The following is a 72089-nucleotide window of genomic DNA, read 5'->3' as shown; positions in this document are numbered from 1 at the left end:
CCTGGTATAGAAGACTTAAGTTAGCCACAATCCTTAAAGCAGTCCTATGAGAACATATAAAATACACTTCTATGTTAGAAATGTCCTAGCATTTTTGGAATTAGGTACTTTTGAGTGTTTTTATTCCATAGACATCACGGATGCCATATCTCAATTGCATTTCAATTACTGACTTATACTTCCGCAGTATAAACTTTGTAACTTCTTGACCACGAACTAGGCTGAGCACTGAGCTTGCTTCCTTTCTTTCCCTCCCTCCCTCCCCCTTTCCCCTTCCTTCTTCACTCCCTCCCTCCTCTCCTTCCTCCTTCCTTCCTTCCTCCCTCCCTCCATCTCCCTCCTTCTCCTTCCTTCTCTCTCTCTCTCTCTCTCTCTCTTTCCCTCTCTGGCTTGGGTGATTGTTGATGCCATTCAGAAACAGAGAAGATGATCTGTTCAGTTTCTAATATGTCAAATTTGAATTATCTAAACAGGTAGAGATATCCTCTACCCAGTTATGTCATACATAGTAGAAACTTTATAAACACCTGTGATTAAATGTATTTGGGGTCCAGTTCTGGAGCTCAGCAGAGAGGGTAGCCTGAAGATGTAAGTAGGGGTCTTCAACATACAGGGTGGACGACATGGGCGTCTTGGGTTTAGAAGATGTCCCTTGGGGAATCTGCACAATGGGAGAGTGAAGGACAAAGCTCTGGGGAAACAGACCAGGGGCCGGCAGAGGACCTGAGAAAGAGCAGTTAGAGAAAAGTGAAGATAACCAGGAAAGAGAGAGGTAATGGAAACTGAGGGAAGAGAAGATGCAAGAGAGGCTGTGTGACAAAGAAGAAAAGGCCTGCAGTGCCCTGAATCCTGCAGCCCCCAACCCTGGCACCTGGGGGCAGGGAGCATTCACTATATAGTCACAAAGTTTGTTGCTTTTTATAGAGAGGAAGGACTCATTCAGAACCAGAATGAGCAACATTGCCCCCTTTAAACATTATTTTTCATTAATAAACCTCCACAGAATTAACAGTATTTTATTTTTTAAAAATTTGTCTCTTCTTTTTTTTTTAACCATTATTCATCATCTCTTTGATTACTTGCTCAAACCCAGTACACGTGTATAGGGGTATCAGAATTGAGAAGTGAGGGAAACCACTTTATTAACAAGAGAAGAGTGCTTATTCATATAGTTCCTTTAGTCCTCAGTCTTATAATGTCTACTCATTTTCAGATAAATTTCCCCCCTTTCCTTTAATGAAGTTATGTCATAGACCTGTAACACAGATTCTTTGCTTAAATGTAAAAACATTTAAAAATAAATGTGTACTCCCTTCACTCATTTCTCCTACCACCCCACCCCCTGCCTCTGGCAATCACTAATCTGTTTCCTGTATCTGAGCTTGTTTTGTGGTTTGTTTGTTTGTTTTAGGGTCCACATATAAGAGAGGTCAAATGGTATTTGTCATTCTCTTTCTGACTTATTTCACTTAGCATCATGCTGCCCACCCATGTTGTTGCAAATGGCAAGATTTTTTTTTTTTTTTTTTTTTTTGTGGTACAGGGGCCTCTCACCATTGTGGCCTCTCCCGTTGCAGACCACAGGCTCCGGATGCACAGGCCCAGCAGCCGTGGCCCACGGGCCCAGCCGCTCTGCGGCATGTGGGATCTTCCCGGACCGGGGCACGAACCCATGTCCCCTGCATCGGCAGGCAGACTCTCAACCACTTCACCACCAGGGAAGCCCAAGATTTCATTCTTTTTATGGCTGAGTAATATTCCATCGTGTGTGTATGTATGTGTGTGTGTATATATAATGTATATAAAATTCTTCATTCATTCATCCATTGATAGACACTTCTGTTGTTTCCATATCTTGGCTATTGTAAAATAATGCTGTAGTGAATATGGGGGTGCATATGTATTTTTGAGTTAGTGTTTTTGTTTTCTTTGGATAAATACCCAGAAGTAGAATTACTGGGTCATATGGTAGTTATAGTTTTCATTTTTTGCAGAACCTCCATAATGTTTTCCACAGTGGCTGCACCAGTCTATATTCTTACCAACAGTGCACAAGGGTTCCCTTTTCTCCACATCCTCACCAATACTTGTTATTTCTTGGCTTGTTGATAATAGCCACCCTAACAGGTGTGAAGTGATATCACATTGTGGTTTTGATTTGCGTTTCCCTGACGACTCATGATGTTGACCTCCTTTTAGATTACTGATTCAGTCTTCTTACTAGTAATTGGTCTGTTCCTATTTTCTACTTAATCATGATTCTCTCTTCATAGTTGTATATTTCTGGGAATTTTTATTTCTTCTAGGTTGTCCAATTTCTTGGTGTATAATTTTTCATAGTAGTCTCTTATGATCCTTTGTATTTATGTTGTACCATTTGTGATATTTCCTCTTCTACTTCTGTTTTATTTATTTGAGTCCTCCCTTTTTTTCTTGTTAACTCTAACTAAAGATTTGTCAATTTTGTTTATCGTTTCAAAGAACCAGCTCTAAGTTTCACTGAACTTCTGTATTGTCTTTTTGGTCTCTGTTTCTGCTGTAATCTTTGTGATTTCCTTACTTCTACTAACTTTGAGCTTCATTTGTTCTTCTTTTTCTACTTCCTTGAAGTGTAAAGTTTCTTGAGGTAGGTATTTATTGTTATGAACTTCTCTCTTACAACTGCTTTTACTGCATCCCCCAAATTTTGGCATATTCCCATTTTTGTTTGTCTCAAGGTATTTTTAAATTTCTCTCTTGATTTCTTCTTTGACCCATTGGTTGTTTTGTTCTTTTTTTCCCATGTTCACTCTTGTTTTAATTATATACAGCAGAGACCCTGACATTCAGAGTACCAAAAAAATCCCGTAACTACTGTTCCTACCCAATAGATATTTAACATATGATGCTTATTGAGAACCTACTGTGTACATGGGGCTCTGCTGAGTACGGGAGGGGGTGGTTACAAAGAAGTATAAGGCTTGCTCTCTGCCCTCAAAGAACTTACAACAAAAGGCTGATGAACTAAGGGACACGTGGGCAGGCAATATACAAGGTGTGATACATGTACAGGAAGGTGAGGCCGCTGTGATGTGATGGAGTTTGAAATCCAGACTTTGCTGCTTATTAGCTGTGTCAGCTTGAAAAGTTACTGAACCCCTCTGAGCTTCACTTTCCTCATTTGTAAAACGGACTACGAAGCCTACCTCGAAAGCTTATCATGATGTAAGGAGCTAAGGCACATGGAAATCTTAAGGTGTCGTTATTATGGTTTCTCTGTGCTAGATACTCAAGAACGGCTCTTGGATCTGTGGGATTTGGGTTTGGCTTTGAAGAATGGATAGGACTGAGAAAGCAGAGAGTTAGGGAAGGAAGCCATTCACCCAGAGCTCTCCGTAGGCAACAGCGTGACCTAAGTCGTGTTTGTCTTCCCGCTCTAGTATTTCATTACCACATCCTTACCCGAAAACCCCCTTTTCAGGATCCTGTTTTGCAGAGACACGTTGCTGCCACGACCTGAAACTTTCCTATGCGCCCCCCTCAGAGTCAGTCCCTCTGTGCTTTCCAAGGAAGCTGCTGTCTCGTCCAATAAGCCAGACAAAGTGGCAGTATGTCTCAATTTACTGATGTGTAAAGTGGGGGTAACATTACCTCCCTTCCCTTCCTTAAGGTTTACTGTGAGAAGCAAACGATATCACTGATGTGGAAGCACTTTGTATTTGTGAGCTTCTAACTCCACAGGATGTTGTTAGGATGACAAACTCGGCTGCTGATTGAATCCAATTCGACGCTACGTGGAAAGATAGGCCTGACACAATATCTGGTCTGTAGGCTCTTTCTTGAGAAATGTCAAAAGGTATATATGATTAAATCAAAAGAGTGAAAAGAGATCATCTTTAAGGTCTGTTGTTCTCTCTTAGGGGAAAGTTTTTAACGTTTAAAAATCTAGAATCCATGACGTGTGCTTTGTAATCAACCCCCCAAAATGACCGTTGAGAGAAACGGGGTTCAGTCAGGCCAAGCAGGAGGGAGGAGAAGCACCTTGCCTGCTGCGGGTATTGGGGGAGAGACCTGTGGACTGATGGAGTCTGGTAGCACTTGCCTGACATCTCAGCTGGTGGCCTCCTCTCTCACTAGCACTAGGCTAGTTTTCGCAACTCTAAAAAGAGCCGATTTTTACAAGCGTTTCCCAGTAGGTGGATTTTTTAGTTGTCCTTCTCTTTTCTGTCTGTAATGCTGTCTCCTTTGGGCAGTTTCCCCAGCACCTCCACTGGGTTTTATGACTGGATGGACATTGAGACTTTTATTCCTGTGGGTGTTGGGTTTCATTTTTATTCCTAAACCTTTATGGTCTTCTGGTCCCTTGCAGGCTGAAGCATAAGGAGGGGCTGATTTTCCTAAAGCAGAGGCCGGTGGAGGCTCTTTGGGCTGAGCAGGAGCTGGAGCTGAAGCGGGAGGCGGAGCCGGAGCCCCGACCCATTGGTGCTTTAGTAGCATGTTGTTTAATCGCCACATAGTTTTGAATTTTCCAGCTTCCTTCATGTAATTAATTTTGGTTTCATACCATTGTACCTGGAAAAAAGGTACTTGATATGATTCCAGTCCTCTTAAATTTATTAAGGCTTGTTTTTGGGGGGCTTCCCTGGTGGCACAGTGGTTGAGAATCTGCCTGCCAATGCAGGGGACACGGGTTCGAGCCCTGCTCTGGGAAGATCCCACATGCCGCGGAGCAACTAGGCCCGTGAGCCACAACTACGGAGCCTGCGTGTCTGGAGCCTGTGCTCCGCAACAAGAGGGGCCGCGACAGTGAGAGGCCTGTGCACCGCGATGAAGAGTGGGCCCTGCTCGCCGCAACTAGAGAAAGCCCTCGCACAGAAACGAAGACCCAACACAGCCAAAAATAAATAAATAAATAAATAAAATATAATAAATAAATTAAAAAAGACTTGTTTTTTGGCCTAACATATTCTCTATCCTGGAAAATGTTTCATGTGTACTTGAGAAGAGTGTGTATTTGTGTTGCTTTTGTATGGAATTTTCTATATATACCTGTTAAGTTCATTTGGTCTAATGTGTCATTTAAGGCTGATGTTCCCTTATCGATTTTCTGTGTGAATGATCTATCCATTGATGTAAGTGGGGTTTTAAAATTCCCTACTATGGTATTGCTGTCTGTTTCTCTCTTTAGGTCTGTTAATGTTTGCTTTATATATTTAAGTGCTTCTGTGTTGGGTGCATATATATTTACATATGTTATATCCTCTTGTTGGAGTGACTCCTTTATCGTTATAAAACTCCCCTCCACTCCGCCTTATGACACACCTGGCTCTCCTTTGTGGAAGCCAGAGAGCCCCCAGGAAAGCAGACCAGATGATACCTCAAGCTGGTCTCAAAGAAGTAGAAGTTTGATCGGGGTTTTTCATTGTCCCAGGATCCTCCCTTATAATCCTGTCCCAGGTCCAGTTCTCTCCCAGGACATTGACTACCCACATTCCAGATGGGGATAAAGAGGAAATTGTCAGGAAGGATGGTTCTTATCAGCTGGCCACTGTCACTTTCACCCCTTATTTGGAGATGCTTATCCTGTTGTTCTTCTCCTATTACCTCCATTTCATTAAGGCTTTTTTTTTTCCTGAGGTTTTATCTTGTTCTTTCATTTGGAACATACGCCTCTGTTTCTTCATTTTCTTGACCCTCTGTTTTGGTTTCTGTACAGTAGATGAAACAATCCCCTCTCTCAGCCTTGAAGGAGTGGCCTTGTGTAGGAGATGAAGCTTGTTGTTCAACCCTGCCCCAATGCTTTTTTGTCTCTCAAACCTTTGTGCTTATGCAAGCAGCCCATTACATTTTTAATAACTCCCAGTAATTGAGAATGTGCTAAGACCTGTCAGCATCCCTAATGGGAGGATCTCAGCCCCTAGATTCAGGCTGTTTAGAAGCCAGACCCTCAGGCAGTGGCTTTTTAAAGTATGAAAACGTACACAGATACATGTTTTGTAGGACCATAAGTGTAAGCTCTGCTGGCCAGGTGACCTGGCAGTCACAAAAATCAGGGCTCCAAACAAGTATATAAGCTCTTTCTGGGAGATACTGGTGAACTGGAACGAGGCAGAGGGAGAGTGCCAAGATGGCATCCACAGCCTGCATTCCTCATTCCGTAATTACGGAGAGCAGCTCCGTAATCCACTACATGTGTGCTGAACCTGAAGCCTGCCCCTCAGGCTGGAGCTCCAGGATAAGCCAAGCAGCCTCCTTCACAGATGACTGGGGTATGTGCATCAGTCTGCCTCCGGCTCAGTCCCTGGGCTGGCAGCCTGCCAAGAACCATCTCTCTGATTTGCTACAATCCCGTAGGATCCACAAAGGCAAGTCCCCCTGTCCACCAGAGCCAGGCAATCAAGGGGCATCCCCTAGGCAGCAACTGCAAAAACTGGGGCGCCAGATACAAAAACCAAGGCAGTAGCCAAGTGTAAAGCTTCCTTCCAGGAGACACCGGCTCTCTGGAGGGCAGCAGAGGGAGAGCATGAAGACAGTGCCTGCCCTCCAAGGCCTCTGAACAGGATTACAGTCAACCCCTAGATGTGTGTTTAATTAGAAGCTTGCCCCTCAGGCCACAGCCATGATGATAAGCTAATAGGTCTTCTTCACAGAAAGATAGGCTTCTGGGTCTGTTGCCTCTTGCTGTGCCCCGGGGGTGGTAGCTGCTGAAGAATTCTTTCTCCTTTGGTTGTGTGAGACCCACAAGTGTAAGCGCCACTGCCTGCCAGAGCCAGGTGATGGAGATGTGTACTCTGGCATCAGCTGCAAAAATTGGGGTATGAGCTCCTTTCTGGGTGACACTGATTTTTACAGTCCCAGGGGACCAGGAATGCAAGCTCCACTTGCCTCCAGAGCCAGGTGGTCAAGAGGTATGCCCCGCCCCAGGTGGCAGCCACAGAGATCTGGGCACCAGGCACATGGAAAGAGCTCCTTCTGGGAGAAGATACTGGTGCTCTGGAGCACAGCAAAGGGAGAGTGCGAAGATGGCCCCACCAGTCTCCATCCCTGGAGACTGTTCCAGCAGGCTTCTAGAGGTGTGTGTTAAATTAAGATGCCTGCCCCTCAGGTCAACACTAATATAAGCAGGTGAGCCTCCTTCACGTTAAATCAGGGCTTGATTGGCTGCCTCTGAGCTGGGCCCGGGGGCGGGTACATCTGAGCACAGGGCCGCTTTAAGAGCTGGCTCTCAGATAGCTACAGCTCTGCGTCTGAAGATGTGAGCCCTGTTGGTTTTCCAAGTTAGGGCTTTTGGGGGCTCGTGTCTCAGGTGCAGGACCTAAAAGGTGAGGTGTCCAATGTGGGGTTCAAACTCTTTCCTTCTTGGGGAGAAGCTCCGGGTTTTGAGTTTTCTCCTGGTTGTGGCTCACTGGGGTGAGCTGGGGGTGGCGTTTATATCGAGATTGTATGCCCGTTTCCATGTGGTTTCCTTCTTGTTTGCCAGATGTGTAGTGGTCATTCAGCCGGACTTGGACTTTAGGTTTTCTTTCTTTCTTTTTTTTTTTTTTTTTTTTTGCGGTACACAGGCCTCTCACTGTTGTGGCCTCTCCCGTTGCGGAGCACAGGCTCCGGACGCGCAGGCTCAGCGGCCATGGCTCATGGGCCCAGCCGCTCCGCGGCATGTGGGATCCTCCCGGACCGGGGCACAAACCCACGTCCTCTGCATCGGCAGGCGAACTCCCAACCACTGCGCCACCAGGGAAGCCCATGAAAGGAACTTTTTAAGTAGTATCAATGCTAAAAGAATTATCCTGGCGGCGTAAAACATTGTGAAGGTTTTCCAAAGTGCTCCTTGACACAGTAGGGCCTCCATGATTGAGATTTGAACTCCTGTGATCTGCTTAATACTGACAAGGTTATTCTAAGGGCTTTGTGCTCTCAAACATGAGCAGCATGTTATTACCCTCGATTTCAACGGAACTTCTGAAATGCCAAGAGTTTGCCTGCTGTTCCTAAGCTCGGAGAAATATAATCTGGTCCAGCAGGTCGGAGGACCTTACGTTTGGATGTGGCCCACCGTGAATGTGAAATGCTAAGTCTTCATAGCCAGATCATTTGAAATGGCCTTTCAGTTCTTAATTAGTAGATGCTTTCTCTACCACTGACTACCTGGGAGTGACGTGAAGGAGAATTTGCCTAGTTTGCAGGGGGGCGCCTGGGAGAGCCATTATCACTCACAGTGTGTTAGAAATGAAAGATTGAAGAAAAGCTGATTAAAGCCCCAGCAGCTGCCTTCACAAATGAACTTCAGGAGAAAAAGCAGTTCAGTGTAAACGTGGCAAGTCTTCATATTGGAGCCTGATGAAATTAAAGGCAATGCCAGGTAATATAAACCACTGTTGAATCTTTCTTTTATTAAAACTGGGTTAAAACAAGGAGTAGAAATTTGTCAGGTGCAGTAATTACTTTGGTACTTTACTGATGAAAGCTCTCTTGGGCAAAGCCCTCCTCATCTCTTTTCCATTTCCTCCTAAGTTAGACTTTCAGCTGCTAGAAGAGAATAAATATGAGCTAAGAAGAGGGTAACTTCAAAGCCTATCCATTTATGCATTAAATATTTCTAAGGGTAATACTGGTGATGTTTTCCCTCACTCCGTTGCCCTGAATTACTACCTTGAGAAAATTTCTAGATTATTTGGTCAATTATATTCTTAGGGGAACAGAGAAACATACATGTTGGTGACCATAGAAACAGGAAAAAAAAAACTCTGATGAGACAACATCTGTTGCATGTGAAAATACTATAACCCAGCTGTTGCAGCTAAAGCAGGAGATGGAAGAAGGATACTGGGGCAGTAATAGTGGGATAAAAGAAACTGATAAAGAAGAGAAAAGTCTGTGAGGTCCTTGCTTGTAGTGTGGTCTTTGAAGCAGCATAAATGTCACCTGGAAGAAATCACCTGTTAGAAATGCAGAATCTCAGGCCTTACCCCAGAATACTGAGTCAGAGTCTGCCTTTTAATGTGATCTGCAGGTGATTCATATGAACTTTCCAGTTTAAAAAACTCTTGATCTATGGGCAGCCCTATAGATGCCCATCTAAGTGCTATCAAAGCCAGGGAGACCTATACAATTCAGAGGATATCCACAGCTTCTCAGAAGGCATTTGCAGAGGGCATGCCAGTGGAAGGAATTACACATTCAGTGCTGGTGAAGATAGCAACAAATAGCTAGAGAAATAGAAATTCACAGGAAATCTTTAATTTTTAAAATTATATTTAAGTGTAGTTGACTTACAATGTTGTGTTAATTTCTGCTGTACAGCAGTGACTCAGTTATACATATATCTATTCTTTTCCATTATGGTTTATCACAGGATTTTTTAAAATAAATTTTATTTTATTTAGGTTTTTTTTAATTTTTGGCTGCATTGAGTCTTCGTTGCTGTGTGCGGGCTTTCTCTAGTTGTGGTGAGCAGGGGCTACTCTTTGTTGCGGTGCATGGGCTTCTCATTGTGGTGGCTTGTTGTGGAGCACAGGCTCTAGGCACACAGGCTCAGTAGTTCTGGCTCGCGGGCTGTAGAGCACAGGCTCAGAAGTTGTGGTGCACGGGCTTAGTTGCCCCGCGGCATGTGGGATCTTCCTGGACCAGGGCTCGAACCCATGTCCCCTGCATTGAATCCCCCAGGCGGATTCTTAACCACTGTGCCACCGGGGAAGTCCCTATCACAGGATATAGAATATAGTTCCCTGTGCAATACAGTAGGACCTTGTTGTTTATCCATTCTGTATATACTAGTTTGTACCTGCTAATCCTAAACTCTCAATACTTCCCTCCCCTACCTCCACTCCCCTTTGGCAACCACAAGTCTGTTCTCTGTCTGTGAGTCTCTGTTTCGTAGATATGTTCATTTGTGTCATGGACAAGAAATTTTTAGAGTTAAGGCAAGAAAGCTCTCTGATTTAAGGACTGAAATGGTGCAGTAGTAGAAAGGAGTTAAAACTCTTTGCAGTATATTTACTTGCTATGAAAAAAGGCACCGAATGATCCAAACAAGGGCAGCAAGGCTGAGTGTGAGACGTGGAGCTACTGGAAGCAGAAGGGACACTCAGTACCAGGCAGCAAGACAGGGGTGTGGTCCAGGATAAAGATCTGCTTCTAATCAATTTTTGCTCATAGCTTTTGTAGTGAGGTGGAGTTAACAATAAACCCAGACCATGGTCATCCACGTTAATTCTTAGTAATTTACTGCATATCCTTATCTATTCCCATGTGCACTTAAATTAACTCTTGAATAAACTCTACATAATTTGTTCGTAAATAGGTTTTGTTTCTTCACAAGCGTGGGTTCATTTCCCAGCTTTTATATGCCATGTGACTTTGACCACCTGTATCTTAGCCTCACTTGCCTGTTTCTTCAGCTTTAAAATGGGGATAACAGTAGTACTCACCTCAGAGGTTTGTTTGAGAGTTAAATGAATTAGTACATGTTATTTGCTTAAAAGAGCACCTGACATCTAGTTAGGGCTTAATAATTATTAGTTGTGATTATTATAAAGTCTTGAAATAAAAGTATCCATTCAGATACTTAAGGAGAGGCAGCTGAACCAGGAGGATTTAACCAGCCCTGGCAATCACTCTGCTAGGACAGATCACCTCAGTTAGACATACTATTTTTAGATGCTCCAGACCTTAAATATGGATAATAACATAAAAATCAGATAGGATTTTGAGTAGTCATAACTTAAATGTATTCTTATATACCTAAGGAATGAACTCCCTGGAAATGGAAAATCCATTACTTACCTTTGCTTCCAGAAATCTCTTTCATTTTCTTGGGTCCTTTCTATCCTTACTCATAGAAAGTACATGGGGCTAAACGGGAGAAGCACTGGTTTGAGAAAAGCATGGGTCGCAAGTACACATTGGGACCCTGCCATTAATGGAGGGGAAAAGCGGGGAGACGCCAGCAGATTCCATCCTGTAAGCTGGTAGGAAGCCTGAAGGCTTGATGGGATTCCAGTGTGATAGGAGGCAAGGACATGCTTCAGGACCCCGGAGGAAGATGGCGGAAGAGTAAGACGCGGAGATCACCTTCCTCCCCACAGATACATCAGAAATTCATCTACACGTGGAACAACTCCTACAGAACACCTACTGAACGCTGACAGAAGACCTCAGACCCCCCAAAAGGCAAGAAGCTCCCCACATACCTGGGTAGGGCAAAAGAAAAAAAGAATAAACAGAGACAATAGGATAGGGACGGGACCTGCACCAGTGGGAGGGAGCCGTGAAGGGGGGAAGGTTTCTACACACTACAAGCCCCTTCGCGGGCGGAGACTGTAGGTGGCGGAGGGGGAAAGCTTCGGAGTAGCGGAGGAGAGCACAGCAACAGGGGTGCGGAGGGCAAAGCGGAGAGATTCTGGCACAGAGGACCGGTGCCCTCAGGCACACACCAGCCCGAGAGGCTTGTCTGCTCGGCCGCCGTGGCGGGCGGGGCTGGGAGCTGAGGCTCGGGTATCGGCTTTCAGTCGGAGCGCAGGGAGAGGACTGGGGCTGGCGGCAGGAAGAGAGCCTGAAGGGGTTAGTGCACCACGGCTAGCCCGGAGGGAGTCCGGGGAAAGGGTCTGGAGCTGCTGAAGAGGCAAGAGACTTTTTTCCCTTTTGTTTCCTGGTGCGCGAGGAGAGGGCATTAAGAGGGCTGCTTGGGGAAGCACCGGAGACAGGCACGAGCCGCGGGTAAGGCACGGACCTCGGAGACGGGCGTGGGCCGCCGCCGCCCGCAGCCGCGGCCCGCCGCCGCCGCGCCCGCCGCCGCCCGCCGCGGCCCGCCGCCGCCGCTGCTGCCGCCGCCGCGGGGCCTGTGTGCGAGCGCGGGTCACTGTCCGCCCCGCCTTCCGGGGGGCCTGTGCACCCCGCCACTGCCGGGGTCCCCGAGACCCGGGGACGGCTTTCCCGGGAAAGCGCACGGAGCGCCACGGGCTGCTGCAACGTCACACCGGCCTCTGCCGCCGCAGGCCCGCCCCACACTGCGCGCCCCTCCCTCCCCTCTGCCTGAGTGAGCCAGAGCCCCCGAATCAGCGGCTCCTTTAAACCCGTCCTGTCTGAGCGAAGAACGGACGCCCTCCGGCGACCTACGCGCAGAGGCGGGGCCAGGTCCAAGGCTGAGACCCGGGAGCTGTGAGAGCAGAGGCAGGGAAATCTCTCTGTGCAGCCTCGGAGGCAGCGGATTAAAGCTCCACGGTCCATTTGATGTGCCCTGCGTCTGTGGAGTGCATGAATGGACAGCGAATCATCCCAAATTGAGGAAGTGGACTTTGAGGACAAGATTTAAGACTTTCCCCCCTTTTCCTCTTTTTACAACGAATTATTCCAAATTAAGGAGGTGGACTTAGAGAGCAAGATTTCAGACTTCTCGCCCTTTTCCTCTTTTTACAACGAATTATCCCAAATTGAGGAGGTGGACTTGGAGAGCAAGATTTTTGATTTTTCCCCCGGCTCTCTTTTTGTGAATGTGTATGTGTATTCTTCTGTGTAAGATTCTCTCTGTATAGCTTTGCTTCCACCATATGTCTCAGGGTTCTATCGGTCCGGTTTTTTTTTTTTTTTTTTCAATAATTACTTTCTAATTTTAATAACGCTACTATATTTCATACTTTATTCTATTTTACTTTACCTGCTCTTTCTTTTTTTCCTACTCTCCCTTCCTCCCTTCCTCCCTCCGCTCCTCCTTTCCTTCTTTCTTTTTCTTTCCTCCCTCCCACCCTTCTTCTTTCCACTTTCTTTTTCTTTCCTTCCTCCCTCCCTCCTGTCTTTCTTCCTTTCCTTCCTCCCTCCCTCCCTCCTTTCTTTCCTTCTTTCTTTCCATCCTTCCTCCCTCCCTCCCTCCTTTCTTTCTTCCTTCCTTCCTTCCTTCCTTTCTTCCCTTCATCCTTTCTTTCCCTCTCTCTTTCTTTGTTCTACTAATTCTTTCTTTCTACTTTTTCTCCCTGTTACTCTGAGCCGGGTGGATGAAAGGCTCTTGGTGCTGCAGCCAGGAGCCAGTGCTGTGCCTCTGAAGTGGGAGAGCCAACTTCAGGACACGGGTCCACAAGAGACCTCCCAGCTCCACATAATATCAAGCAGCGAAAATCTCCCAGAGATCTCCATCCCAACACCAGCACCCAGCTTCAGTCAACGACCAGCAAGCTACAGTGCTGGTCACCCTATGCCAAGCAACTACCAAGGCAGGAACACAACCCCACCCATTAGCAGAGAGGCTACCTAAAAACATAATAAGGCCATAGGCACCCCAAAACACACCACCAGACGTGGACCTGTCCACCAGAAAGACAAGATCGAGCCTCAACCACCAGAGCACAGGAATTAGTCCCCCCCACCAGGAAGCCTACACAACCTACTGAAACAACCTTAGCCACTGGGGTCAGACACCAAAAACAACGGGAACTACGAATCTGCAGCCGGCAAAAAGGAGACCCCAAACACAGTAACATAAGCAAAATGAGAAGGGAGAAAAACACACAGCAGGTGAAGGAGCAAGATAAACACCTACCAGACCTAACAAATGAAGAGGTAATAGGCAGTCTACCTGAAAAAGAATTCAGAATAATGATAGTAAAGCTGATCCAAGATTCTATTTCCATGATCCATAATCTTGGAAATAAAATAGACAACATGCAAGAAACAGTTAACAAGGACCTAGAAGAACTAAAGATGAATCAAGCATCGATTAAAAACACAATAAATGAAATGAAAAATACTCTAGATGGGATCAATAGCAGAATAACTGAGGCAGAAGAACGGATAAGTGAGGTGGAAGATAAAATAGTGGAAATAACTGATGCAGAGCAAAATAAAGAAAAAAGAATGAAAAGAACAGAGGAGAGTCTCAGAGATCTCTGGGACAACATTAAACGCACCAACATTCGAATTATAGGGGTTCCAGAAGAAGAAGAGAAAAAGAAAGGGACTGAGAAAATATTTGAAGAGATTATAGTTGAAAACTTCCCCAATATGGGAAAGGAAATAGTTAATCAAGTCCAGGAGGCACAGAGAGTCCCATACAGAATAAATCCAAGGAGAAATACACCAAGACACATATTAATCAAACTGTCAAAAATTAAACACAAAGAAATCATATTAAAAGCAGCAAGGGAAAAACAACAAATAACACACAAGGGAATCCCCATAAGGTTAACAGCTGATCTCTCAGCAGAAACCCTACAAGCCAGAAGGGAGTGGCAGGACATAATTAAAGTGATGAAGGAGAGAAATCTGCAACCTAGATTACTCTACCCAGCAAGGATCTCATTCAGATTTGATGGAGAAATTAAAACCTTTACAGACAAGCAAAAGCTGAGAGAGTTCAGCACCACCAAACCAGCTTTACAACAAATGCTAAAGGAACTTCTCTAGGCAAGAAACACAACAGAAGGAATATACCTACAATAACGAACCCAAAGCAATTAAGGAAATGGGAATAGGAACATACATATCAATAATTACCTTAAATGTAAATGGACTAAATGCTCCCACCAAAAGACACAGAGTGGCTGAATGGATACAAAAACAAGACCCATATATATGCTGTCTACAAGAGACCCACTTCAGACCTAGAGACACATACAGATTGAAAGTAAAGGGATGGAAAAAGATATTCCATGCAAATGGAAATCAAAAGAAAGCTGGAGTAGCAATTCTTATATCAGACAAAATAGACTTTAAAATAAAGACTATTAGAAGAGACAAGGAAGGACACTACATAACGATAAAGGGATCGATCCAAGAAGAAGATATAACAATTGTAAATATTTATGCACCCAACATAGGAGCACCTCAATACATAAGGCAAATACTAACAGCCATAAAAGGGGAAATCGACAGTAACACAATCATAGTAGGGGACTTTAACACCCCACTTTCACCAATGGACAGATCATCCAAAATGAAAATAAATAAGGAAACACAAGCTTTAAATGATACATTAAACGAGATGGACTTAGTTGATATTTATAGGACATTCCATCCAAAAACAACAGAATACACATTTTTCTCAAGTGCTCATGGAACATTCTCCAGGATAGATCATATCTTGGGTCACAAATCAAGCCTCGGTAATTTTAAGAAAATTGAAATTGTATCAAGTATCTTCTCCGACCACAATGCTATGAGACTAGACATCAATTACAGGAAAAGATGTGTAAAAAATACAAACACATGGAGGCTAAACAATACACTACTCAATAACGAAGTGATCACTGAAGAAATCAAAGAGGAAATTAAAAAATACCTAGAAACAAATGACAATGGAGACACGACGACCCAAAACCTCTGGGACGCAGCAAAAGCAGTTCTAAGGGGGAAGTTTATAGCAATACAATCCCACCTTAAGAAACAGGAAGCATTTCGAGTAAACAACCTGACCCTGCACCTAAAGCAATTAGAGAAAGAAGAACAAAAATACCCCAAAGCTAGCAGAAGGAAAGAAATCATAAAGATCAGATCAGAAATAAATGAAAAAGAAATGAAGGAAACGATAGCAAAGATCAACCAAACTAAAAGCTGGTTCTTTGAGAAGATAAACAAAATTGACAAACCATTAGCCAGACTCATCAAGAAAAGAAGGGAGAAGACTCAAATCAATAGAATTAGAAATGAAAAAGGAGAAGTAACAACTGACACTGCAGAAATACAAAAGATTATGAGAGATTACTATAAGCAACTCTATTCCAATAAAATGGACAACCTGGAAGAAATGGACACATTCTTAGAAATGCACAACCTGCCAAGACTGACTCAGGAAGAAATAGAAAATATGAATAGACCAATCACAAGCACTGAAATTGAAACTGTGATTAAAAATCTTCCATCAAACAAAAGCCCAGGACCAGATGGCTTCACAGGTGAATTCTATCAAACATTTAGAGAAGAGCTAACACCTATCCTTCTCAAACTCTTCCAAAATATAGCAGAGGGAGGAACACTCCCAAACTCATTCTACGAGGCCGACATCACCTTGATACCAAAACCAGGCAAGGATGTCACAAAGAAAGAAAACTACAGGCCAATATCACTGATGAACATAGATGCAAAAATCCTCAACAAAATACTAGCAAACAGAATCCAAGAGCACATTAAAAGGATCATACACCATGATCAAGTGGGGTTTATCCCAGGAATGCAAGGATTCTTCAATATACGCAAATCAATCAATGTAATACACCATATTAACAAGTTGAAGGAGAAAAACCATATGATCATCTCAATAGATGCAGAGAAAGCTTTCGACAAAATTCAACACCCATTTATGATAAAAACCCTGCAGAAAGTAGGTATAGAGGGATCTTTCCTCAACATAATAAAGGCCATATATGACAAACCCACAGCCAACATTGTCCTCAATGGTGAAAAACTGAAACCATTTCCACTAAGATCAGGAACAAGACAAGGCTGCCCACTCTCACCACTCTTATTCAACCTAGTTTTGGAAGTTTTAGCCACAGCAATCAGAGAAGAAAAGGAAATAAAAGGAATCCAAATTGGAAAAGAAGAAGTAAAGCTGTCACTGTTTGCAGATGACATGATACTATACATAGAGAATCCTAAAGATGCTACCGAAAAACTACTAGAGCTAATCAATGAATTTGGTAAAGTAGCAGGATATAAAATTAATGTACAGAAATCTCTGGCATTCCTGTACACTAATGATGAAAAATCTGAAAATGAAATCAAGAAAACACTCCCATTTACCATTGCAACAAAAAGAATAAAATATCTAGGAATAAACCTACCTAAGGAGACAAAAGACCTGTATGCAGAAAACTATAAGACACTGATGAAAGAAATTAAAGATGATACAAATAGATGGAGAGATATACCATGCTCCTGGATTGGAAGAATCAATATTGTGAAAATGACTCTACTACCGAAAGCAATCTACAGATTCAATGCAATCCCTATCAAACTACCAATGGCATTTTTCACAGAACTAGAACAAAAAATTTCAAAATTTGTTTGGAAAAACAAAAGGCCCCGAATAGCTAAAGCAATCTTGAGAACGAAAAACGGAGCTGGAGGAATCAGGCTCCCTGACTTCAGACTATACTACAAAGCTACAGTAATTAAGACAGTCTGGTACTGGCATAAAAACAGAAAGATCAGTGGATCAGGATAGAAAGCCCAGAGATAAACCCACGCACATATGGCCAACTTATCTTTGATAAAGGAGGCAGGAATGTACAGTGGAGAAAGGACAGCCTCTTCAATAAGTGGTGCTGGGAAAACTGGACAGGGACATGTAAAAGTTTGAGATTAGATCATTCCCTAGCACCATACACAAAAATAAGCTCAAAATGGATTAAAGACTTAAATGTAAGGCCAGAAACTATCAAACTCTTAGAGGAAAACATAGGTAGAACACTCTATGACATAAATCACAGCAAGATCCTTTTGGACCCACCTCCTAGAGAAATGGAAATAAAAACAAAGATAAACAAATGGGACCTAATGAAACTTCAAAGCTTTTGCACAGCAAAGGAAACCATAAAGAAGACCAAAAGACAACCCTCAGAATGGGAGAAAATATTTGCAAATGAAGCAACTGACAAAGGATTAATCTCCAAAATTTATAAACAGCTCATGCAGCTCAATAGCAAAAAAACAGACAACCCAATCCAAAAATGGGCAGAAGACTTAAATAGGCATTTCTCCAAAGAAGATATACAGACTGCCAACAAACACATGAAAGAATGCTCAACATCATTAATCATTAGAGAAATGCAAATCAAAACTACAATGAGATATCATCTCACACCAGTCAGAATGGCCATCATCAAGAAATCTAGAAACAATAAATGCTGGAGAGGGTGTGGAGAAAAGGGAACACTCTTGCACTGCTGGTGGGAATGTGAATTGGTACAGGCACTATGGAGAACGGTATGGAGGTTCCTTAAAAAACTAAAAATAGAACTACCATATGACCCAGCAATCCCACTACTGGGCATATACCCTGAGAAAACCATAATTCCAAAAGAGACATGTACCAAAATGTTCATTGCAGCTCTATTCACAATAGCCCGGAGCTGGAAACAACCTAAGTGTCCATCATCGGATGAATGGATAAAGAAGATGTGGCACATATATACAATGGAATATTACTCAGCCATAAAAAGAAACGAAACTGAGCTATTTGTAATGAGGTGGATAGACCTAGAGTCTGTCATACAGAGTGAAGTTAGTCAGAAAGAGAAAGACAAATACCGTATGCTAACACATATATACGGAATTTTAAAAAAGATATGTCATGAAGAACCTAGGGGCAAAACGGGAATGAAGACGCAGACCTACTTGAGAATGGACTTGAGGATATGGGGAGGGGGAAGGGTGGGCTGTGACAAGGCGAAAGAGAGGCATGGACGTGTATACACTACCAAACGTAAGGTAGATAGATAGTGGGAAGCAGCCGCAGAGCACAGGGAGATCAGCTCGGTGCTTTGTGACCGCCTGGAGGGGTGGGATGGGGAGGGTGGGAGGGAGGGAGATGCATGAGGGAAGGGATGTGGGAACAGATGTATATGTATGACTGATTCACTTTGTTATAAAGCAGAAACTAATTAAAAAAATAAATAAATAAACTTTAAAAAAAAAAAAAAAAGAAAGAAAGTACATGGAAGGCCAAGTCCATACCAGTAGTTCTTGGATAAATAGTGATAGCTGAAGTATTGTGGCTGAATTTCACTCCTTTAAAAATTGACTGAGGAATTGAACTTAATTTGTAGCTGTATTATGCATCTTGATCCATGTGACAGGAATGCTAGAAAATGATGTAGTGAAATTGTAAAATGTTTAGGATCAGCTGGATCTCATTAAGAATGAGCTATTTGTGCTTAAAACCTACTTGAGTGAAAAAATGTTTTTCTCAAGTACTTTGCAGTAGTTTTTCACGTGCATTTGGAAGATTTTCCTCTTCCTGCTCCTTCTGCTTTCTTGAGGGGCATTTCTGCAAGGAAATGTCATTATAAACACCAGTTGTCATAGGTGATGGCAAGAATCTCCAAAAGCAATGCATTTGAATAGCTCTCCTTGAAGAGGCAGGACAGTGATGGAAAGTAAATAAGTTTGACCCATGTTACAGACCGGATATCTGACAACTTTTCCTTCTGGTCGTGGTTCTGCTCTGACGTTGCTGTCAGCCCCCTTCTCGAAGCCTCTGTGTCCCATCTATGAAATCTGAACTAAAATATAAAATCACATATTCAACCAACTTACAATTCTAGGCCTCTGTGATTAGGACCCTACACAAAGGAATTATGAAAAGCATTTCTAACCGATTAGTTAAATTTCCCCTGGTTTAGGAGAATTGGGGTCAGGGACCAACACGAGACTACCCTGGGGAGACATGCAGGTCTTTTCCTGAATATACTTTACTTGGGTAAATGTAATTTCTGAGAATAATTTCTTTTCTTGATTTTTTTCCTTCGGTCTGGGGCCATGTTGGTCAGCCTTTTTTTTTTTTTTTTTTTTTTTTTTTGCGGTACGCGGGCCTCTCACTCTTGTGGCCTCTCCCGTTGCAGAGCACAGGCTCCGGACGCACAGGCTCAGCGACCATGGCTCACGGGCCTAGCTGCTCCGCGGCATGTGGGATCTTCCCGGACCGGGGCACGAACCAGTGTCCCCTGCATCGGCAGGCAGACTGTGCCACTAGGGAAGCCCGGTCAGCCTTTTCGTAATATGAAATTTTATTTTCAAAATGGACTTTCTCACATCTCTCTCTGTACTTCTGAAGATGTTGACAATCTATACAAAACCAGGAGAAAGAGGTCTTTGGGACGCTAATGCATTACACTCAGTCTCTTGGCCCAGGTGGCCCAGGTTTGGTGAGGAGGACATGGCAAAGATGCAAGGAAGTCCTGAGCCAGCAGGGATTACTGTAATTCAATTCCTGGGCAGCCCCTTGCTGCCTTCCAGCCCAGGCACACATCTTTGCCTTTTTTCTATCTTCTGGCTTCCATAAATAATCCGCAAAGTGGACAGTTGGCGGCCAGAAAATCAATTGGCCCTTATATCTTCTCTAATTAATTTCTCATTGCCAAGCATTCGCAAGGCATTTGTAGGGAATAAACTAACTCTTCTACCTGTTATGGTGCTTTTGATAGATGACAAGACATAGATAGATTCAGGGTGGAACAAACAGGTAAAGTTCTATAGCTGAGTACACTCTATCTGGACTTCCTTTTATCTTGTGTAACTGTAGAGGACGATGTTTTCCCAAATACCATATTATTAATATAAATAATAATTAATTTAAATATGTTATCTTTTTTAACTCTACTTTTTTAAAACTACATTTGTGTTGTGTGACAGAAACTGTGGGTATTATAAGTAAATAGAAAATAGGGATGACAAAATGAAAAGTAAACTCATAATGTACATGAACATTCCTAAGGCTTTGAAACATGCCTGTGAGGAGACCAGCAGACACATATATTGGGTGCTCAAGAAATATTTAATGGATGAATGGAATTTTCCAAAACAGTTATTTGTATTTCTTCCCACCGTCAGCTTAGGAGATAACCTATTTGTTTTATACTTGCCAATGTTGTTCAGTTCTTTTCCTTTTTTTTAACAATTTAAGTGATATATTCTTACTACACACCTATGAGAATGGCTAAAATTAAAATATTAAAAATACCAAATACTGGTGAGAATGTAGAGCAACAGGAACTGTCATCCATTGCTGGTGAGAATGCAAAATTGTACAGCAACACTAGAAAACGGCTTGACAGTTTCATATAAAGGTAAACAGATACTTATCATAAGACTCTGCAAGCACACTCCTAGGTATTTGCCCAAGAGGAATGAAGATTCGTGTTGATATAAAAACTCTACACAAATGCTTAGAGTAGCTCTCTTCATAATCACCCTAAACTAGAAACAGCCTAAATGTGGGCTTCAGTGGGCAAGTGAATAAACAGACTGCTGCATTCATGTGATGGAATTCTACTCAGCAGTATAAAGAACAAATTTTTGATGCACATAACAACTTGGATAATCTCAAAGGCACTATGCTGAGTGAAAGAAGCTAACCTCAAAAGACTACATAGAGCATGATTTTCTCAAGGAATCAGAACTACAGTTGACCCTTGAATAATATGGGAATTAGGAATGCCAACCCCCCACAAGTCAAAAATCAGAATATGACTTTAGAGTTAGCCTTCCTCATCCACGGTTTTGCATTGGCAGATTCAACCAACCTTGGATCGTGTAGTACTGTAGAATTTACCATTGAAAAAAAAGTCCTATATAAGTGGACCTGCGCCATTCAAACCCATGTTGTTCAAGGGTCATCCGTATAGTGATGGGGAGTAGGTCAGTGGTTGCTAGGGGTTTGAGGCCAGGAGAGTGTGTGACTATAAAGTGAGAGCAATGGGGAGTTTTTTTGGGTGTAATGAAACTGCTCTGTATCCTGACTGTGCTGATGGTTACATGAACCCATACATGTGCTATAATTTATAAAAGTGTACCTCAAAAATGAGCCAATTTTATGGTATCATAATTTTTTTAACAAAATTTTTAATTAATTAATTGATTGATTTTTGCTGTGTTGGGTCTTCGTTTCTGTGCGAGGGCTTTCTCTAGTTGTGGCAAGCGGGGGCTACTCTTCATCACGGTGCACGGGCCTCTCACTATCACGGCCTCTCCTGTTGGGGAGCACAGGCTCCAGATGCGCAGGCTCAGTAGTTGTGGCTCACGGGCCTAGTTGCTCCGCGGCATTTGGGATCCTCCCAGACCAGGTCTCGAACCCATGTCCCCTGCATTAGCAGGCAGATTCTCAACCACTGCGCCACCAGGGAAGCCCCGGTATAATAAGTTTTAAAACGAAGTGAAAAAAACATACATTCTTATTGAAGACTGTTAAACAATAGGAAGCGTAAAAGTAAAATGGAGTCTTCACTCCTCACCTCCCTAACTCATACCTGGATGTGTATCCTTTCAGAGCTATCTATGCTGTTCTGACAGGCTGAGAGTTGCTGGGAAAGACATCAACTCAGGAGCCACATGGCCTTGATTTGTCCCAGCCCCACCACTTAATTGTAGCTTTGTGACTTTGGGCAAGTTACTTAACCTCTCTGTTTCTCATGTTTCTCTTTCTTACATACAAAATGGTGCTTATAGCTTGTTATTTACATAACAAGCACTGTAAGCATTTGCCATTTTTACTATAGGAACATACGACATGCACACGTAAAATCGGTTTGTATTTGTATCGTTTTGACATCTTTTGTTCATTTGACATTACATAATTAATATCTTTCCATGTCAGTATATAAAGATCTTCCCTACTTCTGGGAATTCCAAAGGCTGCATAGTAGTAGTCTATTATATATATATGAATTAAAATATATTTAATATTACATATTTATAAATATATATTCAATACATTCATATTAAATTTAATATTATATATCCTATTTATAATATAATATATTTAATAATGTTCTTATTGATGAAGGCACCCTTTTTAACTTAAACTGGTTTTTTATTTTTGAAAAATTTTCTCTACCAATCGGATCCCAATGTGCTCGCAATCTTCCAGGATTTGTTCACAGTTCATAGTTCACTGCTTGTACCCTTTTCTCCCTTCTCATCCTCTTCTTCCCCTTTCTCCTTCTTTTAAAAATCTTTTCCATAAGTTCCATGGGCTTTTCGGGAGGCATTGGACGTGATGTGTGTCTTCAGTCCGTCCTCTTGAATCAGAAGCTCTTACCCGCCTAACATCCTTTCTTAAACCCATCCTGTGAGTCAGGGGAAGTATTGAGGCAGAAGATTTCAGTGCTTAGGGAAGAAAACTGAACTTAAGCTGGGAAATTTGAGTGTGAATTCTGCTTAGCCATCCATTAGCTGGCTGAAGGTGGGCATTCACTTCAGATTCTCTGGTTCTCAGTTTCAATTGTAAAATGATATGCTTAGACTAGATGAACTCTAAAATTCTGTTACCTCCACTTACAAAATGGTGACACTAAGGCTCACAGAAATGATTTGCCAGTGGTCATCCAGGAAGTGAGATGTAGACTTGAGTCTTGAACACGTGTCTTAGGATTTCATATCACCAAGCCAACCTGAGCAATGCCACCTCAAGAACTGAGAGTGAAGGGGACACATCTCTCTGAGAGCCATTTCCTACCATGTGTGGACGTGGGCACGTGTGCCCCCACACAGAGGCTGTCTCAGGAGGTCGCCTCGTGGCTCTTATACGCCTGCCCTCCAGTGGACAGAGCTGTGTTCTAGAACGTTGCCTGCTCATCCTCTCGTGGGGCGGGGGTGGGGGTCTAGCTCGGCTTTGGCCCAGCACTGAGAAGCAGCCCTGTACAGATGGTGGTGCGGCTGCGTGCACAGTGGTCGGGCCTCCCAGCACTGGAGAGCATGGCTGAGCTGGTTCCGAACTCGCTCTGACAACATTCCTCTCCTGGCAGCCGTGTAATCTCTCCTCCAGCCTTGTGCAAGCAAATGGCTTTGCAGCGGCTCCCCTCAGTCCTGGTGTAAGCAAGGTACAAGCATCAGGGCTGTGCCTTTGTATACATTTCCCTTATTTGGATCTTTCCACAAGGCCTTCCCTAGATGTCAATTTCCTCCTTCCTTTCCATGGATTTCCCTTTGGGTTGTATGAACACGGTTTTTCTTTTTAGTCAATATTAGGATGACTTTTAAAAATTTGCAGCAAAACCCCTAACTCCTCTAAACACACAAACAAACAAGCCAACAGAAAATCAAACCAGCAAACAGACGCATCCTACAAATCCATTAAAAGTGCTTCTTCAACACAGTCTCATCAGCCTCTAGTTAGGGGACGGTGTACTTGTTTCTTACACGGTTTAAGAATTGAGTGCTCGTCTGTTGCCCCACACCTTTAGCTTCTTTGGAACATGAGCTTCTGGAGTTCTGATCTGTCACTTCATTCTTTCTGGCCGCCTCCTTCCTTCTCCTTTACCTGGTTCTGTCCATTCCCTGAGTCTCATGCAATTATACCATCTGGCCGACCTTTTGGTTACTCCAGACCAGCTGTTCTCAACTCTGGCTGCACGTTAGAATCACTTGGGGATTGAATTTGTCTTTGTTGGATTCTAGGTGTGCATATATTTAAACATACCTTAAGTGACCTGTACATAGAGGGGGTAAGAAATGGATAACATCTGTTAAATGGGATCAACTCCTTCCTTTTTCTACCTACCTAATCTAGCTTCTTTCCTCTTTCGGTGGTTCTCAGAGAGAAAATAGGGGGTTCCCTTGGGCGGTTGTTGGCTTTCAAGCCTTTGATCTGACAATGCATTCATAACTCTCTGGGAGTGTGGTACCCACCCTACAGGCTTATAGTCACTCTTAGAGGTCACAGGATGAACACGAGGTACAGCGTGATTTTTCGCTTGCTTTATAATTTTCTCTATATCACTCTTTCATTCATAGTTCAGAAACAGTAGATGAATTATGTAGGCTTTTTAGACTCCTCAATAAAAGGAGAAGGGGAAAGGGAGCTCTAGGTTGAAGAAATTTGCATAGAAAGAAAGTATGCCCCAGTCACTGCGCATTTCAAGATATGTGATATCAGTATTTGAAATGTTTTTGAGTCTGGTTCTTTTTAAAATACTTAGGGGCATCCTGGCTGTAAAGACACAAGGCCTTTTGCACAGGTTGTATGTTTAAGCTCATGGGAAGAGAGTCATAAAGCCCATCTTCCATATCCACCTTCTGTTGGGTATTGAGAAAACTCTTTTCTCTTCGTCTAAGCACCTGTGTTGAATTTGGTAGCTGTGGTGTTTGGACTGATTCAGCAGTAATTAATCTCCAGGCTAATTATGAGCTCTGTTGTCATTTTGCTAGATGTAATTAAACTGCGTTGCTGGAGAAAGTTGGGGAACTCTGGTTTCCAAGAAAACTCTTCCCTGTAACTTGGCAAGGAGCTCAAGAGTGTCAACATAATCAGCCAATTAAATATAAGCTGGAAGCCCGATGTCCTTCAGGATGAGTTTCCATGAAGAAGACAAGTGTATGTTCACAAGAGGCACCTGCTGTTTTACTGCTGCCTTTTTGGAAAGAGCTTGGAGTATTCTAGAGGTTTTCTCTCATTAATCCTCTTGATAGCTTTATTAAACAGGAAGCAGAGCAAACATTTTAGTCCCTTTCAAACAGATGAGATGATTAACATCGTGAAGGTCAACTGTCTTGTCAAAGAGCATAGTGACCACGGGTCAGAAGAAATTTCAGTAATGTATTTCCTTTAAAAATGTGATGATTGTCTACATAGATTTCTATAGCAACCATCAAATACATGATTATACTAGCATAAAGATATGAATTGGTGAATAAATTCTTTAAGTCTTTTGGGGCCAAGGTTCTGTTCCATTTTTTAGTCTAGGGTAAGGAGATACCCTAACAAACGTGGGTGTTGCTGAATCACACTGGCCTTGGCCTTGCTCAGAAGGGCCACTTTGAAGAGATGAGGAAGAAGGTGCATCTGGTCCGTCTTTCCATAAAAATCAGCCCTGGTAACCTGTTTGGCAAATAAGTTGCAGGCTTCCAATGCCTGACATAGGTAGAAAGACATATCGTACTTCGTTATTTTAAACAGGTTTTAATGCTTTATCTCTGAGCAGACTCTTTGCCTTGGTGTGCACAGAATATATGGTCAAGGAGAAAGCATTTAAAGCATGGGACAGCTACTCTCGTTGCTGTGTTTCCAAAAGGATGTGTGGGTGTGTACATGGGCTCCACCAGTGATACTCAAGAACTCAGGATGATTTGGGGAGGTACATTGACTCATATAGGTAGAGTTTTATACTGTTGGATATTTTTCATAGTTTTATTTATGGCAAGGGATTTCCATTTAAAAGAGTAAGGAATAAGAATGTCCTGTTGAAAATAAATTTATCTAAGTAAAACTGTGACCCATATAATTGTTAAATAAATAATGATATGGGTAACGTGTGGGTAGAGGCACAATTATGAAGGTGGCACTCGAATGACTAAGGTTTAGGTCACAGGGGCCTCTATCCGTTCTCTCCTACTCCTGGTAAGAGATTTACCTTCTTGATTCCTTTGCCTCTACAGTAATTCCACTTTGTTAAAGGTGGGTCAGATAAGAAAACTAATGTGTTGTACCATTAAGTCACAAATATGTATTCCGTTGCTATTGCAATAATGAAAAGATAAGGAAAACCACACTTAAACTCTGCCTTGAGTCTCCGAATTAATTTTAGTGCCCAGTCATTTGACTAACAAAAGTTTGGGTCTTACAAACATATGACTTAGTGCCTATAATAACCACAGATTATGATTATTCCCTGAGAGTGTTTCTTCTTTCCCTGCTCTGCTGAAAACAAACAGCCATAGTAAAAACTCGGTTTCTTCCTAACCATGGACAAACTAAATGGCAAGAGATCCAGGCTTTGCATATTGACTTTGGCTTTGGAAAAATAAGGGAAACTCTAAAGGACAATATGCCAGTCCACATTTCCTGACACACACAACACGGATAATCTCACTTACCTTGTGCTAAGTGAAAGAAGCCAAACTCAAAATGTTACATACTTGTTGATTACATTTATATGACTTTCTGGACAAAGTCAAACTATGGGGACAGAAAACTTATTAGTGATTGTCAGGGGGCTACAGGTTGACTTCCAAGGGGCAGGGAAAAATTTTCAGGATGCTGGAACTATTCTCTATCTTCATTATGGTGGAGGTTGTAAGACTATATCCATTTGTCAAAACTCTTAGAACTGTATGCTAGAAAGGGTGAATTTTACTGGATGTAAATTATACCTCAATAAACCTGACCGAAGAACAAATAAATGTTCTTAGTGTTCCATAAGAAGAATTACAAGTAAAATATGAAATAATAGTCAAACCAAAACGAAAAGCCACAAATACCTGCAAATCATTTCTTGAGGGTGGAGAAAATCAGTCTCAAATTGCAAATTGATTTACCTTGATAGACAGCCTCTTAATCTGTATGTCTAGAGTGAAAATATCAAGTGTATCCTTTTATACAAATTGTTTCCATTCAATCTTTTTTTTTTTGTTCACGACTAGATTCATTTCAGCCCTACTGCTCCTCATAGTTTGAACAATTTATCATGGCAAAGCGTGCTTTCTCTGGTCGGGTATTATATTAGTACATCGCTGTCAATGATTGCCCTGTAGCAGTTTTTTTCATATAAAACACACTCTACCTTTGGTACAATTAGGGAATGCCTAAGAGTGGAAATGATGGAGAAATTAGGAACATATAAACTTTTGGAGATAACGTACTCCGAATTAGTTCGGAATGGCCAACTTTTAAAATAGTGTGATCAGGTACAGATAAGGTTTGTAGCCCCTCTTACCTTGCATGTCCCCCTGTCCCCATGCTCATGAGATTGTATGGAACATTTTGGCTCCCCTGGGTGTCTTCAGTCTGTGAGTTCCTTAGGAGCAAGAGACATATTCATTTTTGTATCCTATTTCCTAGCACAGTGCTTGTAGGAACTAAAAATTGCTTCTGAATGAATAAGTGAAAACTTATGGCTTTCTAATGATCTTAAATGAATCATTACCATGTAAAAACGGACTTTTGCAAGGAGTTGGGCAAGTGACATGAATTCTGACATGCCAAGATGGACACATGAGGCCATATGTCTGTGATACTGTAGGTGTAGCTTTTCTTGGAGGCATGTGGCTGGACTTGAAGTCTTCTTGAAACTTGTTCTAGTTGCTGGTTGGTTAAAGTAAGAACTACTCAAAGCTTTTAATGCATTCATTAAAATTTGTTTAAAGTAGTCTAATAATGAAAATTAAGTCATTTAGGAAAAAAATGATGCATTTTTAAAGGTTCCTCTGCCTTGCAAATATAATGAATTATCAAAGGTTACACATATTTTATAGACACTGTTTTCTTTCTTTTTCTTTTTTTTTTTTTGCAGTATGCGGGCCTCTCACTGTTGTGGCCTCTCCCGTTGCGGAGCACAGGCTCCGGACGCGCAAGTTCAGCGGCCATGGCTCACGGGCCCAGTCGCTCCGCGGCATGTGGGATCTTCCCGGACCGGGACACGAACCCGTGTCCCCTGCACCGGCAGGCGGACTCCCAACCACTGCGCCACCAGGGAAGCCCTAGACACTGTTTTTATAGGACTAATTGACTTTCTTTTGAAGCACTGGTATATTGTTGCCAATTCATATCATTCCATAGTTCAAATAAGAGGTCCCTTTTCCTCATGGCTTTTTAGGGAAGTCTTTTAAAGTAATACATGAAAATCTGATTAATATATAGTCTGGTTTTCATAATTGTATCTGTTGTGATTCAAGGACTGATTTAAGATTTCTATTTCATTTTATTTTTCTTGTTTTGTGGCAATCACAGACAGTTAGCCATGTTCACCTTCTGATACCTATGACACAATTTTCATATCACAGAAGGCAGAACTCACCTTACCAAGCCCTCAGGATTGTTTACTGATTATAGACTCAGTTAATTCTTCTCAAACAGTGCAAACAGTCAAGGTCAGCTCCTTTTTGTTGATTTGTTTCCAAGAGGCCTCGTAGGATACTGCCCACCTCTGTAGCTCCATTTCACAATTGATCTTGGCTGTGTTTCCCTTCACACATTGTATTTGTCATCATTTCACTTATCCCAGACTTACTAATCAATACATCAATTAACAAATATTTGCTGAGTTCTTTTTGTGGTGGCACATGATATTTATCTTGCCCAGGAGACATTGCCTTTCCTATGGTAACTACATTTAGGTTTCCCTTTGGGGCGTCTCTCCCTACATCTCTCAGTCATGTGCTTTGGAAGCAGCAGAGCTCCAGCAGTGGGCACATGACTCAGACTGGCCAATCAGTGTAGTCCATTTCTCTGGCCCCAGTGAATTGTGTGGTGATGGGCACACGACATGAAACAGTCCATTAGGAATGAATTCCATGACTTTGGACTAAAACTGTTGGGAAGAGAAGCTGTCTTTCTCCCAGGGTTACTAACCAGGTGCAGTATTTCTGGGGCTATCTTTAATCCCACTATTAGAGGATCTTTGAAGAAGGAAGCCAATATAGAGAAAACCAGACCCAAGGAATGGAGAAAGAAATTCTTATGTCCCTTTAAAAAGCCTGATCCGGGCTTCCCTGGTGGCGCAGTGGTTGAGAGTCTGCCTGCCGATGCAGGGGACATGGGTTCGTGCCCCGGTCTGGGAGGATTCCACATGCCGCGGAGCGGCTGGGCCCGTGAGCCATGGCCGCTGAGCCCGTGCGTCCGGAGCCTGTGCTCCGCAACGGGAGAGGCCACAACAGTGAGAGGCCCGCGTAGCAAAAAAACAAAAAACAAAAAAGCCCGATCCAACTGTGTCTGAAGCTGATATCAGGCTACACGTGTACCTTAGAACATACACAATTTCTGTCCTTCACTAAAAAGGACTACTGATTAAAATACTCACATGTGCAAAGATTCTGAAAAATACAAATTTCTGGTTTCCAAGGGTTTACAATAGATCAGAAAGAATAAAATAGAATCATATCAAGTTAGCATTACTCTTCAAAAGTATGCTATTTTTTCTCTCTATCCCTGAAATTATTCAGGATTGTTTGCATATATTCCTTTCTTCAAAGATAGATTGCAGAGAAGAGAGCCTGGTCTTCTATTCACCTCCTTTTTCTTAATATCTAGCAAAGTGCTTGTACATGGAAAATAGTCGATAAATTTTTATTGAATTTATCTGAAAAGACAACTAATGGTACTCAGGGATTTATGGTAAATGCCAAATGAGTAGTTTAGATCATGACATCCTATTTTATGTTAAATCACATTTTTTGTCCTCTGGGCCAGGTCTTCATTCAGATTGCTACCACTAGATAATCTGTGTTTTGTTTTGCTTTCTTGAGCAAAGCCATGGCTCAATACTAGACAGAGGCAGCTTTGTGGGGATAGAAGAAGGGGAATTGAGAAAGCCTCCAGGGATTTATGTTTTACAAGGAATATGCTCCATTATCAAAATAATGTTAAATTATCTTGTTCACTTAACTTTAAATTGATAAACCATAAAATTTTAATGAGGAAAAGAGAGAGGAAGATTCACTCCCAATAATCAAAAGTATATGCAATAATAACATCTTGATCATAATCATTGTTTTTGACCTTTCCTAGCTCAAATAACTCAGCCACTTTTACATAGTTGCAGTGTAGAACCATTTTGTCACTAGTTAATTAGAACCAAATGCCCTGACAAGGTCTGATTCTTTCTTTATTCTCAGAGGTGTGAATCTTTTTTCTTCCTGGACCAAACTAAAGTGAACTTCGTTCCTGTCTGATATTTATCCAGCTTCAAAAGTGGAAGCACCTGAAGCTACTTTGTTCAAGGTAAGTGAACTAGATATCTGCAGTTAATATTTGTTTCTTTTAAATTTTAATCGATACAGGCATGTGTGGTCTTATATGAGGATGCATATAAAACAATGCTCAAAACAATGCTTTTATTACAGTAGCTAAGATTCACACAAGGAACTGAAAATGCATGAGTGATATTCAACACCTCTATCTTTTTCTCTTGGGTTATGTCATTCTATAGGATGAAATAATGATGGTTAAAGTTTAATTCGTTTCTATGTTTTTTTTAACAACTTTATTGGAGTATAATTGCTTCACAGTGGTGTGCTAGTTTCTGCTCTATAACAAAGTGAATCAGCTATACATACACATATATCCCCATATCTCCTCCCTCTTGCGTCTCCCTCCCACCCTCCCTTCCCCACCCCTCTAGGTGGTCACAAAGCACTGAGCTGATCTCCCTGTGCTATGCGGCTGCTTCCCACTAGCTATCTATTTGACATTTGATAGTGTATATATGTCCATGCCACACTCTCACTTCACCCAGCTTACCCTTCTCCCTCCCTGTGTCCTCAAGTCCATTCTCTACGTCTGTGTCTTTATTCCTGTCCTGCTCCTAGGTTCTTCAGAACCTTTTTTTTTTTTTTAGATTCCATATATATGTGTTAGCATATGGTATTTGTTTTTCTCTTTCTGACTTACTTCACTCTGTATGACAGACTCTAGGTCCATCCACCTCACTACAAATAACTCAATTTCGTTTCTTTTTATGGCTGAGTAATATTCCATTGTATATATGTGCCACATCTTCTTTATCCACTCATCTGTCGATGGACACTTAGGTCACTTCCATGTCCTGGCTATTGTAAATAGAGCTGCAATGAACATTGTGGTACATGACTCTTTTTGAATTATGGTTTTCTCAGGGTATATGCCCAGTAGTGGGATTGCTGGGCCATATGGTAGTTCTATTTTTCGTTTTTTAAGGAATCTCCATACTGTTCTCCATAGTGGCTGTATCAATTTACATTCCCACCAACAGTGCAAGAAGATTCCCTTTTCTCCACACCCTCTCCAGCATTTCTTGTTTCTAGATTGTTTGATGATGGCCCCTCTGACTGGTGTGAGGTGATACGTCATTGTAGTTTGGATTTGCATTTCTCTAATGATTAGTGATGTTGAGCATCCTTTCATGTGTTTGTTGGCAATCTGTATATCTTCTTTGGAGAAATGTCTATTTAGGTCTTCTCATTTTTGGATGGGGTTGATTTTTTGATATTGAGCTGCATGAGCTGCTTGTAAACTTTGGAGATTAATCCTTTGTCAGTTGCTTCAAATATTTGCAAATATTTTCTCCCATTCTGAGGGTTGTCTTTTCATCTTGTTTATGGTTTCCTTTGCTGTGCAAAAGCTTTTAAGTTTCATTAGGTCTCATTTGTTTATTTTAGTTTTTATTTCCATTTGTCTAGGAGGTGGGTCAGAAAGGTTCTTGCTGTGATTTATGTCATAGAGTGTTCTGCCTAGGTTTTCCTCCCTTTCTATGGTTTTATTAGATAACTAACATCATAGGTTTTTCATGAGACGGACCCCTGAAATAAGTTTGAATTTCAGCACCGCCATTTGTCAGAGCTGTTAATTGTAGACAAGTCACTTACCTTTGCCAGCCTGTTTTCTCATCTGTTCCTCATGGAGTTGCTGTGAGGACCAAGTATTCTAATGTATGTGAGGTCAAAGGACAATGGTAGTAGTAGCAAGAGCTACAGATTAGCTGGAGTAGTAATTCTGTACAAGCTTTCCCTATATCCGCCCTAGGAAACTTGATGTAAAGGCAATTCCATTTTTCCCCAATGTTGAATGGGCCATATGGCTGGCTAGGCCCCCTCTTTCTTCACATTCCGCCTGTGTCCCTCAGGGATGTGTATGCGGTTGAACTGGTATCCTTCCAGGATGGAGGGAAACTGTTCTTCAGTTCAGGGTACACCTCTAGGAAACATGAGAATGACAAATAATAAAAAAGAACCAGCCCCAAATGCTGTCAAATTGTGAGTACAAAAGTAATGTTGGTTTTCATGTCGCTGAATTTTTTGTTAAAGGAATTAAATTCTAACAAAACTAGCTTTGGTCAAAGAAGTTGACCCAATTTCATACAAGAAATAAGGATGTTACTGGGAATTGAACAGTTTATTGCTAGAATAATAAAGACGACAAGAGGAAGAATTATGGTCTCTTTTGTTCTCTCTTGAATCCCAGCTAGTAAAGTTGTGCCTGGACTATAAGAGGTGCTCAGTATATAATTATTGAATAAATGAGTGAATGCTGCTAAAAAAAAGTAACAGGTGGACTTGGGCTGATTTTTAAGCATGATAAGTGTGCCATGTAAAATAAACTAGATAGAAGCAACATAGTTAAGCCAGGAAGCTGAAATTCCTCTTCTCTGAAGATCTCTAAGAGCAGGTTCAACTCCCATTTCTCCAAGATCCTGTCAGTTTACCTTTTGAAAAGAGGATAGGCCAGATATATTCTGAGGTTGAAAGGCTCTAGAACTCTCATGGAAAGTTCCATATATGTGTGAAAGGTCTTTCGTCATCTTGGAACTTGGAGAGCTTTGCCAGGCACCACAAATATTTATCCACAGTTAGTCTTTTACCCCCAATCATGCCTTAAGACAGATTTTCCTGCTACAGATCCATTTTGCTTCTGACACTCTTTTGTTGCAAGCCACCAGTTACCTGTGTGTGCAGGTGATAATGACCCCAGTGATATTTATTCATAGTTCACTTTTCCTTCACAGAAAGCAGGAAACAGTTCCTCATTAGTATCTGGGCCATATGTAAATAGCTGAATGACATTGTTGCTTTCTGTCCGCAAAGGAGAGAAATTTTGCTCAGGGTTTCACAGATAATACTGATTTTTTTGTGTCCCAGATCATGTTCAGGATATCATCATACATTGTGGTTCTACTTTCCTTTTGAAAATAATGTAGTAGATCAAAGTACTTATTTCTTTTATGTGAATAATGCCTTATTCATTTAAACTCCTAATATGAAACAAGAATATATATTAAAAGATTTCATGGAAATTTGGGGTAGAAAACAGTGCTCCTTTTATAAGCAATTGGAAATCAAATGGTAATTATTTTGAGAAAGAACTTTCTTATTACCATGGTGGGCTACTGACAATTGTTTAGGATAAGGTAACTAATAATTAAGTGACTATATTTGTTGCCCAAATCTCTGAAAATGGACAGGTTTCATGTTAAATGGTCTAATGTATATGAAGCCAAAGCACAATTTTTGTTGTTTTTCTGGTTTGATTACTTAATAGATACAGTACCAGAAACAAACCACAGCCTAGAAGCCCCCATCATAGCTAGAATACGTCTCAGGAAGACATAATTGGAAGATAAGTTTGAACCAATGAAACCCACAGAGCAGAAAGATACCATTACTGATTTAAAGATCATATATCTTATACACTTTAAGATAAAGTTGATGAATCTGAAGGACCCAGATCAGTAAAACCAATTTAGTCACATTGCATATGTAAAGAAAAGACAATGGGTCTAGTGAAACTAAGATGACTAACATAGCAAAAGACTTCAGTGCTCTCTAGTTTGCTTTGAAGGTATAATTTATGAAGATGCTTTAAGGTCATATGTAATACAAATGACAGTATTTCTAGAGATATATTTGTGCTCTGTAGGATTCATGAGTAATAATGCCTGGAGCACTCCAACAAAGGTAGTTGCATGAATTAATGGAGCAATCTGGGCATCAGTCCAATAAAAATGTTGGCTGAATGCTTCCTTGGGGGGAAAAGATGCTGAGAACAGGAGAGTTATAAGCAATTGATGCTGGTTAAATAGAACATCTTCCTTACTCTTTTCAGCTTGCTTCTGAACTAAGTCAGCTGTGTGTCTTTGAGAGAGGAAGAAGAAGACTTTAAGGGGCAAGTTTATTTTAATGCAAAGAGTCAATTTTCAAGTAACGTACTTCTTCTTGGGTAGACTGACCTGAGTATGAAAACCCAGGCTTACTAGCAAGCCCTTAGTTATAAAGTCTCTGCATTTAATGCTGATATCTCAGATTTATGCTGCACACTTCCTATAAGATCAAAGTACAATATGTAATTCTCAATTTCAATGCAACTACATATTTGAATAAATTTATTTTGTGTTGGGAACAGTGGGAAGAAATGGAGTCAGTTAACCAGGTCTAATAGGAAGAGTTCCCTTCTCTCTTGGCTTGAGGTCTTCCATGGGGACATAAAGAAATAAAAACTCTAGGCTCATAAGAACTTCTGTGTCCCACTTGCCAATCAAAAATAGAAGGCAACTGGTTGTCTTTAAGTGATTGGTAGTGGGCATGGAAGAAAAGAGCATGCTGTGGAATATCTGGGCTGGGTGGAGTGTCACATGCTTTTTAGAATTGGTCTGAAGGTCACTCTCTCCATTTATAGCCATGGAATGGATGGAGACCAAATTCAGTGTCAGAATGTTTGAAATCCATCCTTATTCTATAACTTTCTAGCCATGTTACTCAGGGCAGGTGGCTTAACTTCTCTGAGGAGAAGTTTAACTTTTTAAATTTACACAATTGGAACAATAAAACTCTCCTCTGTGTCTTACAATCATTTCCTGAGACGCTATTGAAATAATGTATGCAGATGTGTTTTGCTGGTTGAGGAGAACTATGCCATTGTGAAGTGTGGACATTATTATTCTCTCTAATGGAAAGCTCCCTGAGGGTTTATACCGTTCATAAACCTCTTCCAGCTGCCTACTTTATTCCCCAAACCCTCCTCCTTTGGCTCTTCTTGTTGTTCTAATTACATCCAGGAGGACAACTCCATTAGGAATTAATGAGCTTTAGTACCTTCATTTGCCATCTGCTCCCCTCCCCCTTTTAACAAATGAAGGTGTGTCTCAGCCTCAAGACCTTATGTTGACTGTAGCCAGGCAGATGTAGCCAGCGTGATTCAGATGAGAAAGATTCTTTATTCCATGGTACCAAGGTCACATTTGGATTTGGTGCTGCTTTTGGAAGCCAGATGGCGACTGGAAGGTGAGAAGAGCCTCTGTTTAGAGCCCTGCTATGGAACACACTGGCCCCACTGGCATTCATTTATTCAAGCAGGCATTTATTCATTCAATTAACATTTACTGTGTCTGTTATATGCCAGACACTGTGCTAGATGGCAAGGATATAAAGTTGAATGAGACGGACTCTTTTCCTTGAATTGCTCACAGCCTACTGGAGGAGATAAATACATGTATCCAGGTAACTATAGTGCAATATTTGATGTGCTCTAATAGTCCTATAGCACTGAGTCTAGGTTCAGATATAGGGAAAGTTAGAAGAGCTGAATTGCTCTCACAATTGGGGCTTTTCAGAGAAAGGACTGTCTTCTCAGTTGCCTCCATGTCTATTAGCAAAAGGAACTGGTTTGTGGACCAGTAAGTATCTAGCTGATAACCCCCAATTGCACATCTCTCTTTTCCTTTATTCCTATGTCTGCTGTGTCCAGTTTGGGAATCACCTAGGACATAACTGCAATACTGGAAAGATTTGCAAATGTAGAGAATAATAATCTCCCCATCTCTATTTATAATAACTGTGTACCATCTATTGTTTAATGAAGAGGGTGGTAATTAGGGTCCTAATAGATAACAGATGGCACACAAAACTGTTACAAGGGTGTGAGTACAGCCCCATAGGAGGGATTGTGCAGGAATCTGGGGCTAGGAGCAGCTGAGCTGAGACAATCTCTATGTCCAAAGGGAAGAAGAGAGGGATCAGTTTCAGGACCCCAGCAGAAAAAGGACCCCTGGAGAATTGGTCTTCTTGAGAGGTACAGTAACCTTCAGTAAAAGGTCATAGTTAGCCCACTTGGAGGCTATCTAGCAGGGAGAAAGCCAGGGAAACAAATCCCCTGCCTTCACTTTCCTCCTCCCTCCCTCCCTCACATCTCTCTGATGCTCTCCATGGCCCAGACCCAGCTAGAAGTCTCAGGGGCTGGGATCCTGTCAACCTCACCCTTCCAGTTCACCAGAGAAGGGTGGAGAGGGGACCTGGGAGGGCAAACAGAAGATAACCACCCAGGAGAGATCAGGATCCTCACCTGTAACATGACTGTGTAAGAATGTAGACTTGCCTGCCCCCAAAAGTTATGTTAATTATGTATATATGCATATATATATATGTGTGTGTGTGTGTGTGTGTATATATATAACATAACTTTTTATGCACATTTTATTATGCCTATATATACACATATATATGCACATATATACATGTGTGTTTTCTTAAAATAATAGCACACAAGTTCTGTACAGTAAGTCCCCTACATACAGACCTTCAAGTTGTGAACTTTCAAAGATGCAAACATGCATTCGCATGTCCAATCACGTAAGTTCAAGTGTCTGGGGTAAATTGTCACGTGCATGCATCTACGAGTGGTTGAGCTTTTGTGTAGTTTACAGAACTGTATAGAGGACAGTAGTACAGTATCTTTATTTCAAGCCCAGGCTGTCCAGAAGCAAGCGTAAAAGCATAGGTAAAGTAGCTGGTACTACTGTACTTTTCAGAGTACTGTACTGTAAGATTAAAAATGTTTTCTTTATTTTTTCTGTTTGTTTTGTATGTATTATTTGTGTGAAAAGTATTATAAACCTATTTCAGTCCCGTACTATATAGCCGAGTTGTTAGTTGGGTACCTAGGCTAACTTTGTTGGATTTGCAAACAATTTGGACTTAAGGAACGCGTTCTCGGAATGGAACTCATTTGTATGTAGGGGACTTATTGTTTAACTTTCTTACTTGAGATGCTTTACCAAACACTCTTTTTCTTTCCTTTTTTAAAATACTTTCTTAGTTATGGAAAATGTCAAACACACACATACATAATAAATCCCTAGATGCCCATTATTTTGCTTTAGTACTTATCAATTCATGACCAATCTTGTTTCATCATGCTCGCGTCCAATCTTCATAATCCTATGATTTTGAAATACATCCCATGTTTGGCTTTTGTTAGGCCAAAGGCATGTTAAAGCTATTTTTTAAAATGAATCCCCTTTCTCAATCACAAATTAAGCATATATTTTTAAGAGCTGAATCATAGGCAGTAATTAATATATTTTAAAAGGTCAGTCAGCCTCTCTTAACCCTAGATTGTTTTAAAATGATAAATGATCGCAAAACACAATGAATAACATGATTTATATAACTGTTTACTGTGTTATAGTTTAAAAATACTGGCTTATACCTTTTTTTTACCTCTTTTTCTTTTCATTGTTTGGTAGTTAACTAAATTCCTAAATGACGATTTCTTCCGTTTTATTTATCCCCCACCCCTATATTGGGAACCTATCATGGGGTACCATTCAGTATATAGAACATTGTTCCCCTCTGATTTGTAATGTCCCATCTTCCATATATCAGATTTCAATACATGCATGGGCCTGTGTTGGGCACCTCTTTTTATTCTGTTGGTTTATTATTTTTTAAATCATTGTGCCAACATCATACTTTATAATATACTATAAAGTATCACTTTATAATAATTCTTCATATCTGGTGTTTGGAGTCTTTAGACGTATCCTAGCCTTTCTTGGCCCGCTCTTCCATATAAATAGGTTCAGCTTGTCAAACTCCATGGGGAAAAAATCCTATTGGTATATGGCAGTTGATTTCTAAAATGATCTGAACTACAAAACATATTTGTTGAGAACTTTGAAAGTTTTCTAGAAGTTTATGAACTGAAGGCTTCATGAGGCTTAAGACAAGCAGGAATAAAATATGATTTTCTCTTTGTGCATGTGAAGGCTTGATTAAAAGAAAAAGAATATATTTTTGTAATATTTGTGTGTCAAGCATAGGATCCCTATCTTTTTGTTTAATGTAGTTTTCTACTCACTTTAAGATCTTTCTTTGCAATATGGGCTCTCAGTGACTAAAAAGGCAAGGTTGAGAAGAAATGAGAAATGATTGACAGAAGATCTCAAGAGCTCAATGGTCTCAAAAAATATGCACCATGGACCCAAGGGGCAATGCATAGAAGGAATATATTAATTGGCTGGTGATTTGAAGATATTAATGATGAAGACCATGGCTGCAATACAACTGAGTCACCAGTCATTTAAAAATGTAGGATCTGAATGCTTAGGAATTGTATTAGTTATCTGTTTGCTGAGTAACAAATGAGTGGCTTAAAACAACCCAGGTTTTATGGGTCCGGAGTCCAGGCACTGGGTCCTCTGCTTGGGGTCTCACCAGGCTCTGATAAACGTGTTGGGTGGACCACATTTTCATGTGGACATCAGCCTGGGGGGGAATGCACTTCCATGCTCATTCAGGTCGTTGGCAGAATTCATATCCTGGTTGCTCCAAGACTGGGGTCCCCAGCTTTTTGCTGATTGTCACTGGAGGCCACCCCAGATCCTAGAGGCAATGCAGTTCCTCCCTGTGGGCTGCTTCGGTGTGGCTGCTTGCTTCAGCCAGCAAGGAGGGTCTCTGGCCTGTAGAAGGCCCGGTGCCTCTTTTATGAGCTTTCACCTGATTAAGGCCACACAGGATAATCTCCTTTTTGATTTACCCTTTTGACTTGGGACCTTTATAACATCTGCCAAACCCCTTCACCTTTGCCATACTCAACTGTTTAGAAAAAAGTCACAGGTCCTGTCTATGCTCAGAGGGAGGTGGTGATCATACAAGGTGTCAACACCAGGCGAACAGAGTCATAGGGCCACGCTAGAGGCTCTTTGCATAGGGCTAAAATAAAATGGCAGAAAAATTGTCATCTGTGGTCACAGTTCTGGCCACCTGGTTCTTTGAAAGGAAAGGGCGTTTCTGGGATGAGACCTGCAGAGGCAGAGGTGTTAGGGTGATGTGGGTGCAGCCCGTTTTGCCTTGTGTTTGTGAGAAGCAGAAGGAACACACATTGGCCTCCCCGAGCTTTCAGGGTATCTGTGCTGTAGGGCTTGGGAGCTTGCTGTGGGCTGTCTCCCCTTCAGAGCAGTAGATGTGGGGACGCAGCCACGTGGCTCTGACGGGCAGGCAACACGGATCTCCTTGCAGTCAGCAGCCCAGGAAAGAGTTAAGCCTTGGCTTTTGTTCCTGAGCTAGGAGATTTTGATTAGATGCTTAATTGCTATTGGAACCTCGTGTGTAGGGTACACGCTTAGCGACCTGAGACAGTCAGAGACCGAATTTAGTACCTACTCTTAGGCCTGCTCCCAAGGACGAGAAGAAAAGGAGTTGTGAGGTACATTGTTGGCACAAACGCTGGGTGAACAATCACCTTCCTGGCCCAGCAGCAGTTTCCTGGTGCAGGTGATTCTGTGGCATTTGTGCTGTACAGCTCCCTTCACCTTTCTGGCCCCAGCCTGCAAAAAAATTCTGGCACAGCAGGGAATTAGTGCCTAATGGCAAGAGAAAAGGAAATTAGCATTTCCTAACAGCTAACCAAACACAAAAGCGTCCCCCAGCCTTGCACGGAACACCTCTGACCATCCATCCCTCTATGGCCAAGCCCTGCACCTTACAATTTGTGCTTAATTATACAGGAAAAGAGAAATCTGTTTCTCTGGGAGAGCCTCTGAGAACCTGTTGGGGAAAGCTTTCAATTTTAATTACAGAAGAAATACTGGCTGAGGCAATGGTGAGAAGGAATTACCTTTCCTTTTCTTCTGATTTTGCAAAACAGCTGGCAGCAGACACTGGCACATAGAAGGTGTGTAGGAAATGTGGGTCCAATAAATGAATAAATATGTGAATGAAAAAACAACTGTGAAACACTTACACAAGAATATTCTTCTTTCAAAAGAATAATGAAAAATAATTTCATTCAATAAGAGTCATTCTTAGTTACTGATACATGACTCAGTAGTTCCCATTCAATTTAAAATGTTCCATTTTTTTCTGATACTTAACAAGTCATTAATTGAATGTTGCTCACTTTTAAGGCCAATCTGTGAGACATTATTTATCCTGTCTACTCTAAAGTTCCAGCATCAACGCAGGCGGGGCTTCACCATGTACTGATCATGGGACCTTGGCCTCTCATTGCCTCAGTTTTCTCATTTGTAACATGGGTATAATAATAGGCTTATTTCATAGGCCTATGAGGAGGAAAACCTCATATATATTTGTGTGTGTCTATATATATGTATTTAAACAGTGTCTTAGAATAGTGTCTGGCACATGATAAGCATTACAGAGTATTGACTGCTGCTCCTAGTACTGTTATTATGAGAACTAGCTGTTGAGAATAATCCTTCATATACTGGTTTATTCCACTCAAGATAAAGGAAACTAATAGAATATTAGAAATCAGATTAAACACAGAAAGCCAGTAAAATATACCAAGACAGAAGATGATGAGAGTGTAAAAGCATAGAAGAAAAAAAAACGGTTTTTGTTTTTGTTTTTCTTTTTTAAAGAAGGAAAAAGCCTAGAAATAGGACAAAAACTATTCGTTGGCTATACTGACATGGAGATCGCTGGTGACCTCCATAAGTAAAATTTCAGGACAGTGGGCAAAGAGATTACGGTGAGAGAAGTCAGATGGATGTAACTTATAGAGTAAATGGGACGTGAGGAAATGGAAACAATATATGAAGATAACAATTTTGAAAAGCTCAGACATGAATTGGCTAAAGAAGATATGCAGGGATTAGGGGAGGAGGGAGGCTTTCATGTTGCACGTATAGTTTTTAACATTTTAAGTTGGAGTTACTGGTCTAGAATGAGGTTGAATTTTGGCAAGAATCATTCATAAGGAGTAGATGGGTTGTAGAAAATGCAGTACTGTGAAGTACTTGAGAAGATGAGAGGAAATGAAATGCTATCTGTAGTGCACATGGACTTTTAACTTTAACTCCTGTAGTAAAAGGGAATACAAAGATCAATGCAAATGCTAATGGATTAATGGATTTGGCAGTGGACTATTTACTGACTTCTGTGTTCTTAATGAGTTATGAAGCACCTCACTGGCTCAGAATGAAGGAAGTAGAGAGGATGGAGGAACATTTGAGGAGGGTAGGTAAAGCTTCTCAGAAAATAGTCCTTAAGGAGAATTAGAAAGAACGTACTATAAGTCAGAGCACTATTTCCAGTCTTGAAAATCCATTTGAAGCTGGTGATTATTAATTTATTGGAATACCAATTTGCCCTGCCACATGATTTTTCTCCAGCTACCTGGATATAAGTTACACAGAGGCAGAAGAGAGTGAGAGATAACAATCGAGAGAAAATACAATTAGTATTTTTTTTACCTTTTTCTACTTCCCTGCTCCAACTCTGGGGAGCCTTCATGGACATGGCTGCCCTCCCAGCCTCCAGCAGCACTCTGTTATCAAAGAATTCAAAGAAATGGAACATAGGTTTCCAACTTATTAATTTAGCAAAATGAAAAATTTTATATAATGTCTTCTGTTGGCAAAGATGTTTGCAATATAATTTGGTTCCATCTTTTCACAAGTAATTTGGCAATGTCTAGCATGATAAAAATGTTAATAGCTTTTTACACATTAATTCTAATTCTAGATGCTTATGCCAATAAATACTTTATAATCCAGAAAATTATTATATAAAGATGCTCATTGTCATGTCATTTGCAATAACAAAAAATTAGAAACACCTTTACTTGTTAACAGTAGGAAAACAGTTTAGGAAATTATATCCACTTAGTAGAAAATTACACAGTTACTATAGTATAATTACAAGATGATGGAGCAAAATAGAATAATGCTTAATAAAGAAAGAATGAAGAAAGCTGACCTACAATTGTGTCTTCCTTATGACAGTAATTATGTAAACATATAAATATTTATTAAAACTTAAAACCAAAATAAGGTTTTAAAAGCTCTGTACCAGTAATGGGGATTTTATGTTTCTTTCAAAATATTTTTTAACATAACTCTTATAATTTTGTTTTTTCTACTCCTTTTCTTAAGAATTTCTGATTATTACTTCATTTTTCATTTCATAGTTTCAAATAAAGTCAGCAATTTTATCATCAGAGAAGATTAGACTTATTTGACAGTTCATAATTCCAAGTTATTTGGTTTAAAAAGACCATATACACTTGTAGGTGCTTTCAAAATAAAATTTCGAGAATTTTTTTTTTTTTTTTGCTCTGTCTTTCCTAGTATGGAGATTAAGCAAACTACCTAAAATTGCTAGCCATTCTTTTTTCATTTTTGGCATTTTATTCAGTTATTCACAGAAATGATAACCAATGAGTCTGCAGTTGCCTCTGCCAATTTCTTAAATCCTCTATTATCCACAATATGAAACCATACTAATATGAATGCTTCCAGTATTTTCAGAGCTCTTTAGTTATTATACTTGAGCATTCTGTATGAAGTATCTTATGTAAGTGTAAAATTTAGACTCAACTTCTGGAAGCTTTTCATTTCTTAGTTCAAAAGTGAGAGATGCTTAATCCAGCCATATGATTAACAATTACTTGTATAGTAAGAAGCTCCTAAATTATTGTTTTATGGATACCTGACAGTTTTCTTGCCATTTCTCAGAAGTTCTCTATTAAACACATTCTCTCTCTCTCTCTCTCTCTCTCTCTCTCTCTCTCACACACACACACACACACACACACACACACACACACAGTGATTAAAAGCACAGACTTTGGCATTATGAAGTCTAAGGTTCAATTTCCAGTTCTGTAGTTTCTGGGCCACTTCACTTTAGGCAAGTAACCTAATGTCTCTGAACCTTGTTATTTTCATCTGTAAAATGGACATTATAATCATATCAGACAATCCTCAAAACATCCGTAATGATTTTAGAGTTTCAGAGTCAGGTACAAGCAGGCACTCAGTAAATGGCTAGTGCTTTTATCACTTTATTATTATTTAGCTCTTGATTTTCCTTGAGTCTGTGAGTCCCCATAATGAAACGTAATTTCCAGTAGATTAACACCTGTTTTCACCAAAAATTTTCACTGAGTTCATTACTTTCTGTGCAACCCAGATTAGTTTTCTGCCTTTTTTTCTGTGCCGTATGTAGGTGTTCAATAGATTTATTTAATAAATGTATGAATGCATGAATGCATAGATGAATTTTTAAATGCTTCTTTTTGAGAAGGTAGAAGAAATGTGACACAGTAGAACAGATAAGAAAATAGTCCATGGAAAAAATGGCAAAGTCACATATGTGCCCAGGGCCAGCCTAAGAAGAATTGCGTTTTTTTTTTTAAGGGAAAATGTGTTGAATAGCTTATTTTAATTATTTTTAAAAGTTAAGTACAGGGACTTCCCTGGCGGTCCAGTGGTTAAGACTTCGCCTTCCAATGCAGGGGGTGTGTGTTCAATCCCTAGTCGGGGAGCTATGGTCCCACATGCCTCGCAGCCAAAATACCAAAACATAAAACTGAAGGAGTATTGTAACAAATTCAATAAAGACTTTAAAAAGTGGTCCACATCAAAAGAAAAGTTAAGTACAAAAATTTGCTGCTGATTTACATATTTAGCACCAATAAAATAATGTGAGATTAGCTGTACTAAAACAGAAGGTTGAGCTACATTCGCATTAAGTGACATTATATAGTCTAATTTTGTGGAAAACTTCTGAGATGGCTGATAAAAAGTAAGATGGTGAGTGACCTTTGAGCAGAAAAAGACAGAAAGAGAAATGGCCTTTTCTACATTCTATTGTGCCTCTAAGTAAAATGCTTGGTCATCTAGCTACAAAGCTATATGTCATTTGGCTTTAGGCACCTACTGTGATTTACCTTGTGAAGATCAGATTTTGCCATGGAGAGGATTTGTAAAAGTATCACACATTCCAGTACCATTGGCAACCACAGCTACCAAAAACGCTAATTTAACTTGATGAACCTAATGTCAGATGATAGTATCATTTCTTGTGGGTGTTTTCGGAAAAGGTGGGTAGGAAATGTATACAAGTGAATACTTTGTTGACTGAAATAACAATTCAACATTTTGAAAACATTAAATACATTAAAGTTGTTATAGCATCAGGCGTTAATATTTCACTGTACTTTAGACATTGCCTACAATCAACGTTTTCTGCCCTTTGAAACAGAATCATGCTTGTGGTATGCATTAATCATATAAAAGATTAAACACTGAAAAGAAATTCAGCCTTTAAAGACAATTTGCTTTGATTTATTCAGTGGGTTCTTCCAAAAAGTTAATACCAAGAATTATTGCTTGTTGAATTGGAGTTACAAATTCTTTCAGGGTTACTTAGTATTTTCTTTAATATGAGTATCAAGGAAGGTAAAGCAAATTTACATATTTTTTAGGAAATACAGGCACATACTCATAAAACAAGAAACACGATGTTTTTATAGACTTTATTTTTTAGAAATGTTTTAATTTTACAGAAAAATTGAGAAGATAGTATAAAGTGTTTCCATATACACTATACCCATTTCCCTCTATGATGATCCACTTCTATTAGTATGTTATATTGTTACAATCAATTAACAAATATTGATACATTATCATTTATTATAGCTCATCCATTAGTCCAGTTCCTTAGTTTTTACCTAATGTCCTTTTTCTATTCCAGGATTTCATCCAAAACATCACATTACCTGTAGTTGCCATGTTTCCTTAGGCTCCTCTTGGGTTTGATAGCTTCTCATATTTTCCTTGGATGATCTTGACAATTTTGAGTAGTTAGTTTTTTGTAGGATGCCCACTACTAGAATTTGTTTTATGCATTTTTCATGATAATATTGGGATTATGTGTTTTGGGGAGGAAGACCATAGAGTAGAAGGGTCATTCTGTCAGATCACATCAAGTGTACAAAGTATCAATATGCATTATGAATGCTGAGGTCGACCTTGATCACCAGGCTGAGGTAGTGTTTTTCAGGTTTCTCCATCGGAAGATTACTGTTTTCCCATTTTCATGCTGTACTTTTTGGAAGGAAGTCAATATGCTCAGCCCACAACTAAGGAATAGGGAGTTATGCTTAAGATGGAGTACTACATAAACTATTTGGAATTCTATTGCACTGGAGATTTATCTATTCTCCTGCATTTCTTTATGTATCCAATTATTTATTTATATCAGAAGAACTCATGGATTTTTATTTTATACTTTGGGTTATAATCTAATTCTACTTCAGTAGAATTAGTTCCTCAAATTGCTCTAGTCCTGACCCTTGTGAACTCTTTTCAGTTGGCTCTTGTGCCACTCTGAGGTATCCCCATCCTGTATTTTTTTTTTTTTTGGAACTTCCTTCCTTTCTGACACTATAGGAAGGTCTTGTCTATAAATCTTGTATATTTACTGCCCTAGTCCTAGAATCAGCTATTTTTTCAAGGATAACTAGGTCTTTTTAGTGGAGAACGGTATTAGACAGCAGGATCTGGGTGTAGGGTGTGCTAATTGCTGCTCGGATGTCATTGCTTCTAGATCTTGTCAGCTGACAGAGCAAAGAGATAATATGTGTGTACAAGACCCATGTATAGGCACATATCTATAAGTATCTCTCTACATAACCATGTGTATTAAGGTAATATGAAGCAATATTAAGCTAAACATGAACGTATATTGATGTTTCCAACTTTAATCTGTTACCACATAGATCATCTTAGCCTCATCTCTTGCTTATCTTTAAATTTCAACTCCAGCAAAACACTTGGCTTTTAGAAGTATGAAAATCAAATTGTAGCAACTTTGGGAAGCCACATCATCTAGCAGAATAATTCTTAAAGGGCAAGGTGTATATCATCAAATTTTAACTTACAGTCAGCAGTACTTTTTAACATCAGTAGGCCTCCAGACCTCTGCTTCCAAGAAGATGAAGTAGCCCATTTCTCCCAGGTTCTCCCACTTAAAACTAAAACCCTGAACATAACAACAAACAAACATAGGAAGACGCTGAAAGGTGGAAATGAGAAGGCAGACTTAACTAGGGACTTTGGGACTTGAGGAATAACATGGTGATGAGTCCCCTGTGTTTCCTGTTGCTTCCCATACATCCTGGAGAGGGTATTACAGGAACCCCCAATCAATAACCACCAACAGAACAACAGACAAAAAAGCTTCAGAAAAAAACACAAAACCCTGTTCCCCCTAGCCAAAGTATGAGGAAAGGGGTTGCTAAAGACAGAAGACCATTTGGGCAATAATATACACACTACTCGAGCCAAGTGCCAGTGGAATATACACACTACTCGAGCCAAGTGCCAGTGGAATATTGCACCCATCCCCTATGTCCTGTCGTTTCAGTTGGGCCAAGGTAGGATTTGATCTTCCACACCACCCCACTCCTGCCCTCCAGAAGAGCCAGCGCTCTGATTCCCCACCAGGGTTGTTTCAGTGTGGTCCAGTGGTGAGCTGAGCCTCCACCCCTTTCCATTAGCAAACAGACTTTAAAAGGTGGTGCCTGGGCTTCCCTGGTGGCGCAGTGTTTTAGAATCTGCCTGCCAATGCAGAGGACACAGGTTCGAGCCCTGGTCTGGGAAGATCCCACATGCCACGGAGCAGCTGAGCCCATGAGCCACAGCCACTGAGCCTGCGCTCTGCAAGAAGAGAGGCCGAAACAGTGAGAGGCCCGCACACCATGATGAAGAGTGGCACGCGCTCGCCGCAACGAGAGAAAGCCCTTGCACACAAATGAAGACCCAACACAGCCAAATAAATAAATAAATTTACTTATTAAAAAAAAAAAAAGGTGGTGCCTGACAGGCTTGTAAACACTGGGCTGCCCTCACACAGTCGTGGGGTCCAATGGTGGGACATAGCGTCCATCTCTCCCTGACATCAATAAGAATAGGATGTTACAGGTTGGAGGGAGTAGGCACCCCACTAACCCCCAACACATGATGTCAGTGAGACCCAGTGGGGTGCTGAATCCCCATAACCATCCTGAGGCAGGGCTAGTTGGCAGTTCTCTTCCTCTTACCTTGGTGTCAGTGGGGCCAGCATGTAGCTGACCCTCTACCCACACCCGGCATCAACAAGAAGGAATGAAGTGGGAGGAAGGACAGCAAACACTTCACTTCTCCCCTCCCCTATGTCAAGAAATCTACTGGGGAGGGCTTCCCTGGTGGCGCGGTGGTTGAGAATCCGCCTGCCGATGCGGGGGACGCGGGTTCGTGCCCCGGTCCGGGAGGATCCCACATGCCGCGGAGCGGCTGGGCCCGTGAGCCATGGCCGCTGAGCCTGCGCGTCCGCAGCCTGTGCTCCACAATGGGAGAGGCCACAACAGTGAGAGGCCCGCGTACTGCCAAAAAAAAAATAAATAAATAAAAGAAATCTACTGGGGAGATGAACTTCCACTCCTACTAAAAGGCAACACAATGATACTAATGTTCCCACTTTTGGGGGGAAGGTGTCAGAAGGGCCAGTAGGATAGCTGCACTTCTACTTGATCTGTCTGCAGTGAGACAATGTAAGTGCCCACTTTTGCTGGGGTATCGTCAGTAGGGCCCAATGGAAATTTGTACGTAATCCCCCAGTCCTTATACTACGCCTCAAATAGGATGACTTCCTTCTAAAAAGTAATAATAAAATTAAATGGGTTACAGAGTCATATAATAACTCACAATGTTTAGAATACAATGGAAAAATACTTATGACACCAAGAACCAGGAAATCACAGAATAAATGAGAAAAGACAATAAACATACACCAACACTGAGATAAAACATCTATTGAAATGATCAGACAAGGATTTTAAATAAGCTGTCACATAAATGCTTCAATTAGCAATTATGTGTTCCTTGACAGAAATGGGAAAAATAGAAAATGTAAACAAAGAACTAGAAGCTATAACAATAAAAACAAATGAGAACAGTAGAACTAAAAAATACAACAATCAAAAAACTTTGCTCAAAAAAAAAAAAAAACTTTGCTCAAGAGTAGACTGGAGATTACAAAGCATAGAATCATGAACTTAGAAGAGATCAATACAATGTACCAAATGTACAGAGAAAAATAGACTGAGGGGTAAAGATGGGAGAAAGAACAGGATCTCAAGAACCTGTAAACAGTAACAAAAGCACTAACATTCATATCATCAAAGTTCCAGAATGAAAACAGAGGGCAAGTAGGACTGACAAAGTATTCAAAGAAATCATGGCTAAAAAGTTCCCAATTTTTTAGAACACATAAACACAAATTCAAGAATCTGAACAAACCCAAAGAGGAGAAACGCAAAGATATCCTTGCCAAGACGCGTTACAACGAAACTTCTGAAAAGTAGAGACAAAAAAAATCTCGAAAGTGGACAGGAAGAAACGATGCATTACTTATTGAGAAACACCAATTCCAATGACAGCATATTTCTTGTCTAAAACTTTTTGAAATAATGCAACATAGCTTTCACCATCCATGAATTTCTTGAATCATATTTATGTTTCTAAACTATTTCTTGTATCAGGTGTTCACTTTGTACCAAGTTCATTGTCCTAAAATGGCACATACCAAAGTATCAAGAGGTTCCCTTATTCCTGATAAGCTGTGATTGGATGAAGAAGACCTTGTTACCCTGCCTGTCTGATTTTTATTATAATCAGATGTTAATCTGTACCAGTCTCCATATTCAAAATTCACCTTCAAAATTATATGTTATTTACATGATGGTTGTCTTTATTTCATTTAGCTAGTATCATGACCTTATAAATGCAGTTTTGGTCATTTTCTACTAAAACCTCATATTTATCTGTGTGGAAAAACATCTCCTACTTGTTTGCCCTCTTATAAACTCTTCCTGTAATTTAATCCTCATGAGCTTTATTTCCCCTAATTGTAATTACTTAATATTTTGTAAAACATTTAAGAGATCACTGGTATGCTCTTTTTTTCAATCATCTATACATTTAAACAGTGTGTTGCAATAAGAAATAGTACTGGTAATCAGAAGACCAGAGTCCTAGTTTTACCCGTAAAAATGAACTATATGTGCATTTAAATAAGTTTTATATAAGGTTATATAAGGTTTATTCTGATTCTAAAATTGTTATGATTATTTAGAAAAGTATGTTTGAAATATGGCATTCTTCAAAACCAATAGAGGTTTGAAATCTATTAAAAATCTACAAAGAATTCAACTATTTCACCTTTTTCCCTGATTTGATATTAAACTGTAATCCTTCATCTTTCACTTACAGCATGCTGTAGCTGCTGTTGACACAAAGACAAAATATAATGTCTAAATATTGTGTACTTGTTTTTTAAATGAATACTTTTGTTTAAAATTGTCTTTTACATAGATTCTTGATTCCCTTTTCACAACTTTTCCATTCCCCATGCTACTGCAATCAATCACTCATGATAGAAAATTATTCTCTTTTCTGTTTGCTAAAGCTCTTTTTAAAATACCAAGTTTCAAATGATCATCAATTCAAGAAACTTTGGGAAATGAACCTCATCATTTTCAGAATGAATATTTTGTTTCACTGGCTACCAGGACACCATCCTCTCCTAGATTTCTCCCCTCCTCACTCACCATTCCTTGGCAGTCTCCCTTGGTGATGCCTCCCATCCCTCAATGTCTTTTAGAATGCCCTAAGGCTCATTCCTGGCCCCCTTCACTCTCCATCTACCTTAACTACTCATGAGTTTTAATCTAGTCCCATTACTTGAATGGGAAGATGACTTATGATTCCCCAATTCGTACTTCTAGCCCTAAGCACTCACCTAACCTCCAGACTCCTAAGTCCAATTTCCCACTAAATATCTCCAATCTATGCATAATAGACATTTCAAACTTAGCAAATAAAACTAAATATTTTGCTTTGATCCATCCATTGCACTCCCGTTTTTCCTGGCTCCATAACTCATCCAGTTGCTCAGGCCAAAAATGTTAGATTCATCCTTGAACTCTCACTTTCCCACAATTCCTGTGTCCAGTCCATCAGAAATTCTTGCCAGTCTAACTTGAAAATACATCCTGAATCCACCTACCTCTCACCTTACTCTTGCCGTCTTTACTTACTCCAAGCCATCATTGCTTGCCTCATCTAATGCAATAGGCAGCCTCTTCCACAACCTCCTTGCTTCCTCCCCTCTTGCCCCAATCCTTATAGTCTATAACCAATACAATAGCCAGAATAATCACAAAAAAAACATGAATCATATCACATTATTTCCCAAAACCTGTTCCCATCACTTTAGAATAAAAATTAAACTTTTTACCTGTCCCACATGCTTTATTCAGTATTTCTTCTGCCCTACTCTCCAAGCTCGTTTACTACTACTCTTCTCTCACACACACATCCAGATTTTCTTTCTGCAGTGGCTTTCCCAACATCAGGGCCTTTGCACTTGCTATTCCCTAAAACCTGGAAGGTTTAAAAAATCTGTAAGGTTCCTCCAAGCAAGATCTTAGAAGGTATTTACATTTCATTTTGTAGAGACATTTGGTAGAAGACATTTTTGCAAAAGATAGATACATTTTACTTTGGCGGCTATTCACACATCTGGCAATTTCCAAGTTGGTTAAATAACAAATGTGAATTGATGAAGCTAAAATAAAAGAACTGTTGTTGGTGAGACCTATGTGTTTTAAACCGTGAACTTTGAGGAATTGTAGACATGCAAACTCCACCATGGTTTCAGTGTTAATGTGTGAGAATTAGCTAAGGTATTTTCCAAATACTCATTACTCTCTAAAGAGCTTCTGAGCAGGAAATCAGAACAGGGCCTGTGGACCTGAATTTTATCTAGTACCACAGTTGATTCTGTTGCAGGTGGTTTTCAGTCAGCCCTTTGAGAGACACCAAGCTGGGGTATTTGCCCAGATATGATTACCAATGGTCATGCAAGTCACCAATGAGATACAATCGAGAATCAACAAATGACTGAAAAGAGTGACAAAAGAAGAAGAGGATCCAGTAAGGATCAGTAGAGACGCTATCCCAAGCACTCTTGGCTAGGAGTTTTACACATCCATTCATATAAATGGATGATAGTTAACAGCCAAATGGCACTGCACATTTTTTTAAGTTGCTGAGTATTAAAGTGTATGGCTAAGCATCATAAGTTTTGTTAAATTATATTTTGGTTGCTATAAAATTAGGTGTACATTGTGTGTCATAGATGTAGGGATACAGATGTGTAAATATATGTCATTGTTTCAGTTCTTCAGCTGATACTTCATAATGTCTTTGCAACTTCTAAATGAAGGGCCTCTTCAAATATTGTTTAGAAAGGAAAGATACCTGTTCATCCCTGTCCACCTCCCTTTCTTCATCCCCTTCCTTGTCCCTTCCCTTTTTTTTTTATATCTTTATTGGAGTATAACTGCTTTATAGTGTTGTGATCCCTTCCCTTCTTGAACAAATTAGTCCATTAAGTGAGGTAAAATAACCCTTTGTCAGCATGGGGGAGGTGGGCATTCAAGGAACCAAATGACTTGGCATTGGGTCTCAGAGTCTGAGAAAGGGGAGAGGATGTCTGCATAAGGGAGCCTGGAGTTGACTGCTGAAGTCTGATTCGTGTGAAAGGGCATCCACATGAGGAAGTGGCCTTGGCAACCACTGTGTACAGATTGTCCTAACCCGTGCCAGGTGGAGAAAATGTGTGGGTGGGAAAGTGGCAGCTACAAGAATTTACTTAAATACAGGAAGATTGATCAAATAATTAAGGATATTAAGAATATGGTAATCAGTGTTATTTTAATATCTGTGGAGGGAGTTAAAATATGAAAAGGGCAAAAACTAGAATGAAAGGGTGTTGAAAGGGAATGGAGGATGTTAATGTGAACACATGATTTTCAATATAGAGACATTATAGAAAAAACATAGACTATATGTATGCATATGTTTATGAATGTGTTTGTGAATATGTGTAAATGGTTATGAATATGTGTTTTCATATGTGTGTATGTATATATGTACATAAATCCCCTAGCTCTGCCTATTGAGAGTACCTGGGACCACTGCTTTCCAAGAGCAATGAATACACCTAGTGTCCAGATCTTGGTTTCTAAATACAGCTCTCCAACTGAAGGAACTAAAGGTCTTTGGAGAAATGGCTGATTCTAGAACCGCTACAGGGAAAATATAAGATGACCCTAGAACATATTGTTTCAAGAAGTAAGGGATCAGCCATAAAAAGAAGCGAAATTGAGTTATTTGTAGTGAGGTGGATGGACCTAGAGTCTGTCATACAGAGTGAAGTAAGTCAGAAAGAGAAAGACAAATACCGTATGCTAACACATATATATGGAATCTAAAAAAAAAAAAAATGTCATGAAGAACATAGGGGTAAGACGGGAATAAAGACACAGACCTACTAGAGAATGGACTTAAGGATATGGGGAGGGGGAAGGATAAGCTGTGACAAAGTGAGAGAGTGGCATGGACATATATACACTAGCAAACGTAAAATAGATAGCTAGTGGGAAGCAGCCGCATAGCACAGGGAGATCAGTTTGGTGCTTTGTGACCTAGAGGGGTGGGATTGGGATGGTGGGAAGGAGAGCGATGCAAGATGGAAGAGATATGAGGATACATGTATAACTGATTCACTTTGTTATAAAGCAGAAACTAACACACCATTGTAAAACAAGTATACTCCAATAAAGATGTTAAAAAAAAAAGAAGGGAGTTATCACAGAATAATTGGGAAACATCAAAGGATATAGAAGCCAAACTGAAGGGGTTTCCACTGGACAAATCTTGAACAATCTCAGCCTCAAAATAAATAATGGCAGAAATGTATTATACTCAATTGAATAAAATAGGAGTCTATGAGTTCATACTGATTTAAATAATTAAATTGAGTAAATTATGTTTGATGAGGAACAGGATATTTACATAATTACAAAGTGCCTTACCACAAAAATTATTAATAATGAAGGAGAAAAAAATAACTTTACAATGGAGAAGACTGGGTGATACACCTTAATCAAATGAGTCACATGATATTCCAGTAAGGTTACAGGTTAAAAGTTTGCCAAAATTGTTTGATAGGAAGCAGTGAGAAGAACAGAGCTTCACCACTGTGTTATTCCTGCCAACTACACATATCCTGAATAATCATGAGACAAATACAAACAGCTAAATCCTACAAAATAACTGATCCATATTCTTTAAAACTTTCTAGTTCATGAGATTCAAGGGAAGCCTGAGAAAATTTTCCAGATTAAAAAACTAAAGAGACAGGACAACTAGATGCAACATGTGACACTGGGCTGATCCTTTTATTATGAAGGACATGATGGGGATAATTGACAAAACTTGAAAGGGGTCTGAGGATTAGTAGCTCTGTGGTCATGTGTCAGTGTTAATTTCCTTATTTTCATGATTATATTTGGATATGTGTTTGTAGGAAATACTAGAGGATTTGGGGGAGACATTGCATTGTGTTAGCAACTACTCTCAAATGGTTTGGGAAATAAATTATTTTTATTGTCATTTCAATCTTTCTTTAATTTTCGAGATTGTTAAAAGAAGGCAAAGAAAAGAGGAGTAACCCTCCTTTTCCTGGCGACTGCCATAGTTAAAAGCTCAGTTTACAATGGTGGTCAGTTTTTCAGTCTATTTGTGCTAATTTCTGTTACTAACAACATAGCATCTTACTTTCTATTTGAGGTTTTTGGATTTTTCTGAATTATGCTTTTGCTTTTTATTCTATCAAATGTCTATGAATTTGATAAAGTCCTCGGTATTAACACAAAATCAGTAAGATTCATAAAAATAAAAATAAGTTCTTGGAGAAATTTATAAATTTCTACCTGCATTCAAATTGGAGTAAGTTGGCAAGAAATTTATAAGGGGAAAATACTATAAGGAGCACTCCCATTCAGAAACTCAAAATGGTTGCACGTGTTTATCTTGTAAGAGGTCTGTGATGAAACAGCAGGATGAAGGCTATATGTCCAAACTTAAATGCAATCTTTTAAATCGCCTTTCGTGTCAGGCCATGTAAGAACTGGGCAATTCAAGAAGTAAATTAGAACAATTCTTATTTTCAATAATTTCTTAGGTCAACACTTAGAATAATGAAAGACTTATCTTTAACTCCAAGAAATCTGGACAGTTATTAAAGCAAATGTGTTGTCCTACTGGCCTACACCTGGTTACAAACAGCAGTACGACTTCAGAAAACCCTGGACACTGAGTGGGCTTTCTAACTATAGCTTTTTCTTTCTATGAAGGTGTTTTACAAGAATGCTATCTTTTGTGAAAATGTGGCCTTTAGAAAGGGTACACTAAGGTCTGTGACTTTTAGACCTAGAAAAGATTTGAAATATTTTCTTAGCCTGGGAATCCACATTTTAGAGGCATAGAAAGAGAAACCCAATGAAATTAAATATTTTGCCCACCATCAAATGGCAAACAAGTAATAACGACAGCACTCAAGCCTCTGTCTTCTAAATCCATTGAATGCAGCATAAATAGATTTCAATAACTGCTGATTTTCATTGTCCTCAACACTACATTTCTTCTGTGCCTTATCCCTCTTCTTTTAAGAGGGATGACAACATTATCTGCAAACTTTATCTATAACTATTTTTTTTTAATTTTGCTGTTTTGTAAACTTTTTGTTTCTATGTTGAAAACGTGTAAGGACATTTACCTTCTTTCTTGAAACACCTTTGCCTGCATTTATCACATTTTATTGTTGAACTATCGTGTAGCAATAAGTACAAAAGCGCCTCTAGTAGAGGAGATAATATCAGAGGCAACAAGGCGTGTGTATGGGGGGGCGGGGTTAGAGTTGACATACCTTAAGGGAGATGAGGAGAGAGGGAAGAGAATAGAAAGTTTATTTATTTGAAAAAATAGGGCAAGTTAGAGAATTTTGGCTAAACTTAATACAATATAGCTTTCCTTAACTTAAATTCCGGGTTAACTTCCACTCTTTACATTGCCACAGACTAGGGAATAAACAAAGCAAAAAGATTTTTGGTACCACCATTTTGTGTTAATTTCATAAAGATTTCTACAAGACTTTTAAAAAATAAATTGAAAAACGAAAGTCTTGTCTTTAGCTTATTTTCCCTGCATGCTTGCACTTTAATAAGTTGATAAATGGCATTTAAACTCAATAGTTATGATTAATTCTGTCCCACAATTTTTAAAAGCACTGGGGATTGTGTGCGTGTGCATGTGCCCACCTTTACAACCAGTAAAATAAAGTTCTTGATCCAGAAATGATTATCACTTAGACTATTGAATAAAATCAGATATGATAGAGGGGCCAGCTGTTGGTAGGTTTAAAAGTCACCCTAGGTGATTAATTCATGCAGCAGTGTTGCACGTCTCTCTTTAGATGAAGCACTTAGAAGTAGAACCAAGCATGGATCTAATTTCATATCTGAGATGTGTTTTATTTAGAGTTCTTTGGCAAGTGCTTGCTCTATGTGTTTTTATAGTCTTTGGTTGTGCTATAAAAATGTCAAAATTATGAATTAACAGATATGCAAAAGTGAAATCCTAGAAGATAGGATAAACATGAAGTCCTCTAATTATCACTCAAATAAGTTTGGTTGACACAGAACTGGGAATCAGATAAAGACATTAATAATTCATAATGCTGAAGTTAAAATCTTCTAGTTACAGTACAAAAGAAATCCTAATTTGTACCACAAGGTAATGAATTCAGTACTTTTCATTTGTTAAACATTTGCTTATTACCCTGCACCGTGCATATAAAACTGTTCCCAAATTTGGAGGGCAAACAGGAAAAACAGACACTCTCTACCCTCAAGTTGTTTATACTGCAGTCAGTGAAATTTCTCTACTTTGAGATCTTTTAATTCCTCAGCTCATTGTAACATCTTCTTCAGATGAATTGTTTTTTATTTGTTAAAACCAATGTTTAGCACTTGAAATAGTTTCCTCAATGTTCCTGATAGTGAAATAGAGTCATCATGGTAATTTCCAATAATAATTATAGAGTTGATAGGAGAAATGCTCAAGATTGATAGTAAAGTGATTTCAATAATCTACAAAATGTCTTGAGGTTTCCCAGATAACAACTTGTCTCCCAGACAAAAATGCACTTATTATTTATCTTCCAAGCTTATAAAAATTTTTGTACTTTAATCATATAGAGATTTTACAACATCTTTTCATTCATATTTTAAGATATTTTGTTCAGTAGATTATCTCATTTAGAAACTATTGATTTATATATACATACTATGTAAATATTAGTATACATTTCCCAATGACTAGATTAGTGCTTTCTTAACTACTTAAATTTGTTTAATTCATATTGTTGTTCTTCAGCATTTCTTTTACTCACTGGAGCCTATCCTACTGACTTCAAAAAGCCTGAAAAATCTGAAAATCCCATTTAAAGTAACTGTATGGAAAATCTTTAAAATAACATATAATAATGGTAGAGAAGAAGTGTATTGAACATTGTGCTGAGATTATTCCATTAATAAAGAGATTAATCAATAATTCTAATATTCAGACATATAATCAAAATGAAAAACAATCATAATACTGAGCAATGACATTTTCAATAAAGGGAGATATTAAATATTGTATAGGAAACTAGAATCTGCAAAGCAGACAAGTTGGCAATGATTATACATATATTTAAAATATGTTGAAACAGTCATAGACAGTTTTTCTTTTTGGCTGAAAAGAGGCCTATTGAAGTGTTTAAGCACTACTTCAACTGGAAGAGATATTTAGACACTATACAGAAAACACGATTGCAGAAGAGCAGATATTAGCAGGTGTGTGAATGTGTATGTCTTTTTGTTTTGTTTTGTTTTGTGGTACGCAGGCTTCTCACTGCTGTGGCCTCTCCCGTTGCGAAGCACAGGCTCCGGATGCGCAGGCTCAGCGGCCATGGCGCACGGACCCAGCCGCTCCGCGGCATGTGGGATCTTCCCAAACCGGGGCACGAACCCGTGTCCCTTGCATCGGCAGGCGGACTCTCAACCACTGCGCCACCAGGGAAGCCCGTGTATGTCTTTAATTAATGTATTTTCATTCATTCAAAAAGGGAAGAATGCCAAATTTACTTTAAAGGTGGCATTGTGATATGTTAAAGTTCCATTCTTAGACTTTTGCTGCTGTTGCTGTTCCTTTAGTATTCACCAAAGAGTACCGTCCTGTCATTTATCCAAGTTAGAAATCTAGGAGCAATCCTAGGATTCTCATTATAGGGTCCACTACCTTCATGCTCCCCCCTCAATAAGTAACACATTCTTGGCTCTCCTATATAGGAAAGCTCTCTCCAATGTACGCCTGCTCTGTCACTCTCCGGGTCCAGCATCTCTGCCTCAGCCTCCCATTGAAGTCACTTCTAGTTCATTCTGTGCAGGGCCATTTTTAAACCTTCCTCAGTCCTAGGCAATTGCCCTTTTAGAAGCTTTACCCTAAATGTTATCAAATGCATTAAAATGTGCCCAAGTCACATATCCAATATAATTTATAGATAACTATATGAAAGCTGAGTAACATTGCTGTTGTAGTAATATTAGTTGAAAATATTAATTACACAAGTTTTGATCTCCATTTTGCAGATTTGTTTTCATATTCTGGAGCCCTTTTTTTCAGGTTCCAAACAATTTTCTAAGTCCTTCTCAAACTCCTAGTCCCTAGTGAGTGTGCTTTTACTGTCACAGGGTTGAACAGCCCAGACAGCAAGATGTCTGAAGATGAAGACCATCACAGGGATGAGTAAATCAGATACGTGGAAGTTGGAATGCAAAGTGTTTGTAGAAAAAAATATACAAATCAAGGAAGAAATTGCAGTGTCAATTAATATGATGTATATCAGATGATAGTATTAAAAAGCCAGGTGAAAATAAAATAACTTAATAATGTACCTATTTGTCTGATTGTTTACTAGTGATATACTGCTCAGTGTAAGGTGAGAACCACAGATATTATCTTCTGGAAAAAAACCCTTTAAGCCCTAACAGTTTCAGTTTATAAATTTCCTCTCTAATAAATGAGGAATAAAATAATTTACAATAAATTAATTATTTCCTCTTCTGAAGGTACCAATACCACAAATTCAGTCAGAAGATGGATCAAGTTTTTCATACATTTCTCTCATTTCACATTTTTTAAATAAATGAGACTATATTTTGTCTAATGACTACCAGAACAACTATCTGGAAACTGTGACTTCATTATATGTGAGAGAGTATTTTAGGAGATACAGACGTATATTTAGATGGAGATATAAATACATAGCATATATACACAATATTTAATCAGACACAGGAAATGTCGGATAGCTCCAGAGTGGTACACCCTATGTTCTGAGCTGCTCCGAAATGCAGTTCCTTTTTTTTTTTTTTTAACATCTTTATTGGAGTATACTTGCTTTACAGTGGTGTGTTAGTTTCTGCTTTATAACAAAGTGAATCAGTTATACATATACACATGTTCCCATATCACTTCCCTCTTGCGTCTCCCTCCCTCCCACCCTCCCTATCCCACCCCTCTAGGCGGTCACAAAGCACCCAGCTGATCTCCCTGTGCTATGTGGCTGCTTCCCACTAGCTATCTGTTCTAATGGGAGTTCTCTGGGCACAAAGGGCACTATTTTCTGTAATGAGATTAGAAGAAAGGATTTGCTAATAATTGCTTCTATAGCAACTAAAAATCTTGGAATCCCACCTTTCAGCATTTTGAAAATCTTAAAGGGGATGTTGTCAGTAACAAAAAAATTGAAGACTGATTATGTATTTAAATTAATGATTCTTTAAATTCATCTGCCCATTCATCTTTTAAATTGATTCATGCTTCTCAGAAAATAAAATATGCTAATCCGTATATCCTTTTTCCACTGCGTAGGGCAACTATATCTAAAAACAAAAATACTATCATTTTACTTTCCTTTACTATATTCCTCCACAACTTGTGTTGTACTTTCATATTTTCTTTTCATTCTGCTAGTGAGATATATATCCATATATGTATGTATACATATATGTTTATATACACATAATATTTAGATTTTAGATATTTGCATTATGCAGGGCAATCCATAAAATGGATAGATGCTTAATTTTAATACCATTGAATACAATTTTCATAATTTTATACTTTAATTATTTTTGGAAGCACAAACCAGAAAGGGTAAAGCAAACTTGAAATGGAAAAAGATGACCAAGCTGGCATTTTGCATTTCAGACTTTATATTTGGACTACTCAGTGGGACAGATTATAATAACAAAATTTTGCTTTTGCAGGGAGGTCAATCTTTGCTTCTGCATTGCCTCATCTCTTTTAATCCCATCCAGTTTATTTTTCATCTCAGAAACTATATTTTTCATCTCTAGGAACTCAATTTGGGTTATTTTTATATCCTCTGTATGTCTATTTAAGATGTTGACGCTTTCCTTTAAACTTTTTGAACCTATGAAAATTAGTTATAATAACTGTTTGAATGTCTTTGTTTACTGATTGTACCATTTTTCAGTCTGTTTTCATTAATTAATTTTTCTCCTTGTTATGGGTTATATTTTCCTTCGTCTTTGCATCCCTAGTAATTCTAGATTGCATGTCAGATATTGTGAATTTTACTTTACTGTTTGCAGGGCGTATTTGTATTTTTGTAAATATTTGTAACTTTGCTCAAAGAGGTAGTTAAGAAATAGTTTGATCATTTTGAGGCTTCCTTGTAAGCCTTATTAGGCTGCAAGTGAAACAATTTAGTCTAGGGCTAATTTGGTCCCACTACTAAGCCTATACCCATTGAATACTCTGTGTACTGAATACTCTAGTTGATGCTGCATGTATTAAATTATATCAAAACATATTTGTATAATCTTAAAGCAATAAATGCAACACATAAAAATATAAAAAATTTTAAAAATTAACTTTTATTAAATAAAACAAAAATGTTTTCTTCTAGTAATTGTAGTATTTTAACATATTTAAATACTGCATCCCTATGAAATTCATTTTGTTAATAAATATGAAAAGAGAATCCACCTTTATTTTTCACAGGTGACCAGGGACTTGTTCAAACACCAACATTTAACTGTATTACACAAAACATTATGCCACTGGTTTTTATGGGTTATCATTATAATTAACAGCTTTATACAACCGTTGTCTTGTGCTGTTTGTTGTTCAATGTCTAAAAGTATTGTTTAATATATATATATTTTTTTACTTTTAGCAGTTTAAGCCAGGAGAGTAAATCCAGTTCCTGTTACTCCATCCTGTCCAGAAGCACAGGTCTTAAGTGAAATTTAATACCAAAGGAACAGTTCCAAATTTTACAACGGATCTATCACTGGTTGTTAGCATATCTTCCCACACCCAAGACACCAAGATACCTTCTACTCACTGTTAAAGCTTTATGATGAGCAAAACTTCCACCACTGTGCTTCCTTAGCATGTGAGTATATTTTTAACTTACTGGTTATATATATTCTCTAATTATCCATTATTTTGTCCTTCTTTTTGATTAGATATTGATATCCACATTTTTTTTCTAATAGCTCACAGAAATTTCTCTCATTAACAACACCAATAGAAATAACAATAAAAATCGCCTTGGGGGACCAAATTTATATCACATTATCAAGTTTTTATTTTGCTCCCATAAAACTTCTGCAAAATACAACCACTGTCTATCATCAGTATCATTAGAACAAAACCAAGTCATTCTAATCTCAAAAGCACAATATTTTATTTAACTTAATAAATTTCACATTATAAAAATTTTCTCATAGCATCATCCTTAATTCCTCAGTATTCACTAATATTGGGGGATTTTTCTTTCAGTTATTTGAGACTAAGGATGATTTTATTCATCTCTACAACCTGGTATATATATATGTACAATGTTTGTCAAAAGGTGGATATTCAAAAAAATTCTTGACTAAATTATGGTAATTCATGTGATCAGTTCTGCAGTTCTTAAAACTTTAAATTACTTGTTAATTCTAAGAGAAAGTCAGATAATTTTTAGAAGGATTTCCAAACCATGCTAAAGTGTCAGCCTTCATTTCCTTGTGTGAGGGAAACAGGAGAGAAATAGATGGTTTTAAAGTTCTCCAAGCTTCTGTGTCCTTTATACATCCACAATTTTAATCCTTATCATTTTCAAGATTTGCTAAATTATTTGAGATGATCCATTCTCTTATTAAAGTTACATATTTTATGTCACATACTGAGCATATGAACAAATAACTTACTGATAAATGACAATGCCCATAACATCAGGTTAATCTGATTTCCATGAAATGAGCTATAACTTCAAGAATATTAATTCATCTAATAAGGGTGATGATTTACATAATGTTGCCTAAAATATTTCTCTTGATTATTTAAGAGAGTTTTCCTAGGGGAAAATAGCTGGGAAGTCTATAGAAAAAAAAAAATAACAACCATGATTAATTTAATTCCAGTCTAAAGGACTCCATATATAATGTATTTGAGAAAACCAAGTCACTATTATAGATTCAGATAAACGGTTGTATATTTGAGATATTTTTAATGTAACCCAAATTATAAGAAATAGTTTTTTGGTATAGAAGCAACCACTCTTTTACCTAAAGGAAAATATAAAATCTGAGTTCATTGAAAATTTGCCTCATTGCCCTCTGTTAGTTTGTGCCTGCCCCATCCTTAGGGGCCCAGTTAAGGACTATTCTATCATCCATACATCAGAAGAGAATGTCTGTGTTCTATGTTGATAGTCAGTCTAAACAAATATTTATACAGTTGAGATCAGAGATATAAAATGTCAGTTCCAAATCCACCCATGATGGCACATATACCAGACAGATGACAAAGGTTATAAAGGCCTGTGAAATACTTGAATCATATTTTGCAACCCTTGAAAGAATTCAAGTTGGAGATTAGCAGAAACCAGGCTCAGTTCTGTCCATAATCCCCTTTATCTGTCTTCTAGCCAACAATATGAAAACCTGAAGCCAAGCTGACAAATAGAGTGTGAAGGGCCTTCTACTGCATTTAAGAAAAAACTGAGACTTGCTATAGGTAGAAATTATCTTTTCTATTACTATTATTGTTGATGTTGTTGTTATTCATAGAAATAATGAAAAAAGACCCCTAAATAACATTATTCTGCTGGATTCTTTACTATATGCAACACAATAAATTAACTCGCTTCATATTACACTGGGCATATAACATGAAAACATGTGCAGAGAACAGAAATCAGTATCTGTACAGACAAATGCCCCTGTGATAGAGAAATCTATTATTTTAAGTCCAGACAATTAGATCTATTAAGGTGTAAGAGTGTTTCAGTACAGTCCTGCTAAAAGTAAACCTTAAAAGTAAATCGGAAAAAAAAAAGGAAAACTGATGCCAGTTAGATACAAAATATAAGATTATGCTATGTATATGGGACAGGATAGAACTCTGAATGCACTCACATGTAGGGAAAGCAATATTAGTGACAAATCAACTAATGTCCTTATTGAGCATAGACGTTCCAAGAAGGGTGAAGAGTACTGTATATTAGATGTAAGACTCATAATATTCAAGTTAGTTGTAAAAGAAACAAGGTAAATGCTTTCAGTCAATAGGATAGGCTGAACTGATATTGAGAATCCTTTCTTGCAATCTGAACACACAGTTTGTTATACTTGTGTTTTCTTTTATATGTTGCTTTTACATGTAGCAACACATAAAAAGAAAATGAACAAGCTTACAAAAAATGGGGGGGGGATCGCCAGTCTCAGGATTTAAGGAGAAAAAACAAATTCAACATTAGAATAGTGAGGAGGAGTTGAAACCAAGAAATTCAAGGGGGCCCTGGAAATAATAAGCCTTGTTTTTGAGGGCTGGCTTTAAATATCTGTTGTCTTATCAGAAAACAGGTAGATGCTGTTGTCTTATCAGAAAACAGGTAGATGCTGGAAAACAATAGAATAATATCTTCAAAGTACTGAGCACATATAGCTGTCCAAATTAAAATTCTACACCTCATTTTAAAAAACTACTCAAGAACAAGAAGTAAAGAAATTTTCATTCATAGACAAAGAGGAATTACCACCCACAAACTGTAACAACAACAACAACAAAATGACTAAAGCAGTAGCAGCAGCTATTGGAATTGTCTGAAGGCATTAAAAAATATTCTGATGCCTGAAGCCAATACTTGGAGATTTTTTTTTTTTAACCAGTGATCTAGGCGGTGTTTCAATAATGGGAGCTTTAAAAAGTTCTCACATAATTCTCATGTGTTTTAGGCAAGATTGGAGACCATTGTACAAAGAATGTTCTTCAGTAAGAAAGAAAATAAGCATAATAAAAAGAAGTAGGAAGGTGCACTGAACAGTGACCAGCAAAGAAATTTGTAATGTTGGAATGAATCTGAATAACGGTTGAGTGTAAAAAATAATAGCCAATGGGGGTATGTACAAAGTAAAACTAAAACACTAGATAATATACTGAAATACTGGAGATCAGATTTAAAATTTGAGGGGTCCATGAACTGCTTAGGAGGAAGATGAGATAATTAGTTTTAGACTTTTTCAAGTTAGAAATATATGTCAAATTTTTCAGAAAACACTAATAATGAATACTTCATATATGATTCATAAAAAGGTAGACCATAAAAAGAGAATGAAAAATGTGTTTAAACGAAGTTAGTACCGGGAGGGATGAAACACGGAAAAATAAAGGAGAAATAGATCAATAATCACAATACATTTGATCACAGAGACAATAAAAATAAATTTAAAAATTCCAGTTTATGCTGCTTACAAAAGACATATATAAACTATTTTTAAGATGCAATGCAATACTTCACTCGAAATAATTAATTATATACATGATAAATGATTTTTAAGATTACATATTTGGCATGATGACATGTCTACAAATTTTTAAAACTCAAAGCAATCATGTGTTTTTCATGGATTCATTTGCATATAGTAAAAAGTTCAAGCATGGATTCAAAGTATTTATATTCAATTAATGATACCAGTTATCTAAGAAGAGGAAAAATGGGACTGAAATGAGAATAGAGAGGAGAGAAAAGAAATGTGTGTGTATCTGTGTGTTTGTGTGTGTGTGTGTGAACACACGTACAACAAATGTGTGCTTCTTTCACAGCATGATTCACTGTATTCCATCACAATATTAATAAGATTTCACACAATATGGACATCTCTGCAGAAATTAAAATTGTCCCATGCTTATGTGTATTGGGCAATGAGCTCACCTTACTATTTCCATCCATTCTTCAATTAAAATCTAGAAATGTGAATGGGCTGTTAGAATTTAGTTAGTGAGCCAATTATCTTTACAGAACATGCTAGTTATGCACAGCTTTTCCTTGGCTTAACTATGTTTTAAAATAGCAGGCATTCATTTTACGTCTTTAATTGATGGCTATCACACACAATTAGTTTGAAATTTCTTATCAATATGCTTGAAATATACTTGGTTGAATCATTGGAGTAATCTTTTTTGAACTTACCCAAAAGTATGTGTTTAGCCTTCCTAAACACAGTGGCACATTTCCAAGTACAAAGTAGTTGCATTAGAATTATTCCTAATATGAAGACATTCAATATTTGTGGCAACAAATTTTCTCTTGAAAACTTAGCTTCCAGATGGAGGAAAAATAAGGGTAGAAATGTATTTAAAGGCAAATTTGAAGATGAGAAATCAAAATTCACATTCCATAGTGAAAGAAAAAGGGTTAGTAATTACAGAGAGAAAGGCAAATACAATGCAAAAATTATTGGAACATATTTTGCTCAATTACAAACAAACTTACATGGTAAGTTGTAGCTTCCATTATTGCACCAATTTGTAGCATATTTTAATATTTTCATTTTGAAAGGAAAATTTTAAAAAGTCATCTATTGTTGTTTTAGAAAGTATCTAGAGTGGTTGAAGTGAAATAACTTTCAGAAAATGTGTTAAAATGGGGCTACAAAAGACTTAGGAGGACATAAGCTTGGTTCTTATTATGGACAGTTTGCAGATCAGCCATGGGGATACACATTATTTCCAATTTAAAATGAATGATGATTCTATACACATATATATGCATCTTATCATATTGATTATAAACGAAGTAAAATCTCATGAAATCTAAGTATGTTTGAAAAACTTAAACCTATTTTTATGTTTTTCCAAACACTAGAAAATGAAAGCAATTTCTGTTGTTTGTCATTTTCTTTTGGACTCTCTTGGCTTCCTGAAAATGATTATGTCAAGATATTGGAGAAATATTCATAGGAAGCAACAGAGGCCATGAGAATAGAGACCTACACTGCTTCCTCATTAGAAAAAATAAAATAAAAATTCCTGTCTATCCATTTCAAATTACACTCAGGGATGCTTATAATATAGAATTTGAAAGTTGAATACATACTAGTTGTCAAGTAGTCAGCCCCGTTGATTATTCATGCATTCCCTCCTAAGTATGTTGTTCTTAGAATTCAGAGGGGTCCTTTAATCACACCCCCCATCTTGACCACTCACATCTCCAGATTTTCCTACTTCACGGCATATTGGTGTTTAACTTATTAAACAAATATTTGTTGAACAATTACTATGCATGCTAAGCAAAGGGGATCAAAGATGAATGAATATTCATTTGTCTTTAAGGAGACACAGTCTACTGGAGAGAGGCAGAACTGTGAACAGATGACTGCATAAAGAGGCAAAGTCAAGTCTTATTTATTCAGAGGAAGAAGTCCCCGTGATCAAGCAACAAGTAAAATCATTTCAGTGTGCAAGACGTGGATTTGTGATTGAAAATGCACAAGCATATTTATTATCCATCATAGATGATCACCTATTATAATCAGGGAGATTTCTTAATGGCACAGCATCTAGAGGAGGACGTCATGCATGAACCTGTCATATTCAGAAAGTAAGGAAGTGGCACAGTGGGAACAATTCAGGAAAGTAAATAAACATGACAGTAGGTTTTAAATCTACTTTACTTGTTCTTACTATTATTAATCTATTTGGGCAAGTGGTAGTTTTCATTGACGTTAGCATTTTTTCATCCACGACTTGAAATCAGACATTAAATATTAATATTATAAAAATATTACAAATGGAATTCATTCACAAATTTATAAAAATAGATCAGCACCAGAGACCTATTTATTGGAAACAGAGTAGGTAGAACAATGAAACTCATTTATAGTTCCTCCTCAACCAAAGTGGACAGAAGTTTTATATGTAGAGGTCAATCCTGGGACAGAGGCTATTTAATATTTTCATCAAGTCTAGGATCATAGAAAAGCATGTGGATTTAGTCATTTACAGTTCTCTTTAGTTGATAAGACTGATTAATACTTTGTCAAGATCAAAATTCAACATGACCGTAATATGACCTTGACAAATTGGAGAAGTGGTTTAAAACAATGCAATTTAATAAGTCTAAGGGTCAGGTATGGGCTTTAGAGGGATTGGGAAGGAAATGGAAATTATAATAATGTAGGTGATACCATGCCAGTGAGAATGCATTTGTGTGTGTAATATAATATGTAACAAATAATATTGAGTATGACTTGAGTCAAGAATATAGCAATAGCTTTTATTTTTTTCTCTCTCTCACCATGGCATAGTGCTTACTCACTCACAAATATTTCTAATACATTTCCTCAAAATTTCATCATTAAATCCTGTATCCCTGCTGATAAAAGTAATTCTAAGATATATAAATGAAGAGAAGGGTATAAAGGTACAAATAAGTGGGTGAATATTCATGAAATTACTTTGTATTGTGCTTTACAAATACGATTTATGCATTTATCTTGTTACTAACACATTCATTCATTCATTCATTCAGCAATCATTACATATTTATAGAACTTCTACTAGGTCCCAGGCACTGCATTAGGTGCTGGTAATACAAGGTGTGGAAAAGCAAGCATTGTCCATATTTCTTAGAGCCTGCAGTCTAAAGAAGAATTACTAATTGTAGTAAATATAGACAGGGTACTGTGAGCCATGGAACAGGGAGCCTTTCTCACCTGGAAGGATGAGGAAAGGCATCCCTTGTGAAATGTCTTCTTAACTGAAGTATGACGTAGGTAGCCTAAGGGGACAAGGGAGTAAAGGAGTAAGTATTTCTTGCAAAGGGGAAAGCAAGTGTTAAGAATTTGAGCTTCAAAAAAGGAATGCTTCACGTTGATATTACAGTCTCAACAAATACAATTAAATTTCTGGTTGTTAATACATTGCATAAAAGTGGAGGAGTGGATTTCTGCCCAAATTAGGGCATACAGTTAGGATTAGAAATGTGCTCTGTGATATCAGTGACTTTAACATTGCAGTGAGACTGGGAGAAAAAAACGTACAAAGAGGCTATCCTCTGGACCCAATGGCACTGATGTACATCAAGGCTTTTGCTGAAGTAGAAAACCTGCTATTGATATTGAGATGCTCTTGAATGAAACAATGACTTCAAATAAGAGTTCCAAACTGAAACTCAGAAAGACCACCAATCTGACATGACTTAAATTTGAACTGCTTCTCAGATAGGCAATTCATACTTTGGGGTAAATGGAAACTGGGCTTGGTTTCACTCATGATATCAATGACATTTTGCTATTAAATTTGGTTTAATACTTTCATTTTACAAATCCCTAACTTCAGAAACTCTCTAAGGGAAAGTAAGGGGAAAAGGATAGGACTAACTTGTTTAGTTACATTACCTTGAATTTTACATTTAAATTGAGCTGCGCTATCTCCACCAATGCTTGACTAGAAGCCTGCACAGTGAGTAGTTGTAATGGAGGAGATTGGCTCATTTTAATGGCCACATCTGATGGATCTCAAAGAAATTCAGGTAAAACAACTCTCTGCATAGTTCATAGTCAATTATTTATACTTACAGAAAAATGCCAAAGCCTAGAAAACTTTAAATGGTGGATAATCGGCAACATTCACATTTTTCCTTGAGGTTTTCAGGATCGTACAAACACATTTAGGCTTTGAAAGACACGTTTTGGAACTTTACTGGAGGTATTCTAAGAAATACCTTCATGTTAAAACAATCTCCAAATATTTTAGGAATAACTAGTATCTCTCCGTAAATAATTCATGCCTTAATTAATTATTATCATTGTTAGAAATTAATACTGAAGTATTTCAGAAAAAGATGACATATTAAGAATGTGACACTGCTTCCATGTCATATAAGAGCATGAGGATATCTCTATTATGAAACTTACTGCATTTTGCTACAACATTTTTGTCTATCTTCTCTTCCAGATTACAAGCTTCTTAAAAAATAGACTGTGCACAGATCTAACTTTCTGGCCTACATTTGCAGCACTGGAGACTACTATTGAAATATTAATTCAAAGGATATTTTAGAAAACATTATAGACAGAACTCTACCATAAAAGAGCATATATAAATATAGCATATTTTCTGATGTTATTGAATCATCTTAAATATTGGTTAATGCAAATTTCAATCTCTAAGGCACTTCTACAACATACCTGAAAAATGATCGTCATCTTGTACTTGAATGTCCTCACTGAGAAAGAAATTGCCAACTCAAAATCAGTTTGTTTCATTTTTAGGAAGCTCGAATTGTTAGAAAACGCACTCTTAAAATAAGTTAAAATCTCTCTTCCTCAACTTCTATGCATTTTCTTGGTTTTTAAATTAGGGGCAACTTGATCTTTTTTTGATTTGACAGCTCTAACATAGCTAAAGCTGGCGTTCAGGTCCTTTGCCCACTTACCTACTCTTCATAATGATTTTATTAAAAGAAATATATTGTGGTATAATATAAAAAATATACTAACTTGAATGTCCACTTTAATGAATTTTGACAAATGTAAATATTTTGTAACTCTGTTTCCATCAAGGTAGACAATTTTCCTATTACCCCCCTTTGCAGTTTTCCCTTTCCTCTTTGCAGTCACTCTCTACTCCATATTTGATACAGGCAACTGCTGATATGTTTTCTGTCGCCATAGATTCATTTTTCCTTTTCTAGAAAGTCATATAAACAGAAACATAAAGTACATACTCTTGTGTGTCTAGCTTTTTTCTCAGCATAGTGTTTCTGAGATTCATCCTTGTTGCATTCCTCATAATTCTATCCTTCTACTGCTGTATGATATGACATTGTATGGATAGACCACAACTGGTTCACCCATATAAATCTTGTTGGAGATTTTCTGATGATGGCCATTCTGACCGGTGTGAGGTGATACCTCAATGTAGTTTTGATTTGCATTTCTCTAATGATTAGTGATGTTGAGCATCCTTTCATGTGTTTGCTGGCAATCTGTATATCTTCTTTGGAGAAATGTCCATTTAGGTCTTTTGCCCATTTTTAGATTGGGTTGTTTGTTTCTTTGATATTGAGCTGCATGAGCTGCTTCTAAATTTGGGAGATAAATCCTTTGTCAGTTGCTTCATTTGCAAATATTTTCTCCCATTCTGAGGGTTGTCTTTTCGTCTTGTTTATGGTTTCCTTTGCTGTGCAAAAGCTTTTAAGTTTCATTAGGTCGCATTTGTTTATTTTTGTTTTTATTTCTCTAGGAGGTGGGTCCGAAAGGATCTTGCTGTGATTTATGTCATAGAGTGTTCTGCATATGTTTTCCTCTAGGAGTTTGATAGTGTCTGGCTTTACATTTAGGACTTTAATCCATTTTGAGTTTATTTTTGTGTATGGTGTCAGGGAGTGTTCTAATTTCATACTTTTACATGTACCTGTCCAGTTTTCCCAGCACCACTTATTGAAGAGGCTGTCTTTTCTCCACTGTATATTCTTGCCTCCTTTATCAAAGATAAGGTGACCATATGTGTGTGGGGTTATCTCTGGGCTTTCTATCCTGTTCCATTGATCTATATTTCTGTTTTTGTGCCAGTACCATATAAATGCTGGAGAGGGTGTGGAGAAAAGGGAACCCTATTGCACTGTTGGTGGGGATGTAAATTGATACAGCCACCATGGAGAACTGTATGGAAGTTCCTTGAAAAACTAAAAATAGAACTACCATACGACCCCGCAATCCCAGTACTGGGCCTATACCCTGAGAAAACCATAATTCAAAAAGAGTCATGTACCAAAATGTTCACTGCAGCTCTATTTACAATGGCCAGGACATGGAAGCAACGTAAGTGTCCATCATCGGATGAATGGATAAAGAAGATGTGGCACATATATACAATGGAATATTACTCAGCCATAAAAAGAAACAAAATTGATGTATTTGTAGTGAGGTGGATGGACCTAGAGTCTGTCATAAGAGTGAAGTTAGTCAGAAAGAGAAAAACAAATACCGTATGCTAACACATATATATGGAATCTAAGAAAAAAAAAAAAAAGGTCATGAAGAACCTAGAGGTAAGATGGGAATAAAGACACAGACCTACTAGAGAATGGACTTGAGGATATGGGGAGGGGGAAGGGTAAGCTGTGACAAAGTGAGAGAGTGACATGGACATATATACACTAGCAAACGTTAAATAGATAGCTAGTGGGAAGCAGCCGCATAGCACAGGAAAATCAGCTCGGTGCTTTGTGACCACCTAGAGGGGCGGGATAGGGAGGGTGGGAGGGAGGGAGACGCAAGAGGGATGAGATATGGGAACATATGTATATGTATAACTGATTCATTTTGTTATAAAGCAGAAACTAACACACCACTGTAAAGCAATTATACTCCAATAAAGATGTTTAAGAAAAAATCTTGGATATTGTGGTCATATCCAGTTTTACCTATTATGAATAATGGTGTTACACATTTTTGTGAACAAATTTGTGTGACCTAAGACTTCATATCTCTTGGATAAGTATGAACTATTAGGTAATTGCTTGGTCATATGTAAATGTATATTTAACTTTAAAGCTTTCATGCTACAAGCCCATTAACAATGTATTCATGTTTCTCTAGGTCCACACCAAAACTTGATATTAACAGTTTTTTAAATTTTAGACATTATAGTGGTACGTAGTGGTATCTCATCATAATTATAATTTGTACGTCTTTGATGGAGCAATCTCTAATATATATAAATAATATATAGTTAATATATATGTTGTATACAATATATGTAAATATTTTAATTAATTTTTTGGAGTATAGTTGATTTACAATGTTGTGTTAGTTTCTGCTGTACAGCAAAGTGAGTCTGTTATACATATATCCACTCTTTTTTAGTTTCTATTCCCATATAGGTCATTACAGAGTACTGAATAGAGTTCCCTGTGCTATACAGTAGGTTCTTATTAGTTACCTATTTTATATGTAATAGTGTGTGTATATATATATAAAATGTAATTAGGCACTTAAAAATAAAAGGAAGACATGCAAATAGCCAATAGGCATATATTCATGGATACATATACTTTACATTTATATATATAAAACATATCCATAAATATATTTTTGCCATTTTCTCCCATTGGATTGTCTTTTTATTTTTGAAGTGTAAAAATTCTTTAATCTGTATATGAGTTCTTTGCCAGATATTGATATTGCAAACCTTTTCCAAGTTTGATCTTTCCTGTTGATTTTCTTAATTTTGATTTTTATTCAGCAGAAGTTTCCCTTTCCTCTGTGGCTGTCACTGCCTTGTCAGGGTTGGGTTCTGATCCCTAGTCGTTGGAGCAGAGGCCCTCAGGTCTGTTTCTTAGCTGTGTTTGTGATCTGCGGTGTGAGGTCGGGAGGACTGGAGCACCCCCACTGGGATAGAAGCCATTGAGTATTCCTCCTCTGGAGGTGTTCACCTGTGGGTATGCTCTGTTTTGTCTCCTTTCCGCCCATTGTGTAGGCTTACAAAGTACACTGCTGTTGGTACTGCTCTCAGTCCCACCTTAACCGTGGTTATGGCGGCAACTGGCCCTGGTGACTCAGGCATCATTTTCACCAGGCCACTGGCCCAGATCCACTGAGGTCAGGTCCCAGGACT

The 72089-nt window shown here is 38.8% G+C and overlaps 1 long non-coding RNA gene across 1 annotated transcript; it reads left to right on the top strand.

Annotated features, from left to right (window-relative positions):
* The first annotated feature begins 30240 nt into the window (after window positions 1-30240).
* Window positions 30241-66124, top strand: LOC308611348. Its single transcript, XR_014014850.1, has 3 exons — window positions 30241-30334; window positions 60370-60591; window positions 65799-66124. It is a non-coding gene; the product is annotated as an uncharacterized lncRNA (long non-coding RNA).
* Window positions 66125-72089: the final 5965 nt, after the last annotated feature.

The sequence above is a fragment of the Mesoplodon bidens genome (genome assembly GCF_964165515.1).
Source record: "Mesoplodon bidens genome assembly, contig: HAP1_SCAFFOLD_72, whole genome shotgun sequence".
NCBI classification, from domain to species: Eukaryota; Metazoa; Chordata; class Mammalia; order Artiodactyla; family Ziphiidae; genus Mesoplodon; species Mesoplodon bidens.
Note: the sequence above shows the minus strand (reverse complement) of the source record. Positions and strands in the feature narration are given on the sequence as shown.